This window comes from Triticum urartu, chromosome 5A, assembly GCF_056163025.1.
Source record: "Triticum urartu cultivar PI428250 chromosome 5A, HENAU_Tu73, whole genome shotgun sequence".
Taxonomy (NCBI): domain Eukaryota; kingdom Viridiplantae; phylum Streptophyta; class Magnoliopsida; order Poales; family Poaceae; genus Triticum; species Triticum urartu.
In genome coordinates, this window is record NC_141877.1 from 479,358,435 (window position 1) to 479,430,523 (window position 72,089).

General features: G+C 45.3%; 1 protein-coding gene and 1 pseudogene across 1 annotated transcript; one reads left to right on the top strand and one right to left on the bottom strand.

The window, feature by feature from the left end:
- Positions 1–12,845: 12,845 nt before the first annotated feature.
- On the top strand, positions 12,846–39,639 carry LOC147972110 (uncharacterized; annotated as a pseudogene).
- A 1,310-nt stretch (positions 39,640–40,949) lies between these two features.
- LOC125509929 (ubiquitin carboxyl-terminal hydrolase 2-like) lies at positions 40,950–45,773 on the bottom strand. Its single transcript, XM_048674993.2, has 3 exons — positions 45,485–45,773; positions 42,500–45,344; positions 40,950–41,643 (listed from the first exon to the last, which is right to left on the bottom strand). The coding sequence occupies exons 2-3, from the start codon at positions 45,337–45,339 to the stop codon at positions 41,403–41,405; spliced, it is 3,081 nt and encodes a 1,026-aa protein (XP_048530950.1). The 5' UTR covers positions 45,340–45,344; positions 45,485–45,773; the 3' UTR covers positions 40,950–41,402.
- Positions 45,774–72,089: the final 26,316 nt, after the last annotated feature.

The following is a 72,089-nucleotide window of genomic DNA, read 5'->3' on the forward strand; positions in this document are numbered from 1 at the left end:
ATATTTAAAAATAATAATCAGAATGTTGATGTATAAAGGAATTAGGACTTCCGTATTTGTATTTTGATTGTTGAAGCATGCTTGCTGAGTGGAATGTATCTTTGTTATGCATGATTCCCGATCAGATATATCACAGTGATTTTTCTTTTCTTTCATACGACCGGTGGATAGTAGTGGGTAATCTGTGTTTGCGTGGCATTTATCCTTCCAGAATCAATCAGATGTTTGTTGTGCTGGAGTGCAAGTTGTGTAACAGAAATATGCCTGCCTGGGTATGAAGGCATTCACTGGAGCTTAAAGAAAAATACTTCCACAAGGATACCAGGGAACACTTGGATGGTTCCTCTAGTACCTGCTTGCTTTGAAGCTGTTATGACCGGCATATTAGGGGTTTAGCCCAGTGGGCTGTGACCCAAGTTATCTTATCGTTATTAGGGGCTTAGCCTAATTATCTTGTTGTTATTAGGGTCGTTTGCTTAGGAGTCAAGTAAACCTCTCTATATAAAGAAAGAAGATGTATCAATCTAATCAAGCAAGAAGCAATCAGTATTTGCTCGGCTTCCCTTAGGGAACCGGAAGACCTAACCCTAGCCGCCTCTTGCGCCGCCGCCGCCTCTTCTCCACCATGCAAGGACGGCGCCCAGCCGCCGGCCGCCGCGCCCTCGACCTCGTCTTCCTCCATCTTTCCCCTATAATCTCCGCCCTAAAACCGACAGAACCCTAACTCCTAACACCTTGGTATCAGGTAGCTCAGTTCCGATCATGTCTTCGCCGCCGCCCATCCCGTCGCTTCCGCTACCGACCGTCATCACCGCGCCGGTGGCTTTCTCCACCACGCCGCTGCCCTCCCCGTCCGCGCCGCTAGTCGCATCCTCCGGCGCCGCCTCCACCCAGATGACGGCGCCCTCCACCGCACCATCGGTCGTCGTCTACTCCCTGACGGAGATCACCGGGGTCCTCAACGATCTCGTCACCGCAGTCCAGGGGATACGGCTATACCTAGCTGGCCCCTACGGGCAGCCGGCCGCCGCGACCGAGCCAGTCGCCCTGCCGTGGTATTCGGCACCCGCGGCGCCGACCGGGCCTCTACACCACCACTGGACGCTTCAGCCACTGCCCTCCGCCGCGCCCCAATGGCCGCAGTGGCCGGCGCCGGCCCTCGCCGCTTCACCCACGCTACCCGGGTCCTCGCCGCCACCGCCCTGGCAGCCCTGGAAGCCGCCGCACACCGGGGCCACCGCGACGCTGGTCGGGCCGCTGCAGCCCTCGCTGCAGCTATAGCCAGCCCCCGCCACCGCCCTGATCTGGCCACAATGGCCGGCCGCAGCAATCGCCGCGCCCGCCGCCTCCGCCGTTTCGAGGGAACAACAACTTTCCCTGTTGGGGAACGTAGTAATTTCAAAAAAAAATCCTACGCATATGCAAGATCATGGTGATGCATAGCAACGAGAGGGAAGAGTATCGTCCACGTACCCTCGTAGACCGTAAGAGGAAGCATTATGAGAACGCGGGTGATGTAGTCGAGCGTCTTCACGATCCGACTGATCCAAGTACCGAACGCACGGCACCTCCGAGTTCAGCACACGTTCAACTCGATGACGTCCCATGAACTCCGATCCAACAGAGCTTCACGGGAGATTTCCGTCAGCACGACGGCGTGATGACGGTGATGATGTTGCTACCGACGCAAGGCTTTGCCTAAGCACTGCTACGATATTATCGAGGTGGGTTATGGTGGAGGAGGGCACCGCACGCGGCTTGGAACAATCAACTTGTGTGTTCTAGGGTGCCCCTGCCCCCCTATATAAAGGAGCAAGGGGAGGCCGGCCGGCCCCTGTAGGACGCGCCAGGAGGAGGAGTCCTCCTCCTAGTAGGAGTAGGACTCCCCTTTCCTACTCCTACTAGGAGGAGGAAAGGAAGGAGGAGAGGGAGAAGGAAGGAAAGGGAGGAAAGGGGGGCCGGCCCCCTAGTCCAATTCGGTTTGGGCTAGGGGAGCCACGCGCCCTGCCTCCTCTCTTCCACCACTTGGTCCATGAGGCCCAATACTTCTTCCCTGTATTCCCGTAACTCCCCGGTACTCCGAAAAATACCCGAATCACTCGGAACCTTTCCAATGTCCAAATATAGTCGTCCAATATATCGATCTTTATGTCTAGACCATTTCGAGACTCCTCGTCATGTCCCCGATATCATCTGGGACTTTGAACTACCTTCGGTATATCAAATCACATAAACTCATAATACCAATCGTCACCGAACGTTAAGCGTGTGGACCCTACGGGTTCGAGAACTATGTAGACATGACCGCGATACGTCTCCGGTCAATAAACAATAGCAGAACCTGGATGTTCATATTGACTCCTACATATTCTATGAAGATCTTTATCGGTTAAACCGCATAACAACATACGTTGTTCCCTTTGTCATCGGTATGTTACTTTCCCGAGATTCGATCGTCGGTATCTCGATACCTAGTTCAATATCGTTACCGGCAAGTCTCTTTACTCGTTCCGTAATGCACTATCCCGCAACTAACTCATTAGTTGCATTGTTTGCAAGTCTTATAGTGATGTGCATTACCAAGAGGGCCCATAGATACCTCTCCGACAATCGGAGTGACAAATCCTAATCTCGATCTATGCCAACTCAACAAGTATCATCGGAGACACCTGTAGAGCACCTTTGTAATCATCCAGTTACGTTGTGACGTTTGGTAGCACACAAAGTGTTCCTCCGGTAATCGGGAGTTGCATAATCTCATAGTCATAGGAACATGTATAAGTCATGAAGAAAGCAATAGCAGTAAACTAAAATGATCAAGTGCTAAGCTAACAGAATGGGTCAAGTCAATCACATCTTTCTCCTAATGATGTGACCCCGTTTATCAAATGACAACTCATGTCCATGGTTAGGAAACATAACCATCTTTGATTAACGAGCTAGTCAAGTAGAGGAATACTAGTGACACTTTGTTTGTCTATGTATTCACACATGTACTAAGTTTCCGGTTAATACAATTCTAGCATGAATAATAAACATTTATCATGATATAAGGAAATAAATAATAACTTTATTATTGCTTCTAGGGCATATTCCCTTCAGTCTTCCACTTGCACTAGAGTCAATAATCTAGTTCACATCTTCATGTGACTAATACCCAAAGAGTTTACTAGAGTCAATAATCTAGTTCACATCTCTATGTGATTAACACCCAAAGAGTGATCATGTTTTGCTTGTGAGAGAAGTTCAGCCTACGGGTCTGCAACATTTAGATCCGTATGTATTTCACAAATTTCTATGTCTACAATGCTCTGCACAGAGCTACTCTAGCTAATTGCTCCCACTTTCAATATGTATCCAGATCGAGACTTAGAGTCATCTAGATCGATGTAAAAAGCTTGCATCGACGTAACTCTTTACGACGAACTCTTTTATCACCTCCATAACCGAGAAATATTTCCTTAGTCATCTAAGGATAATTTTGACCGATGTCCAGTGATCTACTCCTAGATCACTATTGTCGTGGTTCTAAGTCTGACAGTAATGTAGGGGGGGTAGGTATGGAGAGGCAAGATCTTAGCTATGGAGTAGTTGTAAGCACACGAGGTTTACGAGTTCAGGCCCTTCTCGGAGGAAGTAATAGCCCTACGTCTCAGAGCCCGGAGGCGGTCGACTGGATTATGTGTGTATGAATTAGAGGGGTGTGAACCCTTTACACTGAGGAGGGGGTGGCTTATATAGAGTTTGCCAGACCCCTTCGGCCCTCAGTTATGCAGGGTTTTAAGTACATTAAGGTCGGGCGTTACTGGTAACGCCCCTAATAAAGTGCTATGATGACCATAAAAGCTACTTAATGACCGACCGTTAGCGTGCGAAGTGACTTTAGGTCTCCTGGCCGTCGAGTGGTTGGATCTTGGTCGAGTGATTGCTTCTTGGTCGAGTGTCTTGGAGTTTGTCGAGTGGAACACCTCCAAGTCGATTGAAAGGTGATTTCTTCTAAAGATGTCCTTGGGTAGGGCAGTTAGGACAGGTCCATGACCCTACCCTAGGTACATAGCTTCATCATTAGCCCCCGAATGGATCGAGGTTTGAGTGGGGAAGGAGTTGAGAACTTCTCCGACTCATTTTTCATGCCATGAGCATATCTTGTTTCGAATCAATGAACCTGAGTGACGACAGCAACTTCCTTTTCAGTTGCCTTGATCCATTCTTAGTTTTTTGTCAAGTGAGTTTCTTTACTTGAAAAGCTCCGAGTGACGGTGTGGAGGAGATCTTCCATCTGACAAGTTGTTCTGCTGCCCCCGGATTTCGTGGGATTCGAATTTTGGGAAGCGCGCGGGACGGGGGAGGCCGCAGTAATCGGATGGGATAGGGCGGAGTCGCCTCGATCTCCACGCCACCTTTTTTGCCACGTATCGCGCGCGCGACTATTGCGGGATTTGACAGGATCGTCCGGGCCTACCAGTCAGCCACTCGGAAGTGACCTCATATAATGCGTCGGACCGGGGTTTCTTGAACAGTGCATTCTCATTTCCTCTCCTCCTCTTCAGGCTTCTTCGTCGTGCTCGTTCTCGCCCCAGCGCCGCCGCTTGATGTCTACTACACAACCTTCTTCTTGTAGACGTTGTTGGGCCTCCAAGTGCAGAGGTTTGTAGGACAGTAGCAAATTTCCCTCAAGTGGATGACCTAAGGTTTATCAATCCGTAGGAGGCGTAGGATGAAGAGGGTCTCTCTCAAGCAACCCTGCAACCAAATAACAAAGAGTCTCTTGTGTCCCCAACACACCCAATACAATGGTAAATTGTATAGGTGCACTAGTTCGGCGAAGAGATGGTGATACAAGTGCAACATGGATGGTAGATAAAGGTATTTGTAATCTGAAAATATAAAAACAGCAAGGTAACTAATGATAAAAGTGAGCGTAAACGGTATTGCAATGATAGGAAATAAGGCCTAGGGTTCATACTTTCACTAGTGTAAGTCCTCTCAACAATACTAACATAATTGGATCATAAAATTATCCCTCAACATGCAACAAAGAGTCACTCCAAAGTCACTAATAGCGGAGAACGAACGAAGAGATTATGGTAGGGTACGAAACCACCTCAAAGTTATTCTTTCCAATCAATCCGTTGGGCCATTCCTATGAGTGTCACAAACAGCCCTAGAGTTCGTACTAGAATAACACCTTAAGATACAAATCAACCAAAACCCTAATCTCACCTAGATACTTCAATGTCACCTCAAGTATCCGTGGGCATGATTATACGATATGCATCACACAATCTCAATTCATCTATTCAACCAACACAAAGAACCTCAAAGAGTGCCCCAAAGTTTCTACCGGAGAATCACGACGAAAACATGCGCCAACCCCTATGCATAGGTTCCCAATGTCACGAAACCCGCAAGTTGGTCACCAAAACGTACATCAAGTGGTACGTGGTATCCCATTGTCACCACAGATATCCACGGCAAGACATACATCAAGTGTTCTCAAGTCTTTAAAGACTCAATCCGATAAGATTACTTCAAAGGGGAAACTCGATTCATTACAAGAGAGAAGAGGGGGAAGAAACATCATAGGATCCAAATATAATAGCAAAGCTCACGATACATCAAGATCGTATCATCTCAAGAACACGAGAGAGAGAGCGAGAGATCAAACACATAGCTACTGGTACATACCCTCAGCCCCGAGGGAGAACTACTCCCTCCTCGTCATGGAGAGCACCGGGATGATGAAGATGGCCACCGGAGAAGGATTGCCCCCTCCGGCAGGGTGCCGGAACGGGTCTAGATTGAGTTTCGGTGGCTACGGAGGCTTCTGGAGGTGGAACTACCGATCTATGTTGCTCCCGGATGTTTTTAGGGTATATGGAGATATATAGGCGGAAGAAGTACGTCGGTGGAGCTCCAAGGGGCCCACGAGGCAGGGGGGGCGCGCCCTCCACCCTTGTGACCTCCCCGAAAACTTCTTGGAGTAGGGTCCAAGTCTCCTGGATCACGTTCGGTGAGAAGATCACGTTCCCGAAGGTTTCATTCCGTTTGGACTCCGTTTGATATTATGTTTCCTCGAAATACTGAAATAGGAAAAAAAACAGCAATTCTGGGCTGGGCCTCCGGTTAATAGGTTAGTCCCAAAAATAATATAAAAGTGGAAAATAAAGCCCAATATAGTCCAAAACAGTAGATAAAGTAGCATGGAGCAATAAAAAATTATAGATACGTTGGAGACGTATCAGGCATCCCCAAGCTTAATTCCTGCTCGTCCTCGAGTAGGTAAATGATAAAAAGAGAATTTTTGATGCGGAGTGATACTTTGGCATAATTTCAATGTAAATTTTCTTAATCATGGTATGAATATTCAGATCCGAAAGGTTCAAGACAAAAGTTCATATTGACATAAAAATGATAATACTTCAAGCATACTAATCAAACAATTATGTCATCTCAAAATAACATGGCCAAAGGAAGTTCATCCCTACAAAATCATATAGTTAGGCTATGCTTCATTTTCTTCACCAAAGATGTTCCCAACTTCTATACCCCCGATGACAAGCCAAGCAATTGTTTCATACTCAAACAATCTCAAACTTTTTCAACCTTCACGCAATACATGAGCGCGAGCCATGGACATAGCACTATGGGTGGTATAGAATATGATGATGGGGATTGTGTGGAGAAGACAAAAAAGGAGAAAGTCTCACATCAACGAGGCTAATCAATGAGCTATGGAGATGCCCATCAATTGATGTTAATGCAAGGAGTAGGGATTGCCATGCAATGGATGCACTAGAGCTAAGAATGCTCAACAAAAGAAAACTAGTGGGTGTGCATCCAACTTGCTTGCTCATGAAGACCTAGGGCATTTTGAGGAAGCCCATCGTTGGAATACACAAGCCAAGTTCTATAATGAAAAATTCCCACTAGTATGAACAAGACAAATTATGAGACTCACTATATGAAAATCATGGTGTTACTTTAAAGCACAATATATGAGACTCACTACATGAAGAACAAGGTGCTACTTTGAAGAACAAGTGTGGAAAAAGAGATAGTAGCATTGCCCTTTTTATTTTCTCTTTTTTTTGGGCCTTTCTTTTTTTCTTTTTGGCCTTTCTCTCTTTTTTTGATTGGGCAATGCTCTAATAATGATGATCATCACACTTCTATTGATTACAACATAATGATTACAACTTGATACTAGAACAAGATATGACTCTATATGAATGCCTCCGGCGGTGTACCGGGATGGTGCAATGAATCAAGAGTGACATGTATGAAAAATAATGCATGGTGGCTTTGCCACAAATACGATGTCAACTACAAGATCATGCAATGGCAATATGACAAAAGTAAAGGATGTCATGATGATGATGATGATGATGATGGAAGTTGCATGGCAATATATCTCGGAATGGCTATGGAAATGCCATGATAGATAGGTATGGTGGCTGTTTTGAGGAAGATATAGGGAGGTTTATGTGTGAAAGAGCGTATCATATCACGGGGTTTGGATGCACCGGCGAAGTTTGCCCCAACTCTCAATGTGAGAAAGGGCAATGCACGGTACTGAAGAGGCTAGCAAATGGCGGAAAGGTAAAAGTGCGTATAATCCATGGACTCAACATTAGTCAAAAGAACTCATATACTTATTGCAAAAATTTAGAAGTCATCAAAAATCAAGTACTACGCGCATGCTCCTAGGGGGATAGATTGGTAGGAAAAGACCATCGCTCGTCCCCGACCGCCACTCATAAGGATGCACAAGCCAGGTACACTTCATGCTTCAAATTTGTTACACAACTTTAACCATACGTGCATGCTACGGGACTTGCTAACTTCAACACAAGTATTTCTCAAATTCACAACTACTCAACTAGCACGACTATGATATTATCACCTCCATATCTCAAAACAATTATCAAGCATCAAACTTATCTTAGTATTCAACCCACTAAAAAGAAAGTTTCACATATCTTGAATACCAAGTATATTAACATTAAGAAAATTACCATGCTATTAACGACTCTCAAAATAATCTAAGTGAAGCATGAGAGATCAAGTTTCTTTAAAACAAACCACCATCGTGCTCTAAAAGATCTAAGTGAAGCACTAGAGCAAAAATTATCACGCTCAAAAAGATATAAGTGAAGCACATAGAGTAAACTATCAAATTCAAAAGATATAAGTGAAGCACATAGAGTATTCTAACAAATTTCAATTCATACATGGCTCTCTTAAAAGGTGTGTACAGCAAGGATGATTTTGGTAGACTAACAAGCAAAGACACAAATAATACAAGACGCTCCAAGCAAAACACATATCATGTGGTGAATAAAAATATAGCTCCAAGTAAATTACCGATGGAAGTGGACGAAAGAGGGGATGCCTTCCGGGGCATCCCCAAGCTTTGACTTTTTGGTGTCCTTGGATTATCTTGGGGGTTCCATGGGCATCCCCAAGCTTAGGCTCTTGCCACTCCTTGTTCCATAATCCATCCAAAGAATTCACCCAAAACTTGAAAACTTCACAACACAAAACTCAATAGAAATCTCGTGAGCTCCGTTAGAGAAACAAAACAAAAGACTACTTTAAGGTACTGTAGTGAACTTGTTATTTATTTGTATTAGTGTTAAACCTACTGTATTCCAACTTCTCTATGGTTTATAAACTATTTTACTAGCCATAGATTCATCAAAATAAGCAAACAACACACGCAAAACAGAATCTGTCAAAAACAGAACAGTCTGTAGTAATCTGTTACTAACGCAAACTTCTGGAACCCAAAAAATTCTACCAAAATTAGACGACCTGGGAAATTTGTTTGTTGATCATCAGCAATTGGAATCACTATTTTATCACGTTCTGGTGATTTTTGACAATTCAGGAACTGAGCGCAAAGATTCCGGAAATTACAGCAAGATCAAATAACTATCTTCCAAGAAGATCTAATAGGTTTAACTTGGCACAAACACTAATTAAAAGATAAAACCACATCTAAACAGAATCTAGATGGATTATTTATTACTAAACAGGAACAAAAGTCAAGGAACAAAAATAAAATTGGGTTGCCTCCCAACAAGCGCTATCGTTTAACGCCCCTAGCTAGGCATGATGATTTCAATGATGCTCACATAAAAGATAAGAATTGTAACATAAAGAGAGCATCATGAAGAATATGACTAGCACATTTAAGTCTAACATGCTTCCTATGCATAGGGATTTTGTGAGCAAACAAATTGTGGGAACAAGAATCAACTTGTATAGGAAGGTAAAACAAGCATAACTTCAAAATTTTAAGCACATAGAGAGGAAACTTGATATTATTGCAATTCCTACAAGCATATGTTCCTCCCTCATAATAATTTTCAGTAGCATCATGAATGAATTCAAAAATATAACCAGCACCTAAATAATTATTTTCATGATCTACTTGCATAGAAAATTTACTACTCTCCACATAAGCAAAAATTTTCTCATTCGGAATAGTGGGAGTATCATAAAAGACTTGAATACTATAAATTGTTTCCACATTAAAGGAGTAATGTTCAAAGAAAAGGTACTCATAATCATGACAAGTTTTATAAATATAATCATCACTACTCTTTATAGCATAAGTTTTATCACAATAATCATCATAAGTAGCAACTTTGTTCTCATAATCAATTAGAACCTCTTTCGAAATAGTGGATTCATCACAAAATAAAGTCATGACCTCTCCAAATCCACTTTCATCAATATAATCGTCATAAATAGGAGGCATGCTTTCGTCATAATAAATTTGCTCATCAAAACTTGGGGGACAAAAAATATCATTTTCATCAAACATAGCTTCCCCAAGCTTGTGGCTTTGCATATCATTAGCATCATGGATATTGAAGAAATTCATACTAACAACATTGCAATCATGCTCATCATTCAAATATTTAGTGCCAAACATTTTAAAGATCTCTTCTTCTAGCACTTGAGCACAATTATCCTTTCCATCATACTCACAAAAGATATTAAAAAGATGAAGCGTATGAGACAAACTCAATTCCATTTTTTGTAGTTTTCTTTTATAAACTAAACTAGTGATAAAACGAGAAACTAAAAGACTCGATTGCAAGATCTAAAGATATACCTTCAAGCGCTAAACTCCCCGACAACGGCGCCATAAAAGAGCTTGATGTCTACTACACAACCTTCTTCTTGTAGACGTTGTTGGGCCTCCAAGTGCAGAGGTTTGTAGGACAGTAGCAAATTTCCCTCAAGTGGATGACCTAAGGTTTATCAATCCGTAGGAGGCGTAGGATGAAGATGGTCTCTCTCAAGCAACCTTGCAACCAAATAACAAAGAGTCTCTTGTGTCCCCAACACACCCAATACAATGGTAAATTGTATAGGTGCACTAGTTCGGCGAAGAGATGGTGATACAAGTGCAATATGGATGGTAGATAAAGGTATTTGTAATCTGAAAATATAAAAACAGCAAGGTAACTAATGATAAAAATGAGCGTAAACGGTATTGCAATGATAGGAAATAAGGCCTAGGGTTCATACTTTCGCTAGTGTAAGTCCTCTCAACAATACTAACATAATTGGATCATAAAATTATCCCTCAACATGCAACAAAGAGTCACTCCAAAGTCACTAATAGCGGAGAACGAATGAAGAGATTATGGTAGGGTAGGAAACCACCTCAAAGTTATTCTTTCCAATCAATCCGTTGGGCTATTCCTATAAGTGTCACAAACAGCCCTAGAGTTCGTACTAGAATAACACCTTAAGATACAAATCAACCAAAACCCTAATGTCACCTAGATACTTCAATGTCACCTCAAGTATCCGTGGGCATGATTATACGATATGCATCACACAATCTCAATTCATCTATTCAACCAACACAAAGAACCTCAAAGAGTGCCCCAAAGTTTCTACCGGAGAATCACGACGAAAACGTGTGCCAACCCCTATGCATAGGTTCCCAATGTCACGAAACCCGCAAGTTGGTCACCAAAACGTACATCAAGTGGCACGTGGTATCCCATTGTCACCACAGATATCCACGGCAAGACATACATCAAATGTTGTCAAGTCTTTAAAGACTCAATCCGATAAGATTACTTCAAAGGGGAAACTCGATTCATTACAAGAGATAAGAGGGGGGAAGAAACATCATAGGATCCAAATATAATAGCAAAGCTCGCGATACATCAAGATCGTATCATCTCAAGAACACGAGAGAGAGAGAGAGAGATCAAACACATAGCTACTGGTACATACCCTCAGCCCCGAGGGAGAACTACTCCCTCCTCGTCATGGAGAGCACCGGGATGATGAAGATGGCCACCGAAGAAGGATTGCCCCCTCCGGCAGGGTGCCGGAATGGGTCTAGATTGAGTTTTGGTGGCTACTGAGGCTTCTGGCGGCGGGACTCCCGATCTATGTTGCTCCCGGATGTTTTTAGGGTATATGGAGATATATAGGCGGAAGAAGTACGTCGGTGGAGCTCCGAGGGGCCCACGAGGCAGGGGGCGCGCCTAGGGGGGCGCCCTCCACCCTCGTGACCTCCCCAGAAACTTCTTGGAGTAGGGTCCAAGTCTCCTGGATCATGTTCGGTGAGAAGATCACGTTCCCGAAGGTTTCATTCTATTTGGACTCCGTTTGATATTCTGTTTCCTCAAAATACTAAAATAGGCAAAAAAACAGCAATTCTGGGCTGGGCCTCCGGTTAATAGGTTAGTCCCAAAAATAATATAAAAGTGGAAAATAAATCCAATATAGTCCAAAATAGTAGATAAAGTAGCATGGAGCAATCAAAAATTATAGATACGTTGGAGACGTATCACCGCTCCGTACGTGTCTCGCCGGCGACGATGGGGAAGGAGAAGACGGCAGCTCTGGAGCGGGCGAAGAAGGCGACGGCAAAGGCGAAGGGGAAGGCGACCAGTCGGGGTGGATCTTCCTCACGAGCCAGCCTGCCGAAGGGCTGGGTCCAGGGCGACTGGATCCGCTCGACGATCCGCCAAGAAGACCTCGACGACCTAGCCGACGGAGGACTGATCCCCCATGGATCGCGCAACTTCCGGGGAAGGAATCCGAGCCGCAACCTCGGGAGGGTGAGTGCGTTCTCCTTGCCACCCACGTCGACCGTGGGTTTTCCTTGCCTCCTCACCCTTTCTTTCGGGGATTTTTAAATTTCTTTGGGGCACAACTCCACCACTTCACTCCCAACACAATCGTGTATCTCGCTGCTTTCGTGTCTTTGTGCGAGAATTTCTTGGGTTGTCGGCCTCACTGGGGTCTTTTCAAGCACATTTTCACCTGTCGTTCTCAGGCGGTGAAAAAGGCCAATCCGAGTGATGAGATAACACAAGTGATTCAGATGTGTGGGGGTCTTGGTGTTCAGATGAGAGGGAAAAGTTCCTTTCCGGCCATGATTCTTCCCGACTCGGTCCGCGGATGGCAGTCGACCTGGTTTTACTGCCAAGACCAGCCGACGCCAGGGCAGTCGACTGGCCTCCCTCCTTTTACCATGGACCGAGTGAGGAAACCCTCCTCTTTGAAGGTGATCCCGGAGGAGAAGGCGCAAGTTAGGGTGCTGGTCGAACGAGTGGTCCAGCTTATCCGTGACGGGGTCACTGGTATGGATCTCTTGGAGGTTTTCCTTCGGCGGCGCATCCAGCCTCTTCAAGCTCGAGACCATCCGATGTGGATGTATTCGGGTCTTGATGACACCACTCGGATTCACACGGAGGAGGTCGATTACGACACACTGGAGGGGTGGCTGTCGGGCATCACCGGAAACAAGGACAACCCCAGGGGAGCCAGGAGAGTTCCTCCATTCGACCAGTCCCATGAACCAGAAAAGGTCCGATTCTGAGCTTTTGATTATAATCTGAATTCACTCGCGCAGCTGTCCATACTGCGTCGACTGACTTTATTCTTCCTGCTTTCTTTCAGGCCCTTATCAAAATGTACTCAGTGCCCAACAGAGAGCAAGAGAAAGATCCGGAAGGAGAGGCGAGCGGCGGCGACAGTGGCGAATGGCATTCTGACGGAGAAGAGGATGAAGAAAGCGATGACTCAAGTGACGAAGAAGAAGTCGAGTCGCCTGCTCGCAGGGAGAGGTGATCCAAGCTTGACCAAGAACGACCGAGCGCCCATGAAAAGGCGATTGCCCAGACTGGTCAGTCTTCAAAGCGTCCTCGGACATCTTCACCAACCCCAACTGAAAAAGTGTCAAAGCATCTCAAAGTTGCAGAGCAAAAGCCTCGGAAGGCATTGCCGAAGATTAAGATTGACATCCCCGTCGCTTCTGTGTGAGTGTCTCCCTTTGTATTCACTCGACGCTCCGTGCTGTTTATTTTTTCTTGATTTAACCAGACGAACTTTGGAACTAGCAGCGCTGCTACTTCCGGGACCTCAGCTTACAGAGATGAGGATGAGGTAATGGAGGATGCAGTCACTTCCAATCTGGGTATGATTTATGTCATTCTGTCTTTATTTGGTCGACTCAACTGCAATGTGTACCATTGGGTGATGTGATTTTGGCGATTGATCTTTGAACAACTCCTAACATTATTGACCTCCCCGATGATGATGATGAAGAGCCTGAGAGGTCTTTGACAAGGAAAAATAGGAAAGCTCCTGCAAGCAAGGTGCCACAGTCGACGCCGATGGCGGAACCAGTCGTTCAGGACGCTGGTGATGCCAATCGGGGTTCTGTTACCTTCGTCGTACCATTGTCGAGTGCCCTGCCTTCTTCGTCGACTGCTCAAGCTCCTGCCGACCCACCTTCAGTTTTTGTGATCCATCATGTCCCAGAGGACGAAGTGAATGCTGCCAAGGAAGCCATACGCCAGGTGGGCATTATGATGGAGAAGGTGAAGATGGTGCGGGACGCCAGTCAGGTCGCCTATGATGCCAGCTCGGCTCTCCAAAGCAATGTTCAGGTTAGCTGGTCACCGCTTGTTCTGTTAGGATATGCTATCTGGAGACTCTCTTTCTGAAAATCTTTGCATCTGTACACCCACTGGGTGCGTCGATTGAATTTTTGGACTAGTGGGGGCACGCTGAGTGCACCCACTGGGTGTAGTCCCCGAGACTACGGTGTACTGCTGGCAGTCGACTGTAGTCTTTGTATTTTGATTATTTCACTCGATCTGGTCTGGCTGTGTCGAGTGTAAACTGAACCGGTGGGGGCACGCAAAGTGCACCCACTGGGTGTAGTCCCTGAGACTATGGTGGACTGCAGGCAGTCGACCGTAGTCTTAGTATTGATTGTCTTTGTCGTTTTTCGCTGTAAAATAACTTCCCCTCCCTGATTGCAAAGATCTTGTGATCTTGGAGCTCGCTTTGCTGACTTGGAGAAACAGCAGATCCAGCTAAACCTTGACTTGGAATTGGCCAAGACAGAGCTGCAAAAGGCCAACGACGACGCCAATGGTAAGACGAGCTTGTCGACTGGTTTGTCTTAGGCTTGAGTACCCTTCTGCTCTTTTTGAATCAAGCACCATTTCTTTGCAGAAAAACTGAACGAAGCTCTGGCGAAGAAGGATCAGGATTTGGCTGCTGCTCAAAAGAAAGCTGATGACAAAACCGCTCTGGCTGAACAGAAACTGGCTTCAGTCGGCCAATTGGAAGAAGAGAACGCCAAGATGAAATCTTCCTGAACAAAGCCAACAAGGAGTGCACGCGCTTGAAGAAAAACAATATCAACCTGTACGAGAAGATGGAAGGCATCGCTCGCAGGAGGAACGATCTAGAGAGTTATCTGAGCCTTGCCAAGAAGTTGTTCATCAAGCTTGAAGGTATACATTTTGTTCCGACTGATGTTTTTCTTTTTTTGTTGACTCAGCATACGAAAATTGACTTATCCTTGGATCGTGAATGCAGAGTTTTACCAGAACTTCGAGGAGGAGACTGGGCGGATTGAGCCAGGTTTGGACCCCATCAACTCTCCCGTGAAAGATGAAACTGCCATGAATCTGCTCCGACTGGAATCCCGCATTGACGGTGTTGTCGACTACTTGGCTCGACTGAAGGTCGCCACGTCACGGATCGACACGGCAATTTGGCTAGGGGCCACGCTCCAGAATGATCTCGAGTCTCTGATGACTCGACTTAACGAGATCCCTGGTCGAGTGCAGGAGTGGAAGAAATCTTTTGCCCGGTGTGGTGCTGATGTGGCTCTGTCTTTGGTTCGTGTCCACTGCAAGGAGGTGCGACAAGATAAGCTGGCAGCAATCAAGGTCGCCAACACCCAGAGAAAAGTTGACGTTCGAAGTTGTGGATTTCCAGAGTGCTTATCACGCTATTTTGGGCAGGCCAGCTTACGCACGCTTCATGGCTCGGCCATGTTATGTGTATCTCAAATTGAAGATGCCTGGTCCCAAAGGTGTGACCACTGTTACGGGCAATCGGAAGAAAGCAGAAGAGTGTTTTCAGAAAGGCTCAAAGATCGCTGATGCTCACATGGCAGTGGTGGAGCTGCAGGAGTACCAGAAGACTGCAGACCCAAGTGATTTGTTGCGATCCAAGAAGCTCGCTACAGAATCAGCTTTTCAGTCGTCTGGTGAAACAAAGTCGGTTCACATTCACCCGACCGATCCCAGTGCTGCTCCGACTCATATCTCAACAACACTCGACTCCAAATAGGAAGAAGCGCTCATCCAGTTCCTCCGTGAGAACTGGGACATCTTCGCATGGAAGCCTTCTGACATGTCGAGTGTTCCCAGGGGGCTAGCTGAGCACCGCCTACGAGTCAACTCAAAGGTGAAACCCGTCAAAGAACATCTCCGATGGTCCGCCATCTAGAAGAGAAAGGCTATTGGTGAGGAGGTGGCTCGGCCCTTAGCAGCGGAGTTCATCCGAGAGATTTACCACTCCGAGTGGCTCGCCAACGTTGTCATGGTCCCCAAGAAGGACAAGTCACTTCGCATGTGCATTGAATTTAAACATATCAATCGGGCCTGCCCGAAAGATCATTTTCCTCTCCCCTGCATCGACCAGATAGTCGACTCGACTGCGGGATGTGAGCGACTGTCTTTTTTAGACGCCTATTCCGGGTACCATCAGATCCGTCTGTATGGACCTAACGAGATCAAAATAACTTGCATCACTCCATTCGGGTGCTTCTGTTACGTTACCATGCCATTCGGCCTCAAGAATGCCGGAGCCACATTCATGAGGATGAGTCAGAAGTGTTTGCTCACTCAAATCAGTCAGAATGTGGAAGCATACATGGATGATATTGTGGTCAAGTCACGGAAGGGTTCCGACCTGCTGACTGACCTTGCTGAAACCTTTGCCAACCTCAAGAGGTATGATATCAAGCTTAATCCATCAAAGTGCACATTCGGAGTTCCTGGCGGAAAGTTACTCGGTTTTCTCGTTTTCGAACGGGGAATCGACGCCAATCCAGAAAAAGTCGGTACTATACTCCGGATGAAACGTCTTGTGCGAGTGCACGACGTCCAGAAGCTTACTGGTTGCTTGGCCGCTTTAAGTCGATTCATCTCTCGTCTCGGTGAAAAGGCATTGCCTCTTCACCGATTGATGAAGAAGTCAGACAAGTTCAAGTGGACTCCTGAAGCTGATGCAGCGTTTGTAGAGCTCAAAGCTCTGCTCTCCACCCAGCCGGTGCTTGCTGATCCAATCAGCAAAGAGCCTTTGCTGCTTTACATCGCCGCCACGGGACAAGTCGTCAGTACGGTACTTACGGTCGAGCGGGAAGAAGAAGGAAAAGCCTTCAAAGTTCAGCACCCAGTATATTATGTTTCTGAAGTTTTGACCCCGTCAAAGCAAAGATATCCTCATTATCAGAAGCTTGTATATGGGATTTATATGACCACAAAGAAGGTTGCTCACTACTTCTCTGATCATTCCATTACAGTCGTCAGCGACGCTCCATTGTCAGAGATCCTGCACAACAGAGATGCAACTGGTCGAGTGGCAAAATGGGCGATTGAACTCCTTCCTCTAGATATCAAGTTTGAGGCAAAGAAAGCTATCAAGTCCCAAGCAATAGCAGATTTCGTCGCCGAGTGGATTGAACAACAGCTGCCGACTCAGGTTCACTCGGAGCATTGGACCATGTTCTTCGACGGTTCCAAAATGTTGAATGGTTCTGGTGCCGGGGTAGTATTGGTCTCCCCCGAGGAGATAAGCTCAGATATGTCCTTCAAATCCACTTTGATTCCTCCAATAACGAAGCAGAATATGAAGCACTTTTATATGGGTTGCGCATGGCCATTTCACTCGGCGTCCGTCGCCTCATGGTCTATGGCGACTCAGATTTGGTGGTTAATCAAGTGATGAAGGAGTGGGACGTCAGAAGTCCGGCCATGACTGGTTATTGCAATGCAGTGAGAAAGCTGGAGAAGAAATTCGAGGGGTTAGAACTTCTTCACATACCCCGACTGAAAAATCAAGCAGCTGATGATTTGGCGAAAATAGGTTCCAAAAGAGAAGCCATTCCCAGCAATGTGTTTTTGAAACACATCCACACACCATCAGTTCAGGAGGATCCCTTCACTGAAGAAGCCCCGCAGCCAAAAAGTGCCACGGATCCGATTGAAGTTGAAGTTCCAGCTGTGGTCGACCTGATCATGGAAGTTTTGGTCATCACTCCCGACTGGACAGTACCGTACATCGCGTACATCCTAAGGAAAGAACTCCCAGAGGACGAAGAAGAGGCTCGACAGATCGTCCGTCGATCCAAGGCCTTTACAGTCATAAAGGGACAGTTGTATAGAGAAAGCGTGACTGGAGTCAGTCAGAAGTGTATAACACCAGAAGAAGGTCAGATAATCCTTGATGATATCCACTCGGGGACCTGTGGTCATCATGCGTCCTCTCGGACCATTGTGGCTAAAGCATACCGAGCGGGATTCTACTGGCCAAGGGCGAATGAAATGGCGAAAGAGATAGTCGACAAATGTGAAGGATGTCAGTTTTACTCCAATATGTCACACAAACCCGTGTCAGCCCTGAAAACCATTCCACTCATCTGGCCCTTCGCTGTTTGGGGACTGGACATGGTTGGACCACTGAGAACGGGCAGGAGCGGCTTCACTCATGTTCTAGTAGCAGTCGACAAGTTCACCAAATGGATTGAAGCTAAGCCTATCAAGAATCTTGGTGCTTGCACTGCTATCAGTTTCATCAGAGAGTTGATATTCAGATATGGAGTTCCGCACAACATCATCACTGACAATGGGTCAAACTTCGATTCTGACAAATTCAGAGCCTTTTGCGCCTCTCAAGGCACACGAGTCGACTACGCTCCAGTCGCTCACCCCCAGTCGAATGGACAAGCGGAAAGAGCAAACGGCTTAATTCTCAAAGGACTGAAACCCAGACTGATGCGCGATCTCAAGCACGCAGCAGGTGCATGGGTCGACGAGCTTCCATCAGTTCTTTGGGGATTGAGGACAACCCCGAACCGATCGACTGGAAGAACCCCATTCTTTCTGGTCTACGGAGCCGAAGCAGTTTTGCCGAGTGACCTGCTTCACAACGCACCCCGAGTCGAGCTCTACTCTGAAGATGAAGCAGAACAAGCCCGGCAGGACGCAGTCGACCTCCTGGAAGAAGAAAGAGAAATGGCCATGATCCGATCTACCATCTATCAGCAAGACTTGCATCGATTCCATGCCAGAAATGTGAAGAGTCGAGCCTTCCAAGAAGGAGACTTAGTCCTCCGAGTGGATCAACAGAAACCACACAAACTCGCTCCTACTTGGGAAGGTCCCTTCATAGTCACCAGAATCCTCCACAATGGAGCGTACCACCTTTATAATGTCGATCGCCAGATTGATGAGCCACGAGCCTGGAATGCGGAGCTGCTCCGCCCCTTTTATACTTGAATTCTCACTCGGATGAGATGTAATAAGAAAAACTTCTGTAGTTTATTTATCAAAGACAAGAGCATTATAATTTTCCCAGTGATTGTTTTTGTTTTTGTTTGCGTGAGAAATCCCCCAGTGGGTGGCTTAGCTGCGAATCCGTTTAGCCTAAGTTTGTAAAAATAATTTCCTACCGAGTGGTGAGCCAGCTCCCACTCGGAGGCTTAGCTGCGAACCCGTTTCGCCTAAGTGTTTGAAAATCCTATCGAGTGGTGAGCCAGCCTCCCACTCGGGGGCTTAGCTGCAGTCCAGTACTCACCTAAGTGTTTGAAAATCCTACCGAGTGGTGAGCCAGCCTCCCACTCGGGGGCTTAGCTGCAGTCCAGTACTCGCCTAAGTGTTTGAAAAATCCCACCGAGTGGTGAGCCAGCCTCCCACTCGGGGGCTTAGCTTCAGTCCAGTACTCGCCTAAGTTTGAAAAATCCTACCGAGTGGTGAGCCAGCCTCCCACTCGGGGGCTTAGCTGCAGTCCAGTACTCGCCTAAGTTTGAAAAATCCTACCGAGTGGAGAGCGACCCTCCCACTCGGGGGCTTAGCTGCAGTCCAGTACTCGCCTAAGTTTGAAAAATCCTACCGAGTGGAGAGCGACCCTCCCACTCGGGGGCTTAGCTGCAGTCCAGTACTCGCCTAAGTTTGAAAAATCCTACCGAGTGGAGTGCGACCCTCCCACTCGGGGGCTTAGCTGCAGTCCAGTACTTGCCTAAGTTTGAAAAATGCTACCGAGTGGTGAGCCAGCCTCCCACTCGGGGGCTTAGCTGCAGTCCAATACTCACCTAAGTTTGAAAAATCCTACCGAGTGGTGAGCCAGCCTCCCACTCGGGGGCTTAGCTGCAGTCCAGTACTCGCCTAAGTTCGAAAAATCCTACCGAGTGGAGAGCGGCCCTCCCACTCGGGGGCTTAGCTGCAGTCTAGTACTCGCCTAAGTTTGAAAAATCCTACCGAGTGGAGAGCGGCCCTCCCACTCGGGGGCTTAGCTGCAGTCCAGTACTCGCCTAAGTTTGAAAAATCCTACCGAGTGGAGAGCGGCCCTCCCACTCGGGGGCTTAGCTGCAGTCCAGTACTCACCTAAGTTTGAAAAATCCTACCGAGTGGAGAGCGACCCTCCCACTCGGAGGCTTAGTTGCAGTCCAGTACTCGCCTAAGTATGAAACCCATCCCAATCCGCAAGGACGACGAGGTGCAGGTCGACTGCCACCTTCTCCTTCGGAGCTTCGCCACAAATACAACGTGTGCTCCATCCCAATCCGCAAGGACGACGAGGTGCAGGTCGACTGCCACCTTCTCCTTCGGAGCTTCGCCACAAATACAACGTGCGCTCCATCCCGACCCGCAAGGATGACGAGGTGCAGGTCGACTGCTACCTTCTCCTTCGGAGCTGCGCCACAAATACAAAAGTTGTCTCGAGTGAAGAACGAGTTCCACTCAATGGAGAATTCGTGAAGATATTCAACGATAAACCAAGTTCAGATAAATCCTAAAGGTTCCAGACCGCAGATCGAAGTGCTCGGGCATTCAGCCCGAAAGAGTTTAACGGTTACAAAAACCACTCGGCATTCCGAGGCAAATTTAAGGTGGGGCATAAAAGTTTGTATTCTTGGAATCACCGAAAACCACATCAAGAGCAATTTGGGCGAGTGACTCAGCCTTCTTCCCAGGAATGACTCCATGGAAACTCATGTTGCTGGTACTGAGTCTGGACATCGGAATGGCCATCCCTTTCAACGTCTCAGCATACAGTATGTTCAAACCACTGCCACCATCCATCAAGACTTTGGTCAGTCGAGTGCCTTCAACAACTGGGTCGACCACCAAAGCTTGCCTCCCAGGGGTGGCAATGTGCGTCGGGTGATCGGACTGGTCGAATGTGATGGCAGTCTGAGACCACTTCAGATAACTAGGTGTCGCGGGAGCAACCATATTCACCTCACAGTTGATAACTTTCAGTCGACTTTTGCTTTCAACATCAGAAAAAATCATCAAGGTGGAATTGACCTGGGGGTATCCATCATCACTGTCTTCCTTGTCCTCAACTTTGTCCGACTCCTTTTCCTTATCTTTGGGCTGTTTGCCCTGGAACTGCTGGGTCAAGAGCCGACACTGTCGAGTGGTATTTTTCGGGTAAATGAGCTTACCCTCTTCATCTTTCTTGGTGTGGATGTGACATGGCAAATCCAACACATCATTTCTGTCTTGGTCTTTAACTTTCTTGGGGTTCCAAGGCCCTTTGGGTTTCCCCTTAAACTTTCCTTGAGTTACAGCCAAGGTTTCCCCAGGAGCAGCTGGCTCGGCTTTCCGCTTCTGTTTCCGATTGGAATTTCCTCCTCCGGTTTCTTGGGCGACTGACTTGTGCTTGCCACTCCGGAGTCGATCCTCATCTTCACCATTAGCGTACTTGGTGGCAATCTCCATCATCCGATTCAGAGACATTTCTTCGGTTTGACCGAATTTCAGATTCAGTTCTCTGTACTTGACGCCTTCTTTGAAGGCACAGACTGCTTGGTGATCAGGCACATTCTCTACCGTGTGATGTAACATGATCCATCTCTGGATGTAATCCCTCAAAGTTTCATTCGGCTTCTGCACGCAAGACCGCAGTTCCGTCAGCCCTGCCGGTCGCTTGCATGTTCCTTCAAATGTGGTGACAAACACTCGGGCGAGATCTTCCCAAGTGTAAATGTTGCTAGGTGCTAACTGATTCAGCCACGCTCTGGCCGAGCCCTCCAACATGAGAGGCAGGTGCTTCATGGCCACTTCATCATTGCCACCGCCAATCTGGATAGCCACTTGGTAGTCTTCAAGCCAAGTATCGGGCTTGGACTCACCAGTGAACTTACTGACTCCAGTCGCCAACCTAAAGTTGGGAGGAATCACAGCGACCCTGATGGCTCTACTAAAGCACTCTGGCCCCGAAACATGTACTCTGCTGCTGGTAGGTGCATCTCTGTCATGACCTTTTCGGTGAGCTATGTTCCTGTCGACCAAACCTTGAATGAGAATGGATCTCGCATCAAAGCCTGGTTCCCTGGGGTCGACTGGAATCCTTCGCCCAACGCTATGAGGGCGCCTGTCATCCTGCTGTCGAGGCACATATGATCCACTCCTCGGGGGAGGGGTGGGCACTCGACGTCGATTGTCACGATCGAATTGGTGATCATACTGCTCACGGTTTCCGTACTGATCACGCCGGTTCCCACGTCCCGCACGCCTCGGGGGCGATCTTGGGCTATGAGCCGACCGGACTGTGTCTGCAGTAATGGATCTGCTATGAATCCTGTTCCGCGACTGAGAAACAGCGGAATTCTGGTCTCCTGCTGCCCGGAGTAACGCTCTGATCTGCAGCAAGCCTCTGCCGGCCTCTGACTGGGAAGGCTGAATCGACTCTGCTATACGGGCTGCAGCTGCTAAATTCTAAATCGGAGTTTGATATACCTGCGGGGGCGGAAAGAGCTGATGTCGACTGGATTCTGGAACCCGTTGTCGCGCACGCTCGTCGAGTGCCCGCTAGAGGTTCTCCAGTCGAGTGCGCTCAGCCAAGTTTGCCAGGCGCGCGTCCTCCAAGGCACAAGCCTTGGGGGTTTCTCCAACGATAGGAGTGTGCACTGCATCCATGTTCCGGCGACAAAGTTCTTCTCTCTGCAGCGACGTGAGAGGCTCGGGGAGATATTCCTCATGGGGATGCGACGGGTCGCCTCCGTCGGTGCGGGGAAAACCGGGAGGACTGGGCGGTCCATCGACCATCAGAACCTCCGCCGCCGGATCACTGCTGTCGCACTCGGATGCGGTCTCTGCGGAGCAAGTCGACAGGTCGAACAGGACGTAGAGGGATTCGTCGGGCTCGATCGCCGCGACTTGAGGGGTGGCCGACTGGCGTGCCACCGCGTGTCTCACCCACCGCTGAAGTCTCGACCGACCAGAGCGCTTGCGCCGGCGAGAAACAGGGAGGGAGGACAACACAGGGGTCGACCGATAATGGGTCGACGGTTGCCGCAATAGGACGCCGCGGACGCATGCGCGAAAGTGCATTGCCCCGCGGACAGGGAGTGCGTCCACGTCGAGCGGAGCCTCCTGAAGCCAAGAGGAGTCGTCGGTGATGAGCGTGAGCGCGCCGAGACGGATCTCGCGGCCCTCCACCAAAACTCCGCCAAAAACCATGATGATTTGGATCGGAAAAGATTGCAACTCCTCCAACAAATCGCTAAGACACCGGCCCCACGGTGGGCGCCAACTGTCGTGGTTCTAAGTCTGATAGTAATGTAGGGGGGTAGGTATGGAGAGGCAAGATCTTAGCTATGGAGTAGTTGTAAGCACACGAGGTTTACGAGTTCAGGCCCTTCTCAGAGGAAGTAATAGCCCTACGTCTCGGAGCCCGGAGGCGGTCGACTGGATTATGTGTGTATGAATTACAGGGGTGCGAGCCCTTTACACTGAGGAGGGGGTGGCTTATATAGAGTTCGCCAGACCCCTCCGGCCCTCAGTTATGTAGGGTTTTAAGTACATTAAGGTCGGGCATTACTGGTAACGCCCCTAATAAAGTGCTATGATGACCATAAAAGTTACTTAATGACCGACCGTTAGCGTGCGGAGTGACTTTAGGTCTCCTGGCCGTCGAGTGGTTGGATCTTGGTCGAGTGATTGCTTCTTGGTCGAGTATCTTCGAGTCTGTCGAGTGGAACACCTCCAAGTCGATTGAAAGGTGATTTCTTCTAGAGATGTCCTTGGGTAGGGCAGTTAGGACAGGTCCATGACCCTACCCTAGGTACATAGCTTCATCAACTATTGTACTCCCTTGTCAGAAAGATGCTAAGGTATACAATAGGACTGGTAAACAGCATAGCATACTTTATAGAACCTATGACTAAGGCATAGAGAATGATTTTTCATGTTCTTTCTATTTTCTGCTGTGGTCGGGTTTTGAATCTTTACTCAACTTCACAGCTTGCAACACAGGCAAGAACTCCTTCTTTGACTGTTCCATTTTGAACTACTTCAAAATCTTGTCAATGTATGTACTCATTGAAAAAACTTATCAAGCGTCTTGATCTATCTCTATAGATCTTGATGCTCAATGTGTAAGCAGCTTCATCGAGGTCTTTCTTTGAAAAACTCTTTTCAAACACTCCTTTATGCTTTCCAAAAAATTCTACATTATTTCCGATCAACAATATGTCATTCACATATACTTATCAGAAATGTTGTAGTGCTCCCACTCACTTTCTTGTAAATACATGCTTCACCGCAAGTCTGTATAAAACCATATGCTTTGATCACTTTATCAAAGCATATATTCCAACTTCCGAGATGCTTGCACCAGTCCATAGATGGATCGCTGGAGCTTGCTCACTTTGTTAGCACCTTTAGGATCGACAAAACCTTCTGGTTGCATCATATACAACTCTTCTTTTAAGAAATCCATGAAGGAATACAGTTTTGACATCCATTTGCCAGATTTCATAAAATGCGTCAATTGCTAACATGATTCGGAAAGACTTTTAAGCATTGATACGAGTGAGAAAAACTCATCGTAGTCAACACCTTGAACTTGTCAAAAACATTTTTTGATAATTCGAGCTTTGTAGATAGTAACACTACTATCAGTGTCCGTCTTCCTCTTGAAGATCCATTTATTCTTAATGACTCACCGATCATCGGGCAAGTCAATCAAAGTCCATACTTTATTCTCATACATGGATCCCATCTCAGATTTCATGGCCTCAAGCCATTTCGCGGAATCAGGGCTCATCATCGCTTCCTCATAGTTCGTAGGTTCGTCATGGTCAAGTAACATGACATACAGAACAGGATTACCGTACCACTCTGGTGCAGATCTCACTCTGGTTGACCTACGAGGTTCTGTAGTAACTTGATCTGAAGTTAGATGATCATCATCATTAGCTTCCTCACTAATTGGTGTAGGAGTCACAGGAACAGATTTATGTGATGAACTACTTTCCAATAAGGGAGTAGGTACAGTTACCTCATCAAGTTCTACTTTCCTCCCACTCACTTCTTTCTAGAGAAACTCCTTCTCTAGAAAGGATCCATTCTTAGCAACGAATGTCTTGCCTTCGGATCTGTGATAGAAGGTGTACTGAACTGTCTCCTTTGGGTATCCTATGAAGACACATCTCTCCGATTTGGGTTTGATCTTATCAGGATGAAACCTTTTCACATAAGCATCACAACCCCAAACTTTAAGAAACGACAACTTTGGTTTCTTGCCAAACCACAGTTCATATGGCGTCATCTCAACGTATTTAGATGGTGCCCTATTTAACGTGAATGCAGCTGTCTCTAATGCATAACCCCAAAACGATAATGGTAAATCGGTAAGAGACAGCATAGATTGCACCATATCTAATAAAGTACGGTTACGATGTTCGGACACACCATTACGCTGTGGTGTTCTAGGTGGCGTGAGTTGCGAAACTATTATGCATTGTTTCAAATGAAGACCAAACTCGTAACTCAAATATTCTCTTCCACGATCAGATCGTAGAAACTTTATTTTCTTGTTACGATGATTTTCCACTTCACTCTGAAATTATTTGAACTTTTCAAATGTTTCAGATTTATGTTTCATCAAGATATACCCATATCTTACTCAAATCATCTGTAAAGGTCAGAAAATAACGATACCTGTCGCGAGCCTCATCACTCATCGGACTACATACATCAGTATGTATTATTTCCAACAAGTCTGTTGCTCGCTCCATTGTTTCGGAGAACGGAGTCTTAGTCATCTTGCCCATGAGGCATGGTTCGCAAGCATCAACTGATTCATAATCAAGTGATTCCAAAATCCCATCAGCATGGATTTTCTTCATGTGCTTTACACCAATATGACCTAAACGGCAGTGCCACAAATAAGTTGCACTATCATTATTAACTTTGCATCTTTTGGCTTCAATATTATGAATATGTGTATTACTACGATCGAGATTTGCTACGTCTTGAGCTTGCGTTGGTTTTCCCCGAAGAGGAAGGCATGATGCAGCAGAGTAGCGTAAGTATTTCCCTCAGTTTTTGAGAACCAAGGTATCAATCCAGTAGGAGGCCACGCTTAAGTCCCTCGTACCTGCACAAAGCGATAGCTACTCGCAACCAACGCGATTAGGGGTTGTCAATCCCTTCACGGTCACTTACGAGAGTGAGATCTGATAGATATAATATTTTTGGTATAAAGATGCAAAGTAAAAAGTAAAAGAAAAGTAAAAAGCAAAGCAAGATTAAAGTGATGGAGATTGATATGATGAGAATAAACCCGGGGGCCATAGGTTTCACTAGTGGCTTCTCTCAAGAGCATAAGTATTCTACGGTGGGTGAACAAATTACTGTTGAGCAATTGACAGAATTGAGCATAGTTATGGGAATATCTAGGCATGATCATGTGTATAGGCATCACGTCTGTGACAAGTAGATCGAAACGATTCTGCATCTACTACTATTACTCCACTCATCGACCGCTATCCAGCATGCATCTAGAGTATTAAGTTAAAAACAGAGTAACGCCTTAAGCAAGATGACATGATGTAGAGAGATAAATTCATGCAATATGAAATAAACCCCATCTTGTTATCCTCGATGGCAACGATACAATACGTGCCTTGCTGCCCCTTCTGTCACTGGGTAAGGACACCGCAAGATTGAACCCAAAGCTAATCACTTCTCCCATGGCAAGAACTACCAATCTAGTTGGCCAAACCAAACGGATAATTCGAAGAGACTTGCAAAGATAACCAATCATACATAAAATAATTCAGAGAAGATTCAAATATTATTCATAGATAGACTTGATCATAAACCCACAATTCATCGGTCTCAACAAACACACCGCAAAAAGAAGATTACATCAAATAGATCTCCACAAGAGAGGGGAGAACTTTGTATTGAGATTCAAAGAGAGAGAAGAAGCCATCTAGCTACTAACTATGGACCCGAAGGTCTGAGGTAAACTACTCACACTTCATCGGAGAGGCTATGATGATGTAGAAGCCCTCCGTGATGACGGCCCTCTTCCGGCGGAGCTCCGGAACAGGCCCCAAGATGGGATCTCATGGATACAGAAAGTTGCGGTGGTGGAATTAGGTTTTTGGCTCCTGTCCTGATCGTTTGGGGGTACGTGTGTATATATAGGAGGAAGAAGTATGCCGGAGGAGCAATGAGGGGCCCACGAGGCAGGGGGCGTGCCCCCCACCCTCATGGCTGCCTCTTTTGTTCCTTGGAGTAGGGTCCAAGTCACCTGGATCACATTCGGTGAGAAAATCACATTCCCGAAGATTTTATTCCGTTTGGACTCTGTTTGATATTCCGTTTCTTTGGAACACTGAAATAGGCAAAAAACAGCAATTCTGGGCTGGGCCTCCGGTTAATAGGTTAGTCCCAAAAATAATATAAAAGTGGAAAATAAAGCCCAATATAGTCCAAAACAGTAGATAATATAGCATGGAGCAATCAAAAATTATAGATACGTTGGAGACATATCAGGCATGCCCAAGCTTAATTCATGCTCGTCCTCGAGTAGGTAAATGATAAAAAGAGAATTTTTGATGCGGAGTGCTACTTGGCATAATTTCAATGCAAATCTTCTTAATTGTGGTATGAATATTCAGATTAGAAAGATTCAAGACAAAAGTTTATATTGACATAAAAATAATAATACTTCAAGCACACTAACAAAGCAATTATGTCTTCTCAAAATAACATGGCCAAAGAAAGTTATCCTTACAAAATCATATAGTCTGGCTATGCTCCATCTTCACCACACAAAGTATTTAAATCATGCACAACCCCGATGACAAGCCAAGCAATTGTTTCATACTCTAACTTTTTCAAAACTTTTTCAATCTTCACGCAACACATGAGCATGGGCCATGGATATAGCACTATAGGTGGAATAGAATGGTGGTTGTGGAGAAGACAAAAAGGAGGGGAAGATAGTCTCACATCAACTAGGCGTATCAACGGGCTATGGAGATGCCCATCAATAGATATCAATGTGAGTGAGTAGGGATTGCCATGCAACGGATGCACTAGAGCTATAAATGTATGAAAGCTCAAAAAGAAACTAGTGGGTGTGCATCCAACTTGCTTGCTCACGAAGACCTAGGGCAATTTTGAGGAAGCCCATCATTGAAATATACAAGCCAAGTTCTATAATGTAAAATTCCCACTAGTATATGAAAGTGACAACATATGAGACTCTCTATATGAAGAACATGGTGCTACTTTGAAGCACAATATATGAGACTTGCTATATCATGGTGCTACTTTGAAGCACAAGTGTGGAAAAAAGGATAGTAGCATTGCCCCTTTTTATTTATTTTCTTCTTTTTTGGGCCTTCTTTTTTTCTTTGGCCTTTCTCTTTTTTTATTGGGACAATGCTCTATTGAATGATGATCATCACACTTTTATTTATTTACAACTCGATTCTAAAACAAAGTATGACTCTATATGGATGCCTCCGGCGGTGTACCGGGATATGCAATGAATCAAGAGTGACAAGTATGAAGAAATTATGAACGGTGGCTTTGCCACAAATACTATGTCAACTACATGATCATGCTAAGCAATATGACAATGATGAATGTGTCATGATGAACTAGGTGGTGGAAAGTTGCATGGCAATATATCTCGAAATGGCTATGGAAATGCCATAATAGGTAGGTATGGTGGCTGTTTTGAGGAAGGTATATGGTAGGTGTATGATACCGGCGAAAGGTGCGCGGTATTAGAGAGGCTAGCAAAGGTGGAAGGGTGAGAGTGCGTATAATCCATGGACTCAACATTAGTCATAAAGAACTCATATACTTATTGCAAAAATCTAGAAGTTATCAAAGCAAAGTATTACGCGCATGCTCCTAGGGGGATAGATTGGTAGGAAAAGACCATCGCTCGTCCCCGACCGCCACTCATAAGGAAGACAATTAATAAACAAATCATGCTCCGATTTCGTAACATAACGGTTCACCATACGTGCATGCTACGGGAATCACAAACTTTAACACAAGTATTATTTAAATTCATAACTACTCAACTAGCATGACTTTAATATTATCACCTCCATATCTCAAAACAATTATCATGCTTCAATCTTTTCTTAATATTCAACACACTCAAAAGAAAGTTTCACAAATCTTGAATACCAAGCATATTATTATTAAGCAAATTACCATGCTATTAAGTCTCTCAAAATAATTTAAGTGAAGCATGAGAGATCAATGGTTTCTTTAAAACAAATCCACCACCGCGCTCTAAAAGATCTAAGTGAAGCACATAGAGCAAAATTATAACGCTCAAAAGATAAAAGTGAAGCACATAGAGTAAAATTAACTAGCTCAAAAGATATAAGTGAAGCACGTAGAGCAAAATTATCTAGCTCAAAAGATATATAAGTGAAGCACCTAGAGCAAAATTATCTAGCTCAAAAGATATAAGTGAAGCACATAGAGCAAAATTATCTAGCTCAAAAGATATAAGTGAAGCACATAGAGCAAAACTACTTAGCTCAAAAGATATAAGTGAAGCACATAGAGTATTCTATCAAATTTTAATTCATGTATGGCTCTCTCAAAAGGTGTGTACAGCAAGGATGATTGTGGAATACTAAGACACAAAGACACAAATAATACAAGACGCTCCAAGCAAAACACATATCATGTTGGTGAATAAAAATATAGCTCCAAGTAAATTACCGATGGAAGTGGACGAAAGAGGGGATGCCTTCCGGGGCATCCCCAAGCTTTGACTTTTTGGTGTACTTGGATTATCTTGGGGGTGCCATGGGAATCCCCAAGCTTATGCTCTTGCCACTCCTTGTTCCATGATCCATCAAAAGAATTCACCCAAAACTTGAAAAGTTCACAACACAAAACTCAAAATAGAAAACTCGTGAGCTCCGTTAGTGAAAGAAAACAAAAGACCACTTCAAGGTACTGTAATGAAATCATTATTTATTTATATTGGTGTTAAACCTACTGTATTCCAACTTCTCTATGGATTATAAACTATTTTACTAACCATAGATTCATCAAAATAAGCAAACAACACACGAAAAACAGAATTTGTCAAAAACAGAACAGTCTGTAGTAATCTGTAGCTAGCGCAAGATCTGGAACCCCCAAAATTCTAAAATAAATTGCTGGACGTGAGGATTTTATCTATTAATCATCTGAAAAAATAGTTAACTAAATAGCACTCTTCAAATAAAAATGACAGCAGTTCTCGTGAGCGCTAAAGTTTCTGTTTTTTACAGCAAGTTCAACAAGACTTTCCCCAAGTCTTCCCAACGGTTATACTTGGCACAAACACTAATTAAACACAAAAAACACAACCAAAACAGAGGCTAAATAATTTATGTATTACTAAGCAGGAGCAAAAGGCAAGTAATAAAAATAAAATTGGGTTGCCTCCCAACAAGCGCTGTCGTTTAACGCCCCTAGCCAGGCATAAAAGCGAGGATAGATCTAGGTATTGCCATCTTTGGTAGGCAATCCATAAGTGGCTCTCATGATAGTTTCATATGGTAATTTTATTTTCTTTCTTGGAAAGTGTTCCATGCCCTTTTTTAATGGAAATTGAAATCTAATATTCCCTTCCTTCATATCAATAATCGCACCAACCGTTCTAAGGAAAGGTCTACCAAGAATAATAGGGCAAGAAGGATTGCAATCTATATCAAGAACAATGAAATCTACGGGCACATAATTCCTATTTGCAACAATAAGAACATCATTAATCCTTCCCATAGGTTTCTTAATAGTGGAATCCGCAAGATGCAAGTTTAGAGAGCAATCATCAAAATGACGGAAATCAAGTAAATCACACAAAGTCTTGGGAATAGTAGAGACACTAGCACCCAAATCACACAAAGCATAAAACTCATGATCTTTAATTTTAATTTTAATAGTTCGTTCCCACTCATCATAAAGGTTTCTAGGGATAGAAACTTTCAACTCAAGTTTTTCTTCATAAGATCGCATCAAGGCATCAACAATATGTTCGGTGAAGGCTTTATTTTGACTATAAGCATGTGGAGAATTTAGCACGGATTGCAACAAGGAAATATAATCAATTAAAGAGCAACTTTCATAATTAAATTCCTTGAAATCCAATATAGTGGGTTTAGCAACATGTAGATTTTTATTCTTTCAATCCCACTTTCATCAATTTCATCATTAAGATCTAAATACTTTGAATTTTTAGAACGCCTTCTAGGTAAAGGAAGATCATATTCAGTTTCATCAAGATTAATATTGCAAAATAAAGATTTAATAGGGGACACATCAATAATTTTTAGATCTTCATCTTGATTTTCGTAGGAATTGGAGGAACACGCTTTAATAAAGGCATCTTTGGAAGCACGCATCCTAGCGGTTCCTTCCTTACACTCATCAATGGAAATTCTCATGGCTTTGAGAGACTCATTGATATCATGCTTAGGAGGAATAGATCTAAGCTTTAAAGAATCAACCTCAAGAGAAATTCTATCAACGTTCCTAGCCAAATCATCAACTTTAAGCAATTTCTCTTCAAGAAAAGCATTAAAATTCTTTTGTGAATTCATAAACTATTTAACACTATTCTCAAATTCAGAGGGCATCTTATTATAATTTCCATAAGAGTTGTTGTAGGAATTCCCATAATTATTAGAAGGATTACTAGGATATGGCCTAGGATTAAAATTCCCTCTATAAGCGTTGTTACCAAAATTATTCCTACCAACAAAATTCACATCCATAGATTCATTGTTATTCTCAATCAAAGTAGACAAAGGCATATCATTAGGATCAGAAGAAACACTCTTAGTAGCAAATAATTTCATAAGTTCATCCATCTTTCCACTCAACACATTAATTTCTTCTACCGCATGCACTTTTTAGAAGATCTTTCAGTATGCCATTGAGAATAATTAACCATAATATTATCTAGGAGTTTAGTAGCATCTCCTAAAGTGATTTCCATAAAGGTGCCTCCCGCGGCCGAATTTAAAAGATTTCTAGAAGCAAAATTCAATCTGGCATAAAAAATTTGTATAATCATCCACAAATTCAAACCATGAGTAGGGCAATTACGTATCATTAATTTCATTCTCTCCCAAGCTTGTGCAACATGTTCATGATCAAGTTGTTTAAAGTTCATAATATCGTTTCTAAGAGAGATGATCTTAGCGGGAGGAAAATACTTAGAGATAAAAGCATCTTTGCACTTGTTCCATGAATCAATACTATTCTTAGGCAAAGACGAAAACCAAGCTTTAGCACGATCTCTAAGCGAAAAAGGAAATAGCTTCAATTTAACGACATCATTATTGACATCTTTTTTCTTTTGCATATCACATAAATCAACGAAGCTATTCAGATGAGTAGCGGCATCTTCACTAGGAAGGCTGGCGAATTGATCTTTCATAACAAGATTCAACAAAGCAGTATTAATTTCACAAGATTCAGCATCGGTAAGAGGAGCAATGGGAGTGCTAAGGAAATCATTATTATTGGTATTGGTGAAGTCACACAATTTGGTAGTATCTTGAGCCATCACGACAAACAAGCAATCTAACACACGAGCAAACAAAAAGCAAGCGGGCAAACAAGAGGCAAATAGAGAGGAAGGATAGAGAGAGAGAGGGCGAATAAAACGGCAAGGGTGAATTGGGGGGAGAGGAAAACGAGAGGCAAATGGCAAATAATGTAATGCAAGAGATAGGGATTGTGATGGGTACTTGGTATGTTGACTTTTTGCGTAGACTCCCCGGCAACGGCGCCAGAAATCTTTCTTGCTACGTCTTGAGCTTGCGTTGGTTTTCCTCGAAGAGGAAGGGATGATGCAGCAGAGTAGCGTAAGTATTTCCCTCAGTTTTTGAGAAATAAGGTATCAATCCAGTAGGAGGCCACGCTCAAGTCCATCGTACCTGCACAAAGCGATAGCTACTCGCAACCAACGCAATTAGGGGTTGTCAATCCCTTCACGGTCACTTACGAGAGTGAGATCTGATAGATATAATAGTTTTGGTATTTTTGGTATAAAGATGCAAAGTAAAAAGTAAAAGCAAAGTAAAAAAGCAAAGCAAGATTAAAGTGATGGAGATTGATATGATGAGAATAGACCCGGGGGCAATAGGTTTCACTAGTGGCTTCTCTCAAGAGCATAAGTATTCTACGGTGGGTGAACAAATTACTGTTGAGCAATTGACAGAATTGAGCATAGTTATGGGAATATCTAGGCATGATCATGTGTATAGGCATCACGTCCGTGACAAGTAGATCGAAACGATTCTGCATCTACTACTATTACTCCACTCATTGACCGCTATCCAGCATGCATCTAGAGTATTAAGTTAAAAACAGAGTAACGCCTTAAGCAAGATGACATGATGTAGAGAGATAAATTCATGCAATATGAAATAAACCCCATCTTGTTATCCTCAATGGCAACGATACAATACGTGCCTTGCTGCCCCTTCTGTCACTGGGTAAGGACACCGCAAGATCGAACCCAAAGCTAAGCACTTCTCCCATGGCAAGAACTACCAATCTAGTTGGCCAAACCAAATGAATAATTCGAAGAGACTTGCAAAGATAACCGATCATACATAAAAGAATTCAGAGAAGATTCAAATATTATTCATAGATAGACTTGTTCATAAACCCACAATTCATCGGTCTCAACAAACACACCGCAAAATGAAGATTACATCAAATAGATCTCCACAAGAGAGGGGGAGAACTTTGTATTGAGATTCAAAGAGAGAGAAGAAGCCATCTAGCTACTAACTATGGACCCGAAGGTCTGAGGTAAACTTCTCACACTTCATCGGAGAGGCTATGATGATGTAGAAGCCCTCTGTGGTGATGGCCCTCTTCCGGCGGAGCTCCGGAACAGGCCCCAAGATGGGATCTCGTGGATACAGAAAGTTGCGGCGGTGGAATTAGGTTTTTGGCTCCTGTCCTGATCGTTTGGGGGTACGTGTGTATATATAGGAGGAAGAAGTACACCGAAGGAGCAACGAGGGGCCCACGAGGCAGGGGGCGCGCCCTAGGGGGGCGCCCCCCACCCTCGTGACCGCCTCTTTTGTTCCTTGGAGCAGGGTCCAAGTCTCCTGGATTATGTTTGGTGAGAAAATCACGTTCCCGAAGATTTTATTCCATTTGGATTCCGTTTGATATTCCGTTTCTTTGAAACACTGAAATAGGCAAAAAACAGCAATTCTGGGTTGGGCCTCCGGTTAATAGGTTAGTCCCAAAAATAATATAAAAGTGGAAAATAAAGCCCAATATAGTCCAAAACAGTAGATAATATAGCATGGAGCAATCAAAAATTATAGATACGTTGAAGACGTATCAAGATTCAATAAACCATTCACCTTGGGTGTATGACCATTGAAGGTTTTATTTATGTAAACAGAACAACAATTATACTTTGACTTTAAATGAATAACTGTATTGTAATAAACATGATCAAATCATATTCATGCTTAACGCAAACACCAAATAACATTTATTTAGCTTCAACACTAATACCGAAAGTATAGGGAGTGTGCGATGATGATCATATCAATCTTGGAGCCACTTTCAACACACATCGTCACTTCACCCTTAACTAGTCTCTGTTCATTTTGCAACTCCCGTTTCGAGTTACTAATCTCAGCAACCGAACTAGTATCAAATACTGAGGGGTTGCTATAAACACTATTAAAGTACACATCAATAACATGTATATCAAATATACCTTTGTTCACTTTTCCATCCTTCTTATCCGCCAAATACTTGGGGCAGTTCTGCTTCCAGTGACCAGTCCCTTTGCAGTAGAAGCACTTAGTCTCATGCTTAGGTCTAGACTTGGGCTTCTTCACTTGAGCAGCAACTTGCTTGCCGTTCTTTTTGGAGTTCCCCTTCTTCCCTTTGCCCTTTTCTTGAAACTAGTGGTATTGTCAACCATCAACACTTGATGCTTTTTTTGATTTCTACCTTCGTCGATTTCAGTATCACGAAGAGCTTGGGAATCGTTTCCGTTATCCCTTGCATATTATAGTTCATCACGATGTTCCAGTAACTTGGTGATGGTGACTAGAGAACTCTATCAATCACTATCTTATCTGGAAGATTAACTCCCACTTGATTCAAGTGATTGTAGTACGCAGACATTCTAAGCACATGCTCACTAGGTGAGCTATTCTCCTCCATCTTGTAGGCAAAGTGCTTGTCAAAGGTCTCATACCTTTCGACATGGGCATGAGTCTGAAATAATAATTTCAACTCTTGGAACATCTCATATGCTCTGTGGCGTTCAAAACGTCTTTGAAGCCCCGATTCTAAGCCGTAAAGCATGATGCACTAGACTATCAAGTAGTCATCATATCGAGCTCGCCAAACGTTCATGACGTCTTCATCAGCTCTTGCAATCGATCTGTCACCTAGCGTTGCATCAAGGACATAATTCTTCTGTGCAGCAATGAGGATAATCCTCAGATCACGGATCCAATCCGCATCATTGCTACTAACATCTTTCAACTTAGTTTTTCTCTAGGAACATATCAAAATAAATGGGGAGCTACATCGCGAGCTATTGATCTACAACATAGTTATGCAAATATTATCAGGACTAAATTCATGATAAATTAAAGTTCAATTAAACATATTTAATAACTCCCACTTAGATAGACATCCCTCTAATCATCTAAGTGATCATGTGATCCATATCAACTAAACCATGTTCGATCATCACGTGAGATGGAGTAGTTTTCAATGGTAAACATCACTATGTTGATCATATCTACTATATGATTCACGCTCGACCTTTCGGTCTCAGTGTTCCAAGGCCATATCTGCATATGCTAGACTCGTCAAGTTTAATCCAAGTATTTCTGCGTGTGCAAAAACTGGCTTGCACCCGTTGTATATGAACGTAGAGCTTATCACACCCGATCATCATGTGGTGTCTTGGCACGACGAACTTTGGCAACGGTGCATACTCAGGGAGAACACTTGTACCTTGAAATTTAGTGAGAGAGATCATCTTATAATGCTACCGTCAATCAAGCAGAATAAGATGCATAAAGGATAAACATCACATGCAATCAATATAAGTGATATGATATTGGCCATCATCATCTTGTGCCTGTGATCTCCATCTCCAAAGCACCGTCATGATCACCATTGTCACTGGCTTGACACCTTGATCTCCATCAAAGCATCCTTGTCGTCACGCCAACTATAGCCTCCACGACCATCGCTACCGCTTAGTGATAAAGTAAAGCAATTACATGGTGATTGAATTTCATACAATAAAGCGACAACCATATGGCTCCTGCCAGTTGCCGATAACTGTGTTACAAAACATGATCATCTCATACAATAAAATTTAGCATCATGCCTTGACCATATCACATCACAACATGCCCGGCAAAAACAAGTTAGACGTTCTCTACTTTGTTGTTGCAAGTTTTACGTGGCTGCTACGGGCTGAGCAAGAACCGTTCTTACCTACACATCTAAACCACAACGATATTTCGTCAAGTTAGTGTTGTTTTAACCTTCAACAAGGACCGGGCGTAGTCACAGTCGGTTCAACTAAAGTTGAAGAAACTGACACCCGCCAGCCACCTGTGTGAGAAGCACGTCGGTAGAACTAGTCTCGCGTAAGCGTACGTGTAATGTCGGTCCGGGCCGCTTCATCCAACAATACCGCCGAATCAAAGTATGACACGCTGGTAAGCAGTATGACTTGTATCGCCCACAACTCACTTGTGTTCTACTCGTGCATATAACATCTACGCATAAATCTGTCTTGATGCCACTGTTGGGGAACGTAGTAATTTCAAAAAAAATCATATGCACACGCAAGATCATGGTGATGCATAGCAACGAGAGGGAAGAGTATCGTCCACGTACCCTCGTAGACCTTAAGCAGAAGCGTTATGAGAACACGGTTGATGTAGTCAAACGTCTTCACGATCCGACCGATCCAAGTATCGAACGCACGGCACCTCCAAGTTCAGCACACGTTCAGCTCGATGACGTCCCACGAACTCCGATCCAGCAGAGCTTCGCGGGAGAGTTCCGTCAGCACGACGGTGTGATGACGGTGATGATGTTGCTACCGACGCAGGGCTTCGCCTAAGCACCGCTACGATATTATCGAGGTGGATTATGGTGGAGGGGGGCACCGCACACGGCTTGGAACAATCAACTTGTGTGTTCTAGGGTGCCCCCTGCCCCCGTATATAAAGGAGCAAGGGGGGAGGCCGGCCAGTCCCTGTAGGGCGCGCCAGGAGGTGGAGTCCTCCTCCTAGTAGGAGTAGGACTCCCCTTTCCTACTCCTACTAGGAGGAGGAAAGGAAGGAGGAGAGGGAGAAGGAAGGAAAGGGAGGAAAGGAGGAAAGGGGGCCCGGCCCCCTAGACCAATTCGGTTTGGGCTAGGGGAGCCACGCGCCCTGGATCCTCTCTTCCACCACTTGGCCCATGAGGCCCAATACTTCTTTCCCGTATTTCCGTAACTCCTCGGTACTCCGAAAAATACCCGAATCACTCGGAACCTTTCCGATGTCAGAATATAGTCGTCTAATATATCGATCTTTACGTCTCGACCATTCCAAGACTCCTCATCATGTCCCCGATATCATCCGGGACTCCGAACTACCTTCGGTATATCAAATCACATAAACTCATAATACCGATCATCACCGAACGTTAAGCGTGTGGACCCTACGGGTTCGAGAACTATATAGACATGACCGAGATACGTCTCCGGTCAATAACCAATAGCGGAACCTGGATGTTCATATTGGCTCCTACATATTCTACGAATATCTTTATCGATCAAACCGCATAACAACATACGTTGTTCCTTTTGTCATCGGTATGTTACTTGCCCGAGATTCGATCGTCGGTATCTCAATACCTAGTTCAACCTCGTTACCGGCAAGTCTCTTTACTCGTTCCGTAATGCACTATCCCGCAACTAACTCATTAGTTGCATTGCTTGCAAGGCTTATAGTGATGTGCATTACCGAGAGGGCCCAGAGATACCTCTCCGACAATCGGAGTGACAAATCCTAATCTCGATTTATGCCAACTCAACAAGTACCATCGAAGACACCTGTAGAGCACATTTATAATCATCCAGTTATGTTGTGACGTTTGGTAGCACACAAAGTGTTCCTCCGGTAATCGGGAGTTGCATAATCTCATAGTCATAGGAACATGTATAAGTCATGAAGAAAGCAATAGCAGTAAACTAAAACGATCAAGTGCTAAGCTAACGGAATGGGTCAAGTCAATCACATCATTCTCCTAATGATGTGATCCCATTTATCAAATGACAACTCATGTCCATGGTTAGGAAACATAACCATCTTTGATTAACGAGCTAGTCAAGTAGAGGCATACTAGTGACACTTTGTTTGTCTATGTATTCACACATGTACTAAGTTTCCGGTTAATACAATTCTAGGATGAATAAGAAACATTTATCATGATATAAGGAAATAAATAATAACTTTATTATTGCCTCTAGGGCATATTTCCTTCAGCCGCTGTCGGCGCCTCCGTCGTCCAGCACCGGGCTAACTACAACCGCGCCGGCGGGCGTGCCGATTCAGCAAGTGTGGTTCCCGCCCTCGCCGTCCCAACTTCCAGTCTGGTTGGCCGCGACGTCACCGCCGCCAGTCCACATCATGGCTGCGGACCAGCCGACGCCCTCCCTGTCATACGACGGGCCCTCCGACTCCGCGGGTTTCCATGCTGGCTTTGACGGGCCACCGCTTTCCTACGGACCACATGTGCACACCGGACCAACGCCATACTCTTCGCTGCTCCATACCGCCGAGCCGTACACTCACGGCGGTCATGCTCAGACACTGCCGCGCTTCGCCAAGCTCGCCTTCGCCATCTACGACGGCCCCGAGGACCCCCTCAACTAGCTCAACCAGTGCGAGCAGTTCTTCCGGGGGCAATGGATGCTCGCGTCGGACCGCACCTGGCTCGCCTCTTATCACCTCCGCGGTGCCGCACGGACGTGGTACTACGCCCTCGAGCAGGACGAGGGCAGCATGCCCCCATGGGAGCATTTTCGCGAGTTCTGCCTCCTTTGATTTGGACTACCGATACGTGGGAGCCGGCTGGTGGAGTTGGGCCGCCTTCCCTTCACCTCTACAGTGCAGGACTACACCGACCGCTTTCAGGCCCTGGCATGCCACACGTCCAGCGTGATGGCTCACCAGCGGGCTGAACTCTTCGTCGAAGGTCTGCCAGATCATATTCGCGTGGACGTCGAGCTGCAGGGACCCCAGGACCTCCAGACGGACATGTACTACGCCCGCGCGTTCGAGCATCGTGCGGTAGCATCTAGCAGGCATCACCATCCCGGGCCGCTGGGCCGCCACCCTGGCCGGATGTTCCCGCCCAGGGTTGGCCTACTCAGGCTTCCGCGGCACCCCTTGCCGCGACCGCGGCGCACCCGTTCCGCCGGCTCACCTCGGCCGAGCTATTCGAGCGTCGCCGCCAAGGGTTGTGCTTCAACTGCGATGAGACCTACATGCCTGGTCACGTCTGCCCCCGACTCTTCTACCTGGAGGCTGCAGACTACATTGCGAAGGACACCGTCGCCGCCGGGCTCGGCGACCTTGTCTCCCTAGCTGTCGCGGAGGTGTTTGACGCTGGTTGATCACCTCGAGGAGTTCAGCAAGCGCTTCCCCGCCTTACAGCTCGAGGACGAGCTGTTTGTGCAGGCGGGGAGAAGTGTTATGACCGGCATATTAGGGGCTTAGCCCAATGGGCTGTGGCCCAATGGGCTGTGGCCCAAGTTATCTTATCGTTATTGGGGACTTAGCACAGTTATCTTATCGTTATTAGGGTCGTTTGCTTAGAAGTCAAGTAAATCTCTCTATATAAAGAGAGAAGATGTATCAATCTAATCAAGTAAAAAGTAATCAGTATTTGCTCGGCTTCCCTTAGGAAGCCGGAAGACCTAACCCTAGCCGCCTCTTGCGCCGCCGCCGCCTCTTCTCCACCACGCAAGGACGGCGCCCAGCCGCCGGCCGCCGCGCCCTCGACCTCGTCTTCCTCCATCTTTCCCCTACAATCTTCGCCCTAGAACCGGCAGATCCCTAGCTCCTACCAGAAGCCTTGTGGTTCCCCTACTTATTACTTGCTACTTATGGCATTTGGAGCAAAATCGATTTCAGTTAGCAATGTATTGCTCTTATGTAGCAGCGGAAAGGGAGAAATGGTTCCTTTGAGGCGACGGCAGATAATTTGTGCGCTGGTTCAGAGTAAGTAGAGGTCCCTGCTAAATGGATGAACAAACGGCAACAGTAAGCTCTAGTAAATGGATCGACCGTACTGGCCAGGGGTAAGAGAATGTAGTGTTGATGAACTCGGATGCAAAATTTGTATATATGCAGATGCTGCTCGTAGACGTTGATGTAAAATTAGTATATTTTGATTGTTGTTGATAAAGCTGAAGGATGGTCGGCACACCACCTTCCGGCCGCGAGCCGGCTACAGCAAACAAAAACCCCATGCCCCGCAGGGAGCCTCGCCGCCACGGCGGGCGTCATCTGGTTGCGCCAGTCGCCGACCTTGGAGACGGCAGCACCCGCGCGCCATTCCTGTTCACCTCTAGATTGCTCTGCGCAGCTCCAGGACTGGCGTCGTCCTCAGCTTCTCGCCGGGCAAAACGTCACCCAGGAACATGCCGCTGTGCCCTGCGTAAAGCTGAAGCTGGTGAGCCCCATGATCCCAGGCAACAGGGAAGATATAACATGATACCAGCCATTACATAATACCATGTTTCAAAAACTCTAATTTAAATGTTTCAAAAAAACGGATTTTTTTTCATGAATGTTCACAAGACGTGCCTACAATCCCTAAAAACTCCAAATACAAATTTGGATTTACCATTTTGGTTTCTTCCAAGAATATTTCGAATTCAAATTTGGAGTTTTTAGGGATTCTAGACATACATGTCTTGTGAAGAATCACAAAATAAATCCAGAATTTCTTGGAATTTCCAAGCTTGATTTTCGTGGCATGGTACAATGTAATACTACATGGTAAGAAATAACATGTCATTTCTACCTCAAGATGGAGCTACATGTTACAATATATCGTATATATACGCCCCCATCACGCAAAATTTGGGGGCGCACTCCACATATATCAAAAACATGTACCGGGCTGTCTATGACCGACTGACTGACTCTAAACCAATACAACCGAGGACGCTCAACGATGACCTTGTAGAGATCTGAACGAACCGTTTGCCAATTTCAGACAATTTCCACCCCTCCACCTATGTTCTCCAGAAAAGGAAAACCCAAAGAATGACTCACTGTAAGCAGCATGAACAGATTGGCTGTCCAAGCCCACTTGCAAAAAAGAACTCTCCACCTGAGACTGAGTCATAGCAGTATCCCCAAAAAATGTTGTTTGTCACCTCTTGCTCCACATTCATCTTGTCCCTAACTACTCACTGATCCATGAGTAGGTCACCAGATACATATTGTCTTACTCGGCCACCCTCTCGTAGAAAAGGATGTAAGCCTCGCAGTTGAGAACCTCCTCCAGAGAGGTTTCTCTGACATGTGAATCGCTCGCGTAAAACCAAGACTTGGAGGAGCGGCTCTGCTGCTGCCGACCCCCTATCTTGCCAGATCTTACATATGCAACATAATGCCCCCCTGTCATGCTTCCCATGTGCTCGACAACAGCTACCAGCCGATAAGTGGTGATGTCATTATCCTTGGATCTGCGTATTAAGGAAAACAGTTAATTTCCAAAGCATACAATCCAATTTTAAAGTCCGTAAATGACTCTCTCTGCCCATAAATCACAGATACGAATGGTGCACAATAGGTCCCTAAACTTATGCGGGCATGTCACTTGGGTTCTAAACTTGAGATAACACATATAAGCATACTAAACTTGAGAGCTACACATGTAGGCACCTACACTTGTACAAGTGTGTAAACAGAATAACAAATTAGATCAACTAGAACAATATTTGTTGTATATATGCTGAAAAATGACAATACTAAAACCCAGTTTGAGTCCCTTAGTGTAGACACAAACTGGTGAGCAGTCAATACAGCTTACCGTATATGCCTTCGAATCTAAATCATATATGTAACCTCCAGATTCACATTGATTATGAAAAGATTTCATGCATTCTGCTTTCTTTCAGGATATGGACACGGCAGACTTGAATCAGAGAATAAGATTGTAAACAATGTGTAGAAAAAATATCTGCGGAGAATGTTCTAGGGTTTTACAGCCAATGAATCGTCATCATATAATATTTAATTATTTATCTTTTCAGTTCTCTATGTTGACAAGAAACATATCTATGATTAAAATAAGAGCATTCTGTTCTATCATTATTAAAGAAAGATCCACCAAAGTAAACAAGTGGGGAAAGGAATAGTGTCAAATTTTATCTAGTCATATCATTGTGGCAAAATCCTACATGCAATTGCTACTTTAGCAAGCCATGGACAGACAGTGGTGCCCCCTTGTGGCTACTAGGAACTACAGCTGCAGGCAAGCAGAAAACTGTTGGGTTGATTTTATTTTGGCAAATTCAACTGAGTTAGAAAAATCAGTACCTTGGGTCCATGTACGGTCGTATATCGAGTGTCTCCTTAAAGCGCACATGCCCTTTCAGTTTCCTGAACCGACCATGAGAGTCATGGCTGAATCTGTTCAAAGTAATCGTCAATACAGGCGGTGCCTTGCTGATAAGAATTCTTCTCATTGCAGCTCTGAAAACCTTTGTTTCATCCTCTTTCTGTTTATTTTGGTTATCTTGTCCTTTGTGTGCCTTGACAACCACCTTCATTCTCTTCCTCCTTCCGATATTCCTTGTGAAGCCATCTTCATTATCTTTGGCGCTCGGTAAGATGCTTTGCGTCTCAGGTGGAAGGCTACTAGTCACAACTTCTTCAGCATTGGCACCACCAGATTCAACCTTTTTGTCGCTAGTAGTACTGCAAGAGGCCGAGTCATTGTCGCCACAACTCACTGGTGCACTCGTTTCTTCAGCGGCTACATCCACATTATGACCATCGTTATGCTGCGCAAAGTCATGCGGTTGCTTACTGGAAGATGTAAATTCCACTGCTGAGCTGTTCAAATCCCTACACTCCTGGTGGTATGTTTTACTGTCTGGCTGCTCAGTAGTGTCAACGTCTGGAGAATTACCATCAGAGGTGTTTTCAGCATCAACCAAAGAAGGATTTGCACACACCCCTTCGTTACAGCACATGTCAGGATTTACATTGACAGAGCAACCATCAGTTGCCATAATCTGATCAATGTCCTCTTTTTTGCTGCAGCTCGGGACCTTATCATCAACATGTTTTTCATCACCACTTGCCATCATCTCCGCACTGTCCTTTCTATCATTGGCACTAGCTGCCGTCTCCTCACCCTCTTCTAATTCATTGGTGTTTGGCTGTGCAACAGCGATAGAACAATGCTCACAATGCCAAGATTCCGATAGCAGCTCTGGCTCAGTATACAATGACAAGCAGCCCTCAACTGATACGGGAGCATTACTATCATCCACTTCATCATCAGCACTATTGCTACTCCAAGCCATCACATCAATATCTCCAGTTGTGCCAGTTTCTTTCTTAGCATCAGAAGTTATTTCAGGCTCACCAAACATATCACCGATACCAAAACAGTCATCTTGTTCCCCATCTCCGCCATATAACGGCTGTGTGTGATTTTCTGCTGCTAGATAATCAGCTGGATGAGGACCAAAAACTATTGGATTCTGTGAGCTTTCTGCAGTTTTATATATTTCTTCAGCAGTGGTGTCAAATTCTTTGTAAGGAAGCAAGATCACAGTCTGTAAACAAGTTGCATCATCAACAATGTTCTCATCTGAGGGATCAGAAATCAAGGCCTGCTCTTTGGGCAAGGCATCATCTCCACTGTGAAATGAACCATGTATGGCATCGTTGCTGTTCCAGATCTGTCCTGCTCCAGTCGAACATGCAGAATCAAGAATCTCAGACTTCGTTTCATCTGCATCAGCAAGATAATCTAACCAGGAAATGTCATCCTCCACATTAGAAGCGGCCTTCAGCTCTTGGTTGGGAACAGAAGCACATGACTCACTGCATTCAGAGGGCTCATGTTCTTTCTCACTGACAACCTGTCCTAACTCTGAACCTGGAATCTGGGAATCATTGCCTTCAGCAATTGTTTGTACTTGTTCTTTGCTGCTCTCCGCTATTGCAGGAGACACTCGGGTAGGAACCTTTCCATATCTGCGATTTTTGTTCCTATCTCGTATAGACTGCTTGGTCCTCTTTGCTGGTGGTGATGAAACACTCTTGGCTGGAGGTTTCCTTGATGGAACTGGTAGCGAGAGATCAAGGAATTGGTCGTGCTTAACAGATCCGTGTGTGCATTCTGTGCTGGAGACAGTACTAGACAGCTGACCCCCAAAGATGGAGTCAACAATTGTAGGAACCCCAGCAGCACTGGAAGCATCCTCCGCTGCCTTCCGCGCTTCAGTTTCCTCCGTGCCTAAACCATCAAGAAAACAGCGGAGCAATTCATGACTGTCCTGCATCTGGTAGCCTTTGAACTGAGGGTATTTCGAGCAAATACTTGAGAAGAGGCTCTTTGGGCTCAGTGCACCTCCTGCATCATTTGAAGCACTCGTTTCCACAAACAACTTCTTCAGTGACATAGCAATGGCTCCTATTGGAACATCTGGTCCTAGCATCTTGCTGCGAAACTTATCAAGCGCTAGGAGGCTCTGCAGCACTGCATTGAAGAAACATGTATTTCCAAGATTCGGCAGCCCTTTAATCACATTACCATGGCTATTAGCCAAAACCAATGCATTGCTCTCCACCGCACCAAGAACCACCTTCTCAACGGCTGGCGCTGCTACAACTGTCTCCACTACAGGCAGCTCGATGGACACATCATTTTCGCATGACAAGCAATAAGCGATGGTTTGTTTATCATAGCGTGCAGCCCACCAGTGCCGGTCCTGCTTGGCATGCCTTCTGGCATGGCCGTATGGCTTGGTATCTGACACGGCGCCGCCGCAGAAGTGCCGGCCGCAGTCCAAGCAGACCCACAAATCATCATTCTTCTCCGCCTTGGCCTGCGTCTTGGCAGCAGCGCCTTTCTTCTTCTGCTGCTTACCGCCTTTCTCCTTGCCACCCCCGCCGCCTTTCTTCCGGGGGGCCTCCTCCCGGCAGTGCTCACACGACGCGAGATGCTTGGCAGACACGATCTCCCGTAGGACCTTGTCCAAGTGGCGACTGTCACGGCTGTAGTGGCCGCACTGCTCCCAATCGCCGGCCGAGACAGCCGCTTCCTCGACGTCCTGCGAGGCCTCGTCGCCGGATCCAGCATCGGCCAGCGGCTCCCGCTGCTGCGCCTTCTTCGCCTTGGCCTTCACCTTCTTCCCCATCTCTCCTGAAACACACGGATCCAATCAAGCCCAAGGAAGATACCAGCCGACAGCTACACGGCCGCCGTGGGCGGATCCAGATGGGGAAATTTCTGGAGTTCGGCGGGGTTTAACAACTAACCGGTGGAGGACGGGATGGTCATACCTCAGGAATCAACCAATGCTCGAAATCGGGGACGGAGTTGGGGCAGCAGGGACGCGGCGAGGCGGGACGGGACGGGAAGCGGCGGCGGCGGCGACGCGCGGGAGAGGCGGGGGCGCGCTGCTCGGGGGCGGAGGCTTCGTCGGCAGTGGAGCTAAGCTACGACGGCGCGGCGGCAGCTGTGGCTAGGGCAGGGAGATGCTTCAGGGCCGGCGCCGCACTGGGTGGGATTGGGGGCACGGAGAGGAAAAAGAAGGTGTGCCGATACGCCACGGAACTCTGAATACGAGTTGGGGTATGAACAATCTGTCGTAATCTTTTTGGGCTACGAAAAGACTTAAAGGCTTACTCCTCCGTTTTATGCCTCCGTTCCAAATTACTCGTCACAGAAATGAATATATCTAAAATTAAAATACATCTAGATATATTCATTTCTCTGACGAGTAATTCTGAACAAAGAGAGTATAATATAAGAGCGTTTTTTATATTAATGTAAGTAATTCATTAGACAATACACGAATGCGGAATCGGTTGCAATATAAGAGTAGATTTGATTGTATCCAACATGAATATTCAAGTTAATAATATATGAACTAAAAAATACATATGATATATAGTGTTTTTTTAGGATATGATATATAATGTTAATGTATAAATGTGTTGCCTAGTCTTTTTTATCGCATTGATTTTTTGATTGCATTGGCTAGAGCACACTTTTATATGGTACAGAGGAAACCAATTCTTTCGAGCCCACCCACCCTTCTTCCGCTGCCATGGACACTAATCCTCTAGCCTCCCCCTCCCCCACTCCTCTGATGATGATGCATCAGCACCGGGCGGCGTCCTCCATGCTGCCTCGGTGAGCGCCCCTCCTGATAAAGGCGAGGGTCCCGATCTTTCGATGAGATGATAACTATTGATTTGGTGGAGACGACTTTGACGATCCGACTACAAACGTGCACGACGTTGCGCCTTAGCAATCGCTAAACCAATCTCCTGAGGTTACTGACGATGCTGGAAGTACGGTCAGCCTGACCACGAAGGTCTATTCCTGCAAGCAATCGAAGAATGAGCAAGAATATGATAAAGCAATCTGAATATCGCAAATATATATGAAGTATTGATAATGGTGGGGATCCGGAAGCGGTCTTGGTCTGGTCGTTGGACACAAACGAAGTACACGAAGTTGCAATGGCTAACTTTTAACTGAACAAATCCCAAGGAAAAAGCTACTAGATGGATCTACTTATATAGGAGCAAGGGGTGGCGGCCAAAGAGGTGGGAGGACGTCCCAAGGCATCCTAAAACTAACCCTAGGTCGTACAAGGCTCATGGGCCCAAGTGGAGGTGATGCAACACCTTTGGGCTTGTAGTTTGACTCGGATTCTGCTGCAACGTCAAATTGTTTCGTCTGTAACTCAATGCTCCGGACGAATTTGAAGGTGAATCCAATTGGGTTGGAAAGAGCACGAAATCTAGTTTCCAACAAAAAAAGAATCACCCAATTCGGAGTCCGTATGAAAAAGTTGTTGACGTTTTGAGTCAGGTATGTCTGTGCAGTCCGAATCTGAATCCAGAACGTGAGAGACTTGGACTCTATCTTCTCTTGGCCCAAAAGTGACGTGAGAAGGACTTTTTGAACACAACCTAAACTTCTCATTTTCCCTTATCTTCATATGTGGATTGTACAAATGTCCCATACACCTGCAATTAGACAAAACACAAAAGTGTGTGAAGTATTTTTGTTCTGGATAACATAAATAGATTATTGAATAGTTTGCATTAGAAATCACCTGACAAATATGCATGTATGCAATATTTTTGGTCGTATCCAAGGTAGTCATGTCCTCATCATCCTCCCCTTTTTGAAAACAAAGCCGTCCTCGGCGTTGCTTAATCTGAAATGTGGTTAACAAAAGAGACAAGGTGTACATGTTGTATATGTATATGTTATCCAATTTAACTTCCCTTGATTTTTGCACGTATGACACATGTATACATGAGTAACTTTCATAGTTCATAAAAACTAAAGCTAAAAAATTATCACAAGAAGTAGAAGGCATGAAAATATTAGAACTCAGTTTGCACATATAAGTGAAGCTCTTATTCATTTCAAAAGATTCGCAATGTTCATCATTAAACCATCCCAACTTTGGTGAATAAAACTTACTTGCATCAAATTTACACGCTACAACATGCTTAAATAAGCAAACATGCAATAAGTCATTGGACACAGAATCATCACCAAGATTGGAGGCAATATCAAAATGATTAAACATTAGTTCTTTTGCATCAACAGTTAATTCAATGGGTGCACTCAAAATTGTTGATATTTCAGTTGTTTGATCACATGACGCATTCATGACAGTAACAAGATTCTCTAAAATAGGTGGTGTGCTCAAATCAACAGGTAACTCAATACATGACGCATTCAAGTTAACTAGGCATGCATCATTCTCATGTGAAGTTATATCATCAATACCTTTACTGTTACCTTGTGGCAAAGATGTAGCTGATGCAGGTACGGACGTTGACAATGTACCATACCCTTGAGATGATGCCGTGCTCATAATCCGAGGTGCAATGATGGAGTAACCCACCGGCGGTGGTGAGCATGAACTGGAATAGTTGTTGTTGTAGTTACCTAATGCATCCTCCTGTATCTGTCTCTCAAAGGTACAAGCACGGACATACATACCAGTAATGCAACGAGGAATATACTGAAATCTTGCCTGAATATCATGGTTCAAACCACCAAAAAATCTATTCATTGTATCATTCTCAGATTCTTCTATGTCACAATGATGCATATAAGATTTGAACTCTTGGTAGTAAGCATGAACAGTGTTGTTGCCTTGTTTAAATTGTTCAAATTTGCGAAGCAATTCACGACGATAATAAGGAGGAAAAAATTGTTGTCTCATTACAGCTTTCAAAACTTTCCAAGTTGTGGGTTGGTTATCAATATTTTTCTTACAATGTACACTCCACCAAACAGAAGCAAAACCAGTAAATGCTCTAATGGTAGCTCGTACTCTCTCAAGTTCAGAAAAATCATGATGACTAAAAACTTGTTCTACTTCAAGCTCCCAAGCTAGATAAATAGCAGGATTAAATCTACCCTCAAATGATGGTAAAGAGATAACCTGACCATATGCTTGTGTGTGTTGTCCCAACTCTCGTGATGGTGAAGATGTGTCCGTCGTCCAAGAACTTCTATCTCTGGAACCTGTCATGATTAGTAGAAACAAGAACCAAAATTTGAGAATAATGTTCCTATGAACTACTAGGATGTGGTTGTAAAGTGCTCACAGTAAAGCAAATATCAATATCTTACAAGTTCTTACCATGCGGCAGGTGGTGACAAGCAACCAGCGGTGTCAAATAACTCCGAAGATTGTGTAAAGCGATTGCCAGGGGAACGTGCGTATACACGGTGTAGAAATATGTGGAGCTGGGTTGGCTATATATGGTAGCAAAAGATTAGCAATAATCAATTCAGAGATGCAATGTTGAATAAACGCTCAACGACGGTACTGTGCTGGTCCTAGGCTAGACCGAACTAGAGACACGAGCCTAGAACACTAATGAGGTCACGTCGTAGCACAACCAGCATCAATGAAGGATACTAAGTAGCTCTGGACAGCAAGATATAAGTGAAGATCACAACGGCAGTAAAGATAATGATGTGAAATAACAGCCAAGCTGTTTTACTAAACAGTGCACAAAACAGATTCCAATCCGAATTCAACTACGAGATTGAGTCTAAAAAGATCCGAATTTTGTTTTTTTTCTCTTTTTTTTTCCTCACACTTTTTTTTTCTTTCTCTCCTTTTTTTCTCTGACTTTTTTTTTCTCTTTTTTTCTCTCGTTTTTTTCTCTCTTGTTTTCTCCCTCTTTCCAAAACAAACTAGATAAGATGCAGATTGGATCAAGTGAAGATGTGAACGATCTCAACTATTATTATGACAATGAATGGTGGGTAGCACGTGGTGGAAATTAATGGATGGGTGGTGGACAGCGGAAGAGATAATGATGCAGCGGTGGCGTGACTAATGTGAACAGAACTCGAAACTCTAAACGAACTAGACACTAAGACCAGCAATTCGACACGACGATGCAACCGATAATTCAACTATGCAAGCAATGAAAAGAAAATTGCAAAGGCTCAGACTGGCTTGGAACAAGGATGAATAGATCTAACTCTTTTTTGTGGCTTTTTCTTGGACAATAGGTAAGAAAATAAATCTAATCTAGGAAAACTGGAAATTCTCACGAGCAACCTGAAAACTGATACCACTTGATAAAGGCGAGGGTCCCGATCTTTCGATGAGATGATAACTATCGATTTGGTGGAGACGACTTTGACGATCCGACTACAAACGTGCACGACGTTGCGCCTTAGCAACCGCTAAACCAATCTCCTGAGGTTACTGACGATGCTGGAAGCACGGTCAGCCTGACCACGAAGGTCTATTCCTGCAAGCAATCGAAGAATGAGCAAGAATATGATAAAGCAATCTGAATATCGCAAATATATATGAAGTATTGATAATGGTGGGGATCCGGAAGCAGTCTTGGTCTGGTCGTTGGACACAAACGAAGTACACGAAATTGCAATGGCTAACTTTTAACTGAACAAATCCCAAGGAAAAAGCTACTAGATGGATCTACTTATATAGGAGCAAGGGGTGGCGGCCAAAGAGGTGGGAGGACGTCCCAAGGCATCCTAAAACTAACCCTAGGTCGTACAAGGCTCATGGGCCCAAGTGGAGGTGATGCAACACCTTTGGGCTTGTAGTTTGACTCGGATTCTGCTGCAACATCAGATTGTTTCGTCCGTAACTCAACGCTCCGGACGAATTTGAAGGTGAATCCAATTGGGTTGGAAAGAGCACGAAATCTAGTTTCCAACAAAAAAAGAATCACCCAATTCGGAGTCCGTATGAAAAAGTTGTTGACGTTTTGAGTCAGGTATGTCTGTGCAGTCCGAATCTGAATCCAGAACGTGAGAGACTTGGACTCTATCTTATCTTGGCCCAAAAGTGACGTGAGAAGGACTTTTTGAACACAACCTAAACTTCTCATTTTCCCTTATCTTCATATGTGGATTGTACAAATGTCCCATACACCTGCAATTAGACAAAACACAAAAGTGTGTGAAGTATTTTTGTTCTGGATAACATAAATAGATTATTGAATAGTTTGCATTAGAAATCACCTGACAAATATGCATGTATGCAATATTTTTGGTCGTATCCAAGGTAGTCATGTCCTCATCACCTCCTGCGCCCCCGGCCACCCCAGCGCCATCGCCCGCTCCTGACGCGTTCCCCTCGTCCGTCCTGCAGATGATCGACATCTGTCACCACGTCTCCATCACCCTGGACCTGCACGCCGGCAACTACGCGCGGTGCCGTCACTTCTTCTTCACCATCGTGGGCATGTTCGGTGTCCACGACCACCTCGTCGCCCCGGCTGTCACGTCGCCGCGACCCCGAATGGGTCATGGTCGACCACTGCGTCGTGCATTGGATCTATGCCACGATCAGACGATACTACTGGCGTCCTCTGGGCCGCCATCGAGGAGATCCCCTGCGACAATCAGCTCTCCTGCGTCGTGTACATCGACGCGGAGTACCACGCCGTGGTCCAGGGTGACCTGACGGTGATGCAGTACTTCACGGGCGTGGAGTCCTTCACCGACCAGCTTCGCGACCTCGGGCAGCCGGTCGGCGACATGCGACAGTTGTTCCACATGCTACGCGGCCTCGAGCGTCAGTATCATGGTGCAATCCCGCATCTCACCGTGCGTAATCCACTGCCCACCCTTCTACAGGCATGCTCCTTCCTCCTGCTGGAAGAGCACCGTGCGGAGCAGGCTACTCTCCTGTAGTCTAGTCACGCGCTCATCGCCGCGCGTCCACCGGCCGCCCCTGCAGCTCCACCTGCTCCGTCCGACAGGAATGCGGGGCGTGGGCGTGGTCCCAACCGTCGCCGCAGAAGCGGCAACGAGGGGGGCACATCGTCTTCATCTTAGTCTCCAGCACTGCCTCCTCCGCGTTCGGCTACCCTACCAAGCCAGGCTCCAGGCACCAACTCCTGGATCGGCATGGTGCAAGCCTGGCCCATGTCGTGGCGCGCACCCGGCGTCGGCTGATGCGGCTTGAAGCTACGCCGGTATTTCCCTAAAGAGGAAGGGATGATGCAGCATAGTGATGTTAGGTATTCCCCTTAGTGATGAAACCAAGGTTATCGAACCAGTGGGAGAACCAAGCAACAACATGTAAACGGCCCCTGCACACAAATAACAAATACTCGCAACCCGTCGTATTAAATGGGTTGTCAATCCCTTTCGGGTAACGGTGCCAAAATTGGCAAACAGGCGTGAATAAATTGTAGTAGATTGATAGATCAAACGCCAAATAAAATAAATAAGAATAAATTGCATCAAGGTATTTTTGGTTTAATAGATCTGAAAATAAAAGGAAAATAAAATAGATCGCAAAGGCAAATAATATGAGAAAGAGATCCGGGGGCCGTAGGTTTCACTAGTGGCTTCTCTCGAGAAAAATAGCAAATGATGGGTAAACGAATTATTGTTGGGCAATTGATAGAACTTCAAATAATCATGATGATATCCAGGCAATGATCATTATATATGCATCACGTCCAAGATTAGTAGACCGACTCCTGCCTACATCTATTACTATCACTCCACACATCGACCGCTATCCAGCATGCATCTAGTGTATTAAGTTCATGGAGAAACGGAGTAATGCAATAAGAATGATGACATGATGTAGACAAGATCTATTTATGTAGAAATAGACCCCATCGTTCTATCCTTAGTAGCAATGATACATACATGTCGGTTCCTCTTCTGTCACTGGGATCAAGCACGTAAGATCGAACCCACTACAAAGCACTTCTTCCCATTGCAAGATAAATAAATCAAGTTGGCCAAACAAAACCCAAATATCGGAGAAGAAATACGAGGCTATAAGCAATCATGCATATAAGAGATCAAAGAAACTCAAATAATTTTCATGGATAAAAAGAGATAGATCTGATCATAAACTCAAAGTTCATCAGATCCCAACAAACACACCGTAAAAGAGTTACATCATATGGATCTCCAAGAGACCATTCTATTGAGAATCAAACGAGAGAGAGGAAGCCATCTAGCTACTAACTACGGATTCGAAGGTCTACAAAGAACTACTCACGCATCATCGGGGTGGCACCAATGGAAGTGGTGAACCCCTCCGTGATGGTGTCTAGATTGGATCTCGTGGTCCTGGACTCTGCGGCGGTTGGAATTGATTTTCGCCGACTCCCCTAAGGTTTATGGAATATTGGGGTATTTATAGAGTAAAGAGGCGATCCGGGGGGCACCCGAGGTGGGCAAAACCCACCAGGGCGCGCCTGGGCCTCCAGGCACGCCCTGGTGGGTTGTGCTCCCCTCGGAGCAGCCCCCAGGTGCTTCTTTGGTCCATTGGTTGTATTCTGGTCCAAAAAATCCATAAAAAGTTTCGCTGCGTTTGGACTCCGTTTGGTATTGATTATCTGTGATGTAAAAAACATGCAAAAAATAGCAACTGACACTTGGCACTATGTCACTAGGTTAGTACCAAAAGATGATATAAAATGGCTATAAAATGATTATAAAACATCCAAGATTGATAATATAACAGCATGGAACAATAAAAAATTATAGATACGTTGGAGACATACCATCGGCATCCTTGGTCCACGATCTGGCGTCCCACAACAGCAGGTGTTCTTCACATACGACTCGCCCGGCGCCAACTCCAGCACAGCGCCCCTGCCGCCGTCGCCCTACGGGTACGACACTTATCCTTCCATCCTCCCCGACTTCACCTATGGCTCGCCGGGCGCCAGTTCTAGCGCGGCGCCCCGCCATCCCAACCATGGGACATGGGTGGTCTACAGACGGCACTCCAGGCGCGCACACCTCGCAGTCGCCACCTTCCAGCACCTCGGACTAGTACATGGACTCCAGGGCGTACTCGCACATGACCTCCAACCCTGGTACTCTCCATTCCCTTCGCCCTTCCTTTTCTCCTCGTGACATTATCGTCGGTAATGGCGGCCACCTGCTGATCACTCACACCAGGCGCGGCACGCTTATCGCCAACAACTCGTCCTTAGAGCTTCACAATGTTTTGCTTTCTCCTTCGATCATTACCAATCTCCTCTCTGTTCATCGCCTCACCCGCGACAACCCTGTTTCTGTGGAATTTGTCTCTTTTGGGTTTTCTGTTAAGGATATCCTCATCCGCCTGGTGATCTGCTACCTCTTGAGCATGCGTTGGTTTTCCCTTGAAGAGGAAAGGGTGATGCAGCAAAGTAGCGTAAGTATTTCCCTCAGTTTGTGAGAACCAAGGTATCAATCCAGTAGGAAGCTACACGCAAGTCACCTAGTACCTGCACAAACAAACAAGAACCTCGCAACCAACATGATAAAGGGGTTGTCAATCCCTGCACGGTCACTTACGAAAGTGAGATCTGATAGAGATAATAAGATAAATATTTTTGGTATTTTTGTTGCATAGATTGAAAAGTAAAGATTGCAAAATAAATAGTAAACTAGAATTGTAGATCGGAAACTTATAAGATGTAAAGTAGACCCGGGGCCCATAGGTTTCACTAGTGGCTTCTCTCAAGATAGCATATATTACGGTGGGTGAACAAATTACTGTCGACCAATTGATAGAAAAGCGCATAGTTATGATGATATCTAGGCATGATCATGAACATAGGCATCACATCCATGTTAAGTAGACCGAAACGATTCTGCATCTACTAATATTACTCCACACATTGACCGCTATCCAGCATGCATCTAGAGTATTAAGTTCATAAGAATAGAGTAACGCATTAGGCAAGATGACATGATGTAGAGGGATAAACTCAAGCAATATGATATAAACCCCATGATAATCCCCAAGTGCAGGGAATCATCGTAGAAATTTCCAAAGGTGGAAGTGATAAGTATGGAGTGTCGAACCCACAAGGAGCTAAAGGTAAGATCAATATTCTCTCAAGCCCTATCTGCCACTGATATGACTCTACGTACACTGAACGTTTGCTTCCAACTAGAAGCGAGAAATAAAACTACGTTGTGGGTATGAAGTGGATAACTTTGTATGATATCGGAGAGCTAAAATATGAAAATAGGTGCTGTTATCATAAAGTTAGAATATATTACTCCCTCCGTTCCTTTATATAAGGTGTATTTGTTTTTTGATAAAATTCCAGAATGTAAGGTGTATTTCTTCCAATTCCACATAATTCCCTTGTTAGCCCTCCAGAAAAAGGGAAAGAATCTCTCTCCTGATTGTCTGTATCTCTCCTTGTAGCAAAACAAGGAAACTATCTCTCTGTCGATTGCATATATCTCATACTTTTCTCGACTAACTAATTTACTTGCCACTAACAAATAAATTTGCCAAGGGTAATTTCGTCCTAACATGTCTATAATTATGTGCCTTGGTCACCGTGTCGAAAATAATACACCTTACATAAAGGAACGGAGGGAGTACTAAATACTATAAATAGCGAGTGTGGAATAATGGTGGATCGGTGTGCAGAATTGTCCTAGGCAATTGTTAACAAGACCGATAGTCATCATGGCAATTTCATATGAGGGAGAGGCATAAGCTAACATACTTTCTCTTCTGGGATCATATGCACTTATGATTGGAACTCTAGAAAGCATCTGCAACTATTAAAGATCATTAAGGTAAAACCCAACCATAGCATTAAAGCATCAAGTCCTCTTTATCCCATACGCAACAACCCCCTTACTCGGGTTTGTGTTTCTCACTCACGCAACCCACTATAAGCGAATCATAAACGTATTGCAACACCCTACAGCGGGAATCCCTCACGCTTGCGCGACACGGAGGGCACCATAGGATAGCACCAAAATAAAACATCACTACAAAAAAAGACACATCCGTGACATTTTGGGCCGAACGAAATTTTTTTCTGTCATACATATGACACTTCTATGATGATAATTGTGACAAAACCCGGTATCATCATAGATGTGGTGGGCTCCTACTTCTATGACAAAAAATCATGATAGAAAATGGGCTTTTCGTCCTGGGCGGGCCGGAGACGCAGCTGCATGACATTCTTTGGGCCGTCCATGATGAAAAAAACCATGGTAGAAGCGAGGGGGAGGAAAATTTCGGGGAGTTCCCGGTTACGGTGGGAGGTCGGGGGCCGAGCGATGCGCGTTTCTCTCGTACATGTACGCGCGTGTGTGCGAGGCGTTGGCTCTAACTAAATGCGAGCGAGGCATTGGGCTCTAACTGAACCCGAGCGATTGCACTGCAGGCTACGTGTTACTGAACTCGAGTAATCGATCGATGGTTGTTAACTAAACCCGATCGAGCGATTCCTTGGCTACTGCTGCTAACTGAAGTCGATCGATGGGATGAACAACGAGCGTTGCAGGGGGGTGGGGTGGGGTGGATGAACAATGAGCGGTGGCGTTGCCTCTGGATGAACAGGACCCCGTGGTGTGGTGGAGGGCTGGATGAACAGTAGACGGTGGAGGGGTGCCCGTGGAGGGGTGGATGAACAGGACCCCATGGTGTGGAGGGCAGGATGAACAGTAGACGGTGGAGGGGTGCCCGTGGAGTCCTGTTTTTGCCCGGACGCACTTCCTTGCGTGCGAAGGTGTAGCTGGTGGGTCCCAGCAGTCAGGGGGGAAACGCTTTTTTCATGAAATACGGTGGCCCATCCGGTGGGTCCCTGCTGTTAGGTGGAGGAATCATTATTTTCCTCGTAATAAGGAGGCACTTCCTTGCTGCCGCCGTGGACCCAACTGTCAGCCTCTCCACGTACAGTCCACGTCTGACGGAAGTCGTTCCTTGACCACGTTGACCACCCCACGCCGAGAGCACCAGGGCGGTGGAGGACGGCGAGGCCTAGTAAGGGGACGACGGGGAGCCGAGGAAGACACGGCAGTGGAAGCCCCCGCGCGCGTGAAGAGGAGTACGAGGGTTCACTGGTTCGGCTGCGGTGTGAGGCTGCCGTCGCCGCAGGGCCTGGCCAGCGGTGGGAATAGTAGGGGGCGGTGAGGCCTCCACAGCAGCACAGCCGGCCACGGGAGGCAGGAGCATGCGGCACGACCGGCGCTGCTTTGGGCGGCTGGAGCAAGAAGACCAGAGATTGAAGAAGCACTATAGCCGTTGGATGGACATCATACGGTCAGTGGAGCTAGAATCGTTCATATTGACTCAAGTTGACAAAGGCCCCCGTCCCAGTCAACTTAGTAGGCCCACAAGTCAGCCTCCCACCATGGTGGGTCCCGGCTAGCAGGGGAAGTATTCATTTTTTTGTGCGTAATAAGGAGGCACTTCCGGTGGGTCCGAGCTGACAGCGGGGGGAATGTTTTTTCGCGAAATACGCTGGCCCGTCCGGTGGGTCCGTGCAGTCAGGGGGAAACGTTTTTTTCGCGAAATAAGGTGGCCCGTCCGGTGGGTCCCTGCTGTAAGGTGGAGGAATAATTATTTTGCGCATAATAAGGAGGCACTTCCTTGCGGCCGCCTGGACCCAGCTGTCAGCCTCTCCACATACAGTACTCTTCCGATGAAAGTCAGTTGTTAACCACGCCGCGCCGAGAGCACCAGGGCGGTGGTCTGGACGACGGCGAGGCCTAGGAAGGGGACGACGCGGAGCCGGGGAAGACGCAGCAGTGGAAGCCCGCGCGGAGAGGAGTACGAGGGTTCCCTGGTTCGGCTGCGGTGTGAGGCTACCGTCGCCGCAGAATAACAGGGGGTGTGGGTGAGTAGAGGGATGGCCTGGCCAGCGGTGGGAGTAGTAGGGGGCGGTGAGGCCTTCGCCGCATCGCAGCCGGCCACGGGAGGCAGGAGCACGATGTTGGAAATATGCCCTAGAGGCAATAATAAATTAGTTATTATTATTATATTTCATTGTTCATGATAATCGTTTATTATCCATGCTAGAATTGTATTGATAGGAAACTCAGATACATGTGTGGATACATAGACAACACCATGTCCCTAGTAAGCCTCTAGTTGACTAGCTCGTTGATCAATGGATGGTTATGGTTTCCTGACCATGGACATTGGATGTCATTAATAACGGGATCACATCATTAGGAGAATGATGTGATGGACAAGACCCAATCCTAAGCCTAGCACAAGATCGTGTAGTTCGTTTGCTAAAGCTTTTCTAATGTCAAGTATCATTTCCTTAGACCATGAGATTGTGCAACTCCCGGATACCGTAGGAGTGCTTTGGGTGTGCCAAACGTCACAACATAACTGGGTGGCTATAAAGGTACACTACAGGTATCTCCGGAAGTGTCTGTTGGGTTGGCACGAATCGAGACTGGGATTTGTCACTCCATGTAAACGGAGAGGTATCTCTGAGCCCACTCGGTAGGACATCATCATAATGTGCACAATGTGACCAAGGAGTTGATCACGAGATGATGTGTTACGGAACGAGTAAAGAGACTTGTCGGTAATGAGATTGAACAAGGTATTGGGATACCGACGATCGAATCTCGGGCAAGTATCGCACCGCTAGACAAAGGGAATTGTATACGGGATTGATTAAGTCCTTGACATTGTGGTTCATCCGATGAGATCATCGTGGAGCATGTGGGAGCCAACATGGGTATCCAGATCCCGCTGTTGGTTATTGAACGGAGAGTTGTCTCAGCCATGTCTGCATGACTCCCGAACCCATAGGGTCTACACACTTAAGGTTCGATGACGCTAGGGTTATAGGGAAAGTATGTACGCGGTTACCGAATGTTGTTCAGAGTCCCGGATGAGATCCCGAATGTCACGAGGAGTTCCGGAATGGTCCGGAGGTAAAGATTAATATATAGGAAGTATGGTTTTGGCCACCGGAAGTGTTCCGGGCATCACCGGTAGTGTACCGGGACCACCGGAGGGGTCCGGGGGTCCACCAGGTGGGGTCACCAGCCCCGGAGTACCATAAAGATTGATATATTGGAAGCCTATATTTGGACATCGGAAGTGTTCCGGGTGAAATCGGGATTTTACCGGAGTACCGGGAGGTTACCGGAACCCCCCGGGAGCCATATGGGCCTTTATGGGCTTTAGTGGAAAGGAGAAAGGGGCAGCCCAAGGTGGCCGCGCGCCTCCCCCCTCCCCTAGTCCTATTAGGACTAGGAGAGGTGGCCGGCCCCCCTCTCCCTCTTTCCCCCTCGGGGAATCCTAGTCCAACTAGGATTGGGGGGGGAGTCCTACTCCCGGGAGGAGTAGGACTCCTCCTGCGCCCTCCTCCTGGCCGGCGGCCCCCTCCCCCTTGGCTCCTTTATATACGGAGGCAGAGACACCCCAGAACACACACAAGTTGATCCACGTGATCTATTCCTTAGCCGTGTGCGGCGCCCCCAGCCACCATAGTCCTCGATAATACTGTAGCGGAGTTTAGGCAAAGCCCTGCTGCTGTAGTACATCAAGATCGTCACCACGCCGTTGTGCTGACGGAACTCTTCCCCGACACTTTGCTGGATCGGAGTCCGGGGATCGTCATCGAGCTGAACGTGTGCTCGAACTCGGAGGTGCCGTAGTTTCGGTGCTTGATCGGTTGGATCGTGAAGACGTACGACTACTTCCTCTACGTTGTGTCAACGCTTCCGCAGTCGGTCTGCGTGGGTACGTAGACAACACTCTCCCCTCTCGTTGCTATGCATCACATGATCTTGCGTGTGCGTAGGAATTTTTTTGAAATTACTACGAAACCCAACAGTGGTATCAGAGCCTAGGTTATTTATGTTGATGTTATATGCACGAGTAGAACACAAGTGAGTTGTGGGCGATATAAGTCATGCTGCCTACCAGCATGTCATACTTTGGTTCGGCGGCATTGTTGGACGAGACGACCCGGACCAACATTACGCGTACGCTTACGCGAGACCGGTTCCCCCGACGTGCTTTGCACATAGGTGGCTTGCGGGCGACTGTCTCTCCAACTTTAGTTGAACCAAGTATGGCTACGCCCGGTCCTTCGAAGGTTAAAACGGAGTCTATTTGACAAACTATCGTTGTGGTTTTGATGCGTAGGTGAGATTGGTTCTTGCTTAAGCCCGTAGCAGCCACGTAAAACTTGCAACAACAAAGTAGAGGACGTCTAACTTGTTTTTGCAGGGCATGTTGTGATGTGATATGGTCAAGACATGATGCTGAATTTTATTGTATGAGATGATCATGTTTTGTAACCGAGTTATCGGCAACTGGCAGGAGCCTTATGGTTGTCGTTTTATTGTATGCAATGCAATTGCGATGTAATGCTTTACTTTTATCACTAAGAGGTAGCGATAGTCGTAGAAGCACAAGCTTGGAGAGACGACAACGATGCTACGATGGAGATCAAGGTGTCACGCCGGTGACGATGGTGATCACGACGGTGCTTCGGAGATGGAGATCACAAGCACAAGATGATGATGGCCATATCATATCACTTATATTGATTGCATGTGATGTTCATCCTTTTATGCATCTTATCTTGCTTTGATTGACGGTAGCATTATAAGATGATCTCTCACTAAATTATCAAGAAGTGTTCTCCCTGAGTATGCACCATTGCAAAAGTTCTTCGTGCTGAGACACCACGTGATGATCGGGTGTGATAGGTTCTACGTTCAAATACAACGGGTGCAAAACAGTTGCACACGCGGAATACTCAGGTTATACTTGACGAGCCAAGCATATACAGATATGGCCTCGGAACACGGAGACCGAAAGGTCGAGCGTGAATCATATAGTAGATATGATCAACATAACGATGTTCACCATTGAAAACTACTCCATCTCACGTGATGATCGGTTATGGTTTAGTTGATTTGGATCACGTAATCACTTAGAGGATTAGAGGGATGTCTATCAAAGTGGGAGTTCTTTAATTAATTTTATTAACTGAACTTAAATTTGTCATGAAACTTAGTACCTGACTAGTATCTTGCTTGTTTATGTTTGATTGTAGATAGATGGCTCGTGCTGTTGTTCCGTTGAATTTTAATGCGTTCCTTGAGAAAGCAAAGTTGAAAGATGATGGTAGCAATTACACGGACTGGGTCCGTAACATGAGGATTATCCTCATTGCTGCACAGAAGAATTACGTCCTGGAAGCACCGCTGGGTGCCAGGCCCGCTGCAGGAGCAATGCCGGATGTTATGACCGTCTGGCAGAGCAAAGCTGATGACTACTCGATAGTTCAGTGTGCCATGCTTTACGGCTTAGAATCGGGACTTCAACGACGTTTTGAACGTCATGGAGCATATGAGATGTTCCAGGAGTTGAAGTTAATATTTCAAGCAAATGCCCGGATTGAGAGATATGAAGTCTCCAATAAGTTCTATAGCTGCAAGATGGAGGAGAACAGTTCTGTCAGTGAGCATATACTCAAAATGTCTGGGTATAATAATCACTTGATTCAATTGGGAGTTAATCTTCCAGATGATTGCGTCATTGACAGAATTCTTCAATCACTGCCACCAAGCTACAAGAGCTTCGTGATGAACTATAATATGCAAGGGATGAACAAGACTATTCCCGAGCTCTTCGCGATGCTGAAAGCTGCGGAGGTAGAAATCAAGAAGGAGCATCAAGTGTTGATGGTCAACAAGACCACTAGTTTCATGAAAAAGGGCAAAGGGAAGAAGAAGGGGAACTTCAATAAGAACGGCAAGCAAGTTGCTACTCAAGAGAAGAAACCCAAACCTGGACTAAGCCTGAAACTGAGTGCTTCTATTGCAAGCAGACTGGTCACTAGAAGCGGAACTGCCCCAAGTATTTGGCGGATAAGAAGGATGGCAAGGTGAACAAAGGTATATGTGATATACATGTTATTGATGTGTACCTTACTAATGCTCGCAGTAGCACCTGGGTATTTGATACTGGTTCTGTTGCTAATATTTGCAACTCGAAACAGGGACTACGGATCAAGCGAAGATTGGTTAAGGACGAGGTGACGATGCGCGTGGGAAACGGTTCCAAAGTCGATGTGATCGCAGTCGGCACGCTACCTCTACATCTACCTTCGGGATTAGTATTAGACCTAAATAACTGTTATTTGGTGCCAGCGTTGAGCATGAACATTATATCTGGATCTTGTTTGATGCGAGACGGTTATTCATTTAAATCAGAGAATAATGGTTGTTCTATTTATATGAGTAATATCTTTTATGGTCATGCACCCTTGAAGAGTGGTCTATTCTTGTTGAATCTCGATAGTAGTAACACACATATTCATAATGTTGAAGCCAAAAGATGCAGAGTTGATAATGAGAGTGCAACTTATTTGTGGCACTGCCGTTTAGGTCATATCGGTGTAAAGCGCATGAAGAAACTCCATTCTGATGGACTTTTGGAACCACTTGATTATGAATCACTTGGTACTTGCGAACCGTGCCTCATGGGCAAGATGACCAAAACACCGTTCTCCGGTACTATGGAGAGAGCAACAGATTTGTTGGAAATCATACATACAGATGTATGTGGTCCATTGAATATTGAGGCTCGTGGCGGATATCGTTATTTTCTCACCTTCACAGATGATTTAAGCAGATATGGGTATATCTACTTAATGAAACATAAGTCTGAAACATTTGAAAAGTTCAAGGAATTTCAGAGTGAAGTTGAAAATCATCGTAACAAGAAAATAAAGTTTCTACGATCTGATCGTGGAGGAGAATATTTGAGTTACGAGTTTGGTGTACATTTGAAAAATTGTGGAATAGTTTCGCAACTCACGCCACCTGGAACACCACAGCGCAATGGTGTGTCCGAACGTCGTAATCGTACTTTACTAGATATGGTGCGATCTATGATGTCTCTTACTGATTTACCGCTATCATTTTGGGGATACGCTCTAGAGACGGTCGCATTCACGTTAAATAGGGCACCATCAAAATCCGTTGAGACGACGCCTTATGAACTGTGGTTTGGCAAGAAACCAAAGTCGTCGTTTCTGAAAGTTTGGGGCTGCGATGCTTATGTGAAAAAGCTTCAACCTGATAAGCTCGAACCCAAATCGGAGAAATGTGTCTTCATAGGATATCCAAAGGAAACTATTGGATACACCTTCTATCACAGATCCGAAGGCAAGACTTTTGTTGCTAAATTCGGAAACTTTCTAGAGAAGGAGTTTCTCTCGAAAGAAGTGAGTGGGAGGAAAGTAGAACTTGACGAGGTAATTGTACCTGCTCCCTTACTGGAAAGTAGTACATCATAGAAAATCGTTCCAGTGACACCTACACCAGTTAGTGAGGAAGCTAATGATAATGATCATGAAACTTCAGATCAAGATACTACTGAACCTCGTAGATCAACCAGAGTAAGATCCGCGCCAGAGTGGTACGGTAATCCTATTCTGGAAATCATGCTACTAGATCATGATGAACCTACGAACTATGAAGAAGCGATGGTGAGCCCAGATTCCGCAAAATGGCTTAAAGCCATGAAATCTGAGATGGGATCCATGTATGAGAACAAAGTATGGACTTTGGTTGACTTGCCCGATGATCGGCAAGCAATTGAGAATAAATGGATCTTCAAGAAGAAGACTGATGCTGACGGTAATATTACTGTCTACAAAGCTCGACTTGTCGCAAAAGGTTTTGGCAAGTTCAAGGGGTTGACTATGATGAGACCTTCTCACTTGTAGCGATGCTTAAGTCTGTCCGAATCATGTTAGCAATTGCCGCATTTTATGATTATGAAGTTTGGCAGATGGATGTCAAAACTGCATTCCTGAATGGATTTCTGGAAGAAGAGTTGTATATGATGCAACCAGAAGGTTTTGTCGATCCAAAGGGAGCTAACAAAGTGTGCAAGCTCCAGCGATCCATTTATGGACTGGTGCAAGCCTCTCAGAGTTGGAATAAACGCTTTGATAGTGTGATCAAAGAATTTGGTTTTATACAGACTTTTGGTGAAGCCTGTATTTACAAGAAAGTGAGTGGGAGCTCTGTAGCATTTCTGATATTATATGTGGATGACATATTACTGATTGGAAATGATATAGAATTTCTGGATAGCATAAAGGGATACTTAAATAAGAGTTTTTCAATGAAAGACCTCGGTGAAGCTGCTTACATATTAGGCATTAAGATCTATAGAGATAGATCAAGACGCTTAATTGGACTTTCACAAACAACATACCTTGACAAAATTTTGAAGAAGTTCAAAATGGATCAAGCAAAGAAAGGATTCTTGCCTGTGTTACAAGGTGTGAAATTGAGTAAGACTCAATGCCCGACCACTGCAGAAGATAGAGAGAATATGAAAGATGTTCCCTATGCATCAACGATAGGATCTATCATGTATGCAATGCTGTGTACCAGACCTGATGTGTGCCTTGCTATAAGTCTAGCCGGGAGGTACCAAAGTAATCCAGGAGTGGATCACTGGACAGCGGTCAAGAACATCCTGAAATACCTGAAAAGGACTAAGGATATGCTTCTCGTATATGGAGGTGACAAAGAGCTCGTCGTAAAAGGTTACGTTGATGCAAGCTTTGACACTGATCCAGACGATTCTAAATCGCAAACCGGATACGTGTTTACATTAAACGGTGGAGCTGTCAGTTGGTGCAGTTCTAAACAAAGCGTTGTAGCGGGATCTACATGTGAAGCGGAGTACATAGCTGCTTCGGAAGCAGCAAATGAAGGAGTCTGGATGAAGGAGTTCATATCCGATCTAGGTGTCATACCTAGTGCATCGGGTCCAATGAAAATCTTTTGTGACAATACTGGTGCAATTGCCTTGGCAAAGGAATCCAGATTTCACAAGAGCACCAAGCACATCAAGAGACGCTTCAATTCCATCCGGGATCTAGTCCAGGTGGGAGACATAGAGATTTGCAAGATACATACGGATCTGAATGTTGCATACCCATTGACTAAGACTCTTCCATGAGCAAAACATGATCAACACCAAGGCTCCATGGGTGTTAGAATCATTACGGTATAATCTAGATTATTGACTCTAGTGCAAGTGGGAGACTGAAGGAAATATGCCCTAGAGGCAATAATAAAGATTATTATTTATTTCCTTATAATCATGATAAATGTTTATTATTCATGCTAGAATTGTATTAACCGGAAACATAATACATGTGTGAATACATAGACAAACAAAGTGTCACTAGTATGCCTCTACTTGACTAGCTCGTTAATCAAAGATGGTTATGTTTCCTAACCATGAACAATGAGTTGTTATTTGATTAACGGGATCACATCATTAAGAAAATGATCTGATTGACATGACCCATTCCATTAGCTTAGCACCCGATCGTTTAGTATGTTGCTATTGCTTTCTTCATGACTTATACATGTTCCTATAACTATGAGATTATGCAACTCCCGTTTACCGGAGGAACACTTTGGGTACTACCAAACGTCACAACGTAACTGGGTGATTATAAAGGAGTACTACAGGTGTCTCCAAAGGTACATGTTGGGTTGGCGTATTTCGAGATTAGGTTTTGTCACTCCGATTGTCGGAGAGGTATCTCTGGGCCCTCTCGGTAATGCACATCACATAAGCCTTGCAAGCATTGCAACAAATGAGTTAGTTGCGGGATGATGTATTACAGAACGAGTAAAGAGACTTGCCGGTAACGAGATTGAACTAGGTATTGGATACCGACGATCGAATCTCGGGCAAGTAACATACCGATGACAAAGGGAACAACGTATGCTGTTATGCGGTCTGACCGATAAAGATCTTCGTAGAATATGTAGGAGCCAATATGGGCATCCAGGTCCCGCTATTGGTTATTGACCGGAGACGTGTCTCGGTCATGTCTACATTGTTCTCGAACCCGTAGGGTCCGCACGCTTAAGGTTACGATGACAGTTATATTATGAGTTTATGCATTTTGATGTACTGAAGGTTGTTCGGAGTCCCGGATGTGATCATGGACATGACGAGGAGTCTCGAAATGTTTGAGACATAAAGATTGATATATTGGAAGCCTATATTTGGACATCGGAAGTGTTCCGGGTGAAATCGAGATTTTACCGGAGTACTGGGAGGTTACTGGAACCCCCCGGGAGCCATATGGGCCTTTATGGGCTTTAGTGGAAAGGAGAAAGGGGCAGCCCAAGGTGGCCGCGCGCCTCCCCCTCCCCTAGTCCTATTAGGACTAGGAGAGGTGGCCGGCCCCCCTCTCCCTCTTTCCCCCTCGGGGAATCCTAGTCCAACTAGGATTGGGTGGGGAGTCCTACTCCCGGGAGGAGTAGGACTCCTCCTGCGCCCTCCTCCTGGCCGGCGGCCCCCTCCCCCTTGGCTCCTTTATATACTGAGGTAGAGGCACCCCAGAACACACACAAGTTGATCCACGTGATCTATTCCTTAGCCGTGTGCGGCGCCCCCAGCCACCATAGTCCTCGATAATACTGTAGCGGAGTTTAGGCGAAGCCCTGCTGCTGTAGTACATCAAGATCGTCACCACGCCGTCGTGCTGACGGAACTCTTCCCCGACACTTTGCTGGATCGAAGTCCGGGGATCGTCATCGAGCTGAACGTGTGCTCGAACTCGGAGGTGTCGTAGTTTCGGTGCTTGATCGGTTGGATCGTGAAGACGTACGACTACTTCCTCTACGTTGTGTCAACGCTTCCGCAGTCGGTCTGCGTGGGTACGTAGACAACACTCTCCCCTCTCGTTGCTATGCATCACATGGTCTTGCATGTGCGTAGGAAATTTTTTGAAATTACTACGAAACCCAACAGATGGGCCCTAAGGCCCACCTCAGGTGCGCCTCCCCCTCCCCCCCTTGTGGCCGCCACCCTAGATGGGATATAGGGCTGCCGCCACCCCTAGGGAGGAAACCCTAGGTGGGGGCGCAGCCCTCCCTCTCCCCCTATATATAGTGGAGGCAAAGGGGCAGCCCAACACATGAAGTTCCTCCCCTGTTGGCGCAGCCCTACCCCTCTCCCTCCTCGTCTCTCATAGTGCTTGGCGAAGCCTTGCCGGAGTCCCGCGCTCCTCCACCACCACCACGCCGTCGTGCTGCTGTTGGATGGAGTCTTCCCCAACCTCTCCTTCTCCCCTTGCTAGATCAAGGCGTAGGAGACGTCACCTGGCTGTACGTGTGTTGAACGCGGAGGTGTCGTCCGTTCGGCACTAGGATCATCGGTGATTTGGATCACGACGAGTACGACTCCATCAACCCCATTCACTTGAACGCTTCCGCTTAGCGATCTACAAGGGTATGTAGATGCACTCTCTTTCCCCTCGTTGCTAGATTACTCCATAGATTGATCTTGGTGATGCGTAGAAAATTTTAAATTTCTGCTACGATCACCAACAGTGGCATCATGAGCTAGGTCTATGCGTAGTTTCTATGCACGAGTAGAACACAAAGCAGTTGTGGGCGTCGATATTGTCAATTTACTTGCCGTTACTAGTCTTATATTGATTCGGCGGCATCGTGGGATGAAGCGGCCCGGACCGACCTTACACGTACTCTTACGTGAGACTGGTTCCACCGACTGACATGCACTAGTTGCATAAGGTGGCTAGCGGGTGTCTATCTCTCCCACTTTAGTCGGATCGGATTCGATGAAAAGGGTCCTTATGAAGGGTAAATAGAAATTGGCATATCACGTTGTGGTTTTCGCGTAGGTAAGAAACTTTCTTGCTAGAAACCTATAGCAGCGACGTAAAAAACTTGCAACAACAATTAGAGGACGTCTAACTTGTTTTTGCAGCATATGCCTTGTGATGTGATATGGCCAAGAGGATGTGATGAATGATATATGTGATGTATGAGATTGATCATGTTCTTGTAATAGGAATCACGACTTGCATGTCGATGAGTATGACAACCTGTAGGAGCCATAGGAGTTGTCTTAATTTATTTATGACCTGCATGTCAACATAAACGTCATGTAATTACTTTACTTTATTGCTAAAGCGTTAGCCATAGTAGTAGAAGTAATAGATGACGAGACAACTTCAAGAAGACACGATGATGGAGATCATGATGATGGAGATCATGGTGTCATGCCGGTGACAACGATGATCATGGAGCCCCGAAGATGGAGATCAAAAGGAGCAAAATGATATTGGCCATATCATGTCACTATTTGATTGCATGTGATGTTTATCATGTTTTACATCTTATTTGCTTAGAACGACGGTAGCTTAAATAAGATGATCCCTCACTAAAATTTCAAGAGAAGTGTTCCCCCTAACTGTGCACCGTTGCGAAGGTTCGTCATTTCGAAGCACCACGTGATGATCGGGTGTGATTGATTCTTACGTTCGAATACAACGGGTGTAAGCCAGATTTACACACGCAATACACTTAGGTTGGCTTGACGAGCCTAGCATGTACATACATGGCCTCGGAACACGGAAGACCGAAAGGTCGAACATGAGTCGTATAGAAGATACGATCAACATGAGATGTTCACCGTTGATAACTAGTCCGTCTCACGTGATGATCGGACACGGCCTAGTCGATTCGGATCATGTTTCACTTAGATGACTAGAGGGATGTCTATCTGAGTGGGAGTTCATTAAATTAATTTGATTAGATGAACTCAATTATCATGAACATAGTCTAAATTGTCTTTGCAAATATGTTGTAGATAAATAGCCCATGTTGTAGCTCCCTGTTTCAATACGTTCCTAGAGAAAGATTAAGTTGAAAGATATCGTAAGCAATGATGCGGACTAGGTCCGTAGTCCGAGGAGTGTCCTCACTGCTACACAGAAGGCTTACGTCTTTGATGCACCGCTCGATGTGCAAACCCCTACAATGTCGTCTGTGGATGTTGTGAACACCTGACAGACACATCCTGATGACTACTTGATAATTTAGTGCACCATACTTTACGGCTTAGAAGCGGGATTCCAATGACGTTTTGAGCGCCATAGAACATATGAGATGTTCCAAGAGCTGAAATTGGGATTTCAGGCTCATGCCCGTGTTGAGAGGTGTGAGACCTCTGACAAGTTATTTTGCCAACAAGATGGAGGAGAATAGCTCAGCTAATGAGCATGTGCTCAGAATGTCTGGGTGCTACAATCACTTAAATCAAGTGGGAGTTAAACTTCCAGATAAGATAGTGATTGATAGAGTTCTCTAGCCACTATCACTTAGCTACTAGATCTTCATGATGAACTATGACATTCAAGGGATGGAGTTGATCCCAGAGCTGTTCGCGGTGCTTAAGACCGCAAAAGGTAGAATTCAAGAAGGAGCATCAAGTGTTGACGGTTTAACAAGACCACTGGTTTCAAGAAGGGCAAGGGCTAGAAGGGAAACTTCATGGATGGCAAACCAGTTGCCGCTCCAGTGAAGGATCCCAAGGTTGAACCCAAACCCGAGACTAAGTGCTTCTATTGTAAGGGGAACGGCCACTGGTAGCGGAATTACCCCAAATGCATGGTAGATAAGAAGGCTGGCAACTTCAACAAAGTATATATGTGTTATTAATGTGTACCTCACTAGTACTCCTGGTAGCACCTGGGTATTGGATACCGGTTCAGTTGCTATTATTGGTGACTTGAAGCAAAAGCTACGGACTAAACGGAGACTGGCTAAGGGCGAGGTGACGATGTGTGTTGGAAGTGTTTCCAAAGTTGATGAGATCACCATCGCACGCTCCATCTGCCTTTGGGATTAGTATTGAACCTAGATAAATGTTATCAGGTGTCTATGTTGAGCATGAATATGATTAGATCATATTCATTGCAATACGTTCATTCATTTAAGTTAGAGAATAATGGTTATTCTGTTTACATGAATGATACCTTTCATGGTCATGCACCCTATGTGAATGGTTCATTGAATCTCGGTCGTGGTAATACACATGTTCACGCCAAAAGATGTAGAGTTAATAATGATAGTACCACTTTCTCGTGGCACTGCCGCTTAGGTCATATTGGCGTAAGATGCATGAAGAAACTCCATGTTGATGGATGTTTGGAGTCACTTGATTTTGAATCACTTGACACATGCGAGCCATGCCTCATGGGCAGGATGACTAAGACCCCGTTTTCAGGTACAATGAAATGGGCAAGTGACTTGTTGGAAATCATGCATGCTGATACGTGTGATCCAATGAGAATTGAAGCGTGCAGTGGATATCGCTATTTTCTCATCTTCACTGACGATTTGAGTAGATATAGGTATATTTACTTAATGAAGCACAAGTCTGAAACGTTTGAAAAGTTCAAGCGATTTCAGAGTGAAGTTAAGAATCATCATAACAAGAAGATCAAATTCCTATGATCTGATCAATGAGAATTTTTGAGTTATGAGTTTGGCAATCACTTAAGACATTGTGGAATTGTTTCACAGTTGAAGCCACCTGGAACACCACAGGGTAATGGTGTGTCCGGACGTCATAATCGAACCTTATGAGATATGGTGCGATCTATGATGTCTCTTACCGATCTACCGCTATTATTTTGAGGTTATGCATTAGAGACAGCTGCATTCACTTTAGATAGGACACCATATAAGTCCGTTGAGACAACGTCGTATGAACATTGGTTTGGCAAGAAACCAAAGTTGTCGTTTCTTAATGTTTGGGGCTGCGATGCTTAAGGCTTTAGCCGGAGAAGCTCGAACCCAAAGCGGACAAACACATCTTCATAGGATACCCAAAGGTTAGTTGGGTATACCTTCTATCTCAAATCCGAGGGCAAATTGTTTGTCGCTAAGAATGGGTCCTTTCTCGAGAAGGAGTTTCTCTCGAAAGAATTGAGTGGGAGGAAGATAGAACTTGATGAGGTTGTCGAACCTTTACTTCAACCAGAGAGTGATGCAACATAGAAAGATGTTTTCTGTGGCGCCTACATCTGTTGAATAGGAAGTTAATGATAGTGATCATGAAGCTTTGGATCAAGTTGCTATCGAACCCCGTAGGTCGACAAGGATATGTACTACTCCTGAGTGGTACGGTAATCCTGTCTTGGATATCATGTTGTTAGACAACAATGAACCTACGAGCTATGGAGAAGCGATGGTGGGCCCGTATTCTGACAAATGGTTAGAAACCATGAAATCCGAGATAGGATCCATATATCAGAACAAAGTATGGACTTTGGTGGACTTGCCCGTTGATCGGCAAGCCATTGAGATAAATGGATCTTTAAGAAGAAGACGGACGTGGGCGGTATTGTTACCGTCTATGAAGCTCGACTTGTGGGAAAGAGTCTTTTCACAAGTTCAAAGAGTTGACTACGATGAGAATTTCTCACCCGTAGCAATGCTTAAGTCCGTCGGAATCATGTTAGCATTAGCTGTATTTATCGATTATGAAATCTGATAGATGGATGTCAAAACGAGTTTTCTTACTAGTTTTCGTAAGAAAAAGTTGTATGTGATACAATAAAAGGTTTTGTCAATCCTAAGGATGCTAAAAGGTATGCTGGCTCTAGCGATCCTTCTATGGACTAGAGCAAGCATCTCGGAATCGGAATATATGCTTTGATGGAGTGATCAAAGCTTTTAGGTTTATACAATGTTTGCTAGAAACTTGTATTTACAAGAAAGTGAGTGGGAGCACTACAACATTTCTGATAAGTATATGTGGATGACATATTGTTGATCCGAAATAATGTAGAATTTTTGGAAAGCATAAACGGTTGTTTGAAGAGTGATTTTCAAAGGAAGACCTGGATAAAGCTGCTTACATATTGGGCATCAAGATCTATAGAGATAGATTAAGACGCCTGATGATACTTTCAAAGAACGCACACCTTGACATGTTTTTGAAGGAGTTCAAAATAGATCAATCAAAGAAGGGGTTCTTACCTGAGTTGTAAGGTGTGAAGTTGAGTAAGACTCAAAGCTTGACCACGGCAGAAGAAAGAGGAAGGACGAAGGTCGTCCCCTATGCTTTTGTCATAGGCTCTATACGGTATGCCATGCTAAAGTACCGCACCTAATGTGTGCCTTGCCACATGTCTGGCAAGAGGGTACAAAGGTGATCTAGGAATGGATCTCGAGATAGCAATCAAAATTATCCTTAGAGGAATAAGGAAATGTTTCTCAGTTATGGAGGTGATAAAGAGTTCGACATAAAGAGTTACGTCGATGCAAGCTTAACACCTATCCCGATAGCTCTGAGTAGAGATACCGGATACGTATAATGGAGCAATAATTTGGAATAGCTCCAAGTGGAACGTGGTAGCAGCATCTACGATGTAAAGTTTTGCGAAATACATAGGGATCTGAATATGGCAAGACCCGTTGACTACAACCTCTCCCACAAGCATAACATGATAAAACCTAGAACTCATTGAGTGTTAATCACATAGTGATGTGAACTAGATTATTGAGTCTAGTAAACTCTTTGGATGTTGGTCACATGGAGATGTGACCTGTGAGTGTTAATCACATGGCGATGTGAACTAGATTAATGACTCTAGTGCAAGTGGGAGACTATTGGAAATATGCCCTAGAGGCAATAATAAATTAGTTATTATTATTATATTTCATTGTTCATGATAATCGTTTATTATCCATGCTAGAATTGTATTGATAGGAAACTCAGATACATGTGTGGATACATAGACAACACCATGTCCCTAGTAA

Bases quoted from the DNA above. Each gene is read 5' to 3' on its own strand.
- LOC125509929 (XM_048674993.2), bottom strand. From the start codon at position 45,339: ATGGGGAAGAAGGTGAAGGCCAAGGCGAAGAAGGCGCAGCAGCGGGAG. The intron at 41,644-42,499 runs GTACTGATTTTT...CTTAATACGCAG, and splicing joins CGACCGTACATGGACCCAAG to ATCCAAGGATAATGACATCA.